Here is a 72,089-nt window from a genome sequence, read left to right as displayed (position 1 = left end):
ACAACCAACCTGACTGGACCGCCTCGTAGGGCCTACAGCCTATCTAGACCACTTTATGAGCCTTTGGCATAACTGGACCACCTTGCAGAGCCTACAACCTATCTGGACCGCTCTATGGGCTGTCGGCCTGACTGGACCGCCTCGTAGGGCTTACAGCCTATCCGGTCGTCCCCGTGTGTCTTGGCCTACAACATAAAGCAGGACCGCCTCCTCCTAACACAACACGTCGACATATGTAACAAATAAACATAAACACAGAGCCAACAAATACAAAGAATCATACGAATCCACTGAACATCTACAAACTGTCATATCACTATCTTGACCAGGATAAATAATCTAGTGGGCCGACATTAGTGCCTTCAACCTACGAATATAGTGAGGAAAACTCACCTCATACTTTGACAATAGTTGAACAACATACTACTCCAAATACCGACTCTACAAATTACCTACTCAATAGATAGAGACCAAGACTCAACTATAGCTCAAAATACCCAAAACACCCTTAAGTCAAACTTGGTCAACCATGGTCAAAGTAAAAGTCAACGGTCAAGGTCAACAGGTCAACTCGATCCACTTTGCTGAGTACGCAGGGCTGCTCGGCTCCTACTGTCCCAACTAGAAATTTTGTGTCCTGTAATCACTAAACTCAAGTAAAGGTTGAATAAAAAAAAACTTATGAGCATGTGTGATACCTATTATTATGACATCAAAAACTTCAAACAAATACATCGTACAAGTACTACAAATGGTCATCAAGAAATTGGAAACCCTAGAAGTTCTCGTTTAAGTCCATTTTGGACTGGGACTTCCTTATTGGGCCCAAATGGACCAATAAGCTTCCAATTTGATTTTCATGGGCTTAGAACCCTTATATGGGCTCTAATTGGACCCACATTTATTTATTTCAATATTTTGGGCCATGTTGGGCCTAGAATGAAATGAATTAAAAGCTTTGATCCATAATTAACCTAATCTAGCTTAATAAAGCATAAAAATCACAATTTTATCTTATAAGGCCAATGATCACCCAAACTAACTCTAATATTGGGCTTAGGGGCAAAAAGCCCAAAAATTCTTTCTTCCCTCTCCATCCTCGGCCCAAGCCCAAGAATAAGGGGGAGTTGACTTTGGATTGCCACCTCACTTTTATTTGAGGGATATCCATGCATGCAACTCATGCTTCCAAGCATCTATCTTGTCAAAGCCACCCTCTTCTTTCCTCTTTCCCCCTCTTGGCCGAATCCCAAACACACACACAAACATTTCACTCATCTTTTCTCTCAAGGAGCTCTCTCCATTTCTCTCCAAATTTTCGAAGATCTAAGAGGAATTTAAGGGAGTTCTTCCACAAAGATCATCATCTAGGTGAGTTGAAACTTGGATCCACACTTTAGACTTCTTCTTATATCCAAAAATCTCTTCTTAACTCTCATGAAATCATAAACTTGTGTCTTAGAACTCCATAAACTCGAAATCCTCATCAAGGGGTGCTAGGGTCGAAAATCACCAAGTTTTTCTTCCATCCTCTCTTCAAAAACCGAATCAACATCCAAAGGTGAGCTTCATACCCCCTTATTTTCGGTTTTTATAAGTTTTTGTGGGGGAGAATACAAGCAAAGGTGTAGATCTATCATTATGTGTATGCTTTGTATGATTTCTATGCTTATATGTGTGTTTGGTATGATTATGATGTTGGATCTAGTCAAAAATCACTAAAAACCGAGATATACTTTATGTTAAATGATACTAACATAAAACATACTACTACATACAAAGGATACCAAGAAAAATAGCTAAGTGGCTTAACAATACATACTTTGGGCTAAAAACTCATTTTTTTTTTTGACATAAATGTTAAAAATACAAAGTTGAAGGGCCCAAAATGAAATATTTCGAAATCTGATGGGTGAGATGAGTCAAAACAGTTTCCATAATGTATTTTCTGAAAATATACTCTTTTGGAGGATTAAAAACATAAATTTCAAGCTTAATGGGCTAAAAATGACAATTTCGGCCCAATAGGGCCCATTATGCGAATTTTTCTGTTTTGGAGGGCCAAAACTGTGTTTTTCTGAAAAACAGTGGACTACTAGTGTTACAAGTACTTTTCAAAGGTTTAAAATGCTTTTCAAATTTAAAAAGGACCAAAGTTGCAAAAATTTTCCAATTAGGGCCAAAATTGTAAAAACTGCGAAAAAGAGGGGTTATAACCTAGAAAACTACAATTTCAGGGACTTAAACTGTTTTCAATGAAAAATATGCTGAAAAATATTAATTTCAATAATTTTTGGTGTTAAAATGTCAAGAAAAATGATTTAAGGACCAAACCGGAAAGTTATTTAATTAGAGGGTTGAAAAAGTAAATTTTACAAACAATGAGGGGCTGAAAACAGAAAACTTTCAAGGCTAATTCAATACACGCAACTTGATCGAATATTGGCACCGCGACTACCGACACAATACACAACAATACCAAAAATCGTTGTTAAACGAATTGATTCGGTCTCGAATCAATAACAAATCCAAAACTACTAACACTACAACGCTCAATACACATATGGAACTCTCGGAACTCTATACTCTCGTGGAATTACTCAATATGTCGACGTACACTCCTTAGGCCCAAAAGTTGCAAATCATGCTTGTTGAGCCTAGCTAGCCCGATGACATGATCTTTAGGCCCAAAGGATACTTGCTTACATGTAGTTGGGTCTAATACGACTTAACCGCGTGTAAAAGGACTTTCAATGGCAAACGTGCTGCTGGTCCCCAAGGGTCCTTCGGTGCTGCTAGTAAAGTCGGGAACTCACGATTGCGAGTTGGGCTTCGGGCCCTTCGCAATTGCAATGGTCTTGAACGACGTAGGGAAATACCGAGGGTTTCGCACCTTCTCTTTTTCTCTTCGGTCGTGGGACTACACAAGTCCGGGAGGATTGAGTTGTGTGAATAAGTGCGAGTGATGCCTAAGGGATCGCTAGTACGGTTGTCGACTGAACGTTTTCATTAACAGACGTTACAACAATTCACCACCCACTGTATACTCAATGCCTCCGGAGCTCAACGAATACCTCTAACGTAACGTAACAATAACACATAAACTCGTTAAAGCAAAGTGATAGGAAAACGTCGGGTTTTCCTAGGGTTTTCAACTAGTACACTTACGAACTACCTGCCGAATTTCACAACTCGTACGCTTACATCTACAGAATTCAAACAAGCATACTCACGGATCTTCACATATTTTTACGCTATACTATTTTCAAAAAATATCGGATTTTCTGGTGGTTTTCAAAACAATACAAACATTGGATTTTAAACATTATTTATGAACTCACCAACATTTCATATTTTGACGTTTTTCCAAAATACTTGTATTCTCAGGTAACAAATAAAGTGAAGAAAGGATTGTACTCTATGATGTTTTGCGATTGTTTAAGTAACAATGAACAATTTATTTTTGGGCATGTAATATTTTGAGACAACGTAATGGATGTAAACGCTACCAGTTGTATCATTCCAATGCTTGGTGATGTATGATGTTATGTTTCATGTATATTCATTGTAATGGTATTCAATTGAGTCACAACAGCCCCCGGACGTTTCCGCCGTCTGGTTCGGGGGTGTGACACCTACGTTGGGCGTACTTGTGACATCCCCATTTTTACGGCCAGAAAAGACCAATTTTTGTTTATGCTTCATAAAAATCAGAGTAATTCTTTTAATAAAAATGTTGTGGAATTTGTTCCCAGTAAAACATGATAAATACGTTATCAAAGCATTTCCGAGGAAATGTATTTTTATTCATTTTAAAACATTTGGGATGTCATCGTCAATACAGAAACATAAGCATAAACAAAACTTACATTCATTTACACTAGTGATCTACATCTCTTTAATCTCTCAGTGTAATGTGACTTCATATCAGCACCTGTGATATAAATAAACTGAGTGGGTCAGGTTGGGAAACCTGGTGAGTAGATAGGGATTTCAATCACACAATGTTATATCATATATATAATTTAGAACTCACAAAATATACAATTTCACCATATATACATAAGTAACTCTTACCCCGCCCCGTTAATCCTTACAACAAGACTATCCATACTCTCGGACCTTAAATTTTACCTCTTACTTAACCCATAATCTCGGATCTAATTCCTGCTCTCGGATTAATAATTGTGTCCATTCCATACTCTCGGATTAGGGACAAGTATCTATGTGTAAATCCATTCTCCTGGATTAACGACGAATGATTATGTCCTATCCATACTCCCGGACTGAGGACGACTAACTATATCTTAATCCATACTCCCAGACTAAGGACAATTGACTATGTGTTAATCCATACTCCCAGATTAATGACAGTTGACTATGTCCAATCCATACTCTCGGACTACGGACAATGACTGCGTCGAATCCATGCTCCCGGATCAATGACATATACTAAAGTTCTATTCTCTGAGTATATCTCACTTGTACTTGTAAGAAAATACTACCCAATATTCGTCATAATTAATTTAGGTTTACTATTTATCCTAAATCGTCATATATAACCAGGTATGTTCTTTAACACGTATTTCAGGCAACATCAATTAACTCGCACATAAACATATAATTAATACTTCAATCAATACTTGTATTAAAATCATGTTCATGAAAGAGACTATGCACTCACCTGATAAGGTGGTGATTCCGAACTCAGACAGCGCTTCGCTTCTAAAAAATAATTTCCTTTGACAAAACCTAGTATTATTACGACTAGAGTTTAGTCTATTATTCACCGAAACTAATTAATAGTCTAGCTATTATTACTATTATATAAGCGTTAAACAATATTTATATAACCCATAATAATAGCCCAATTACTTATTATAAGTTTTTAATAACGTTACTATTATTAAATAAACAATATATTAAAAATAGCATAGACGTAGCTCACTTACAACGAGTTTTATAGAAAAACCGGGTTTTGCTTAGAGCAGCGTTCCCGAGCCGAAAATCTCTTCTTCTCGGAGTCGTCAAACACTCCGGGGCTTCCGCCTAGGGAGGTTCTCTAGGCTTTTCGGGGGGTTTCGGGGCTAGAGAAAGGTTTTAGAGAGAGAGAGAGTAAAAAGAAGAAAGAATGGGAAAGGTGTGAAGAAAATAAGGGTGAGAGAGGTTCTATTTATAGGGTGAAAATGGTTGAACTTGGTGCCACATGTCACCATCTAGTGGCGAGACTTTGGGAGAAAGCAATGACTAAGATTATGCCACATCACCCATTTTCGCACAACACACTTCTGACTTCTAAAATCCATAACTTTCACATACGACCTCCGTTTTTGACGTTATTTATATCCACGCTTAGTTAAAAAATATGATCTACAACTTTCATTTTGACTCCGTCGGCTAATTCTCGACCGATCTTAAATTTAACAGTACGAGGAGATTATATTGTTAAATATCCGTGTAAATTGATAACTTCTACATACAGACTCTGTTTTCATCTGTCTTTTTACCGTTGAGTTCCTATTAATGAGATGTTCAACTCTCATTTAGGTCATGTAGGCCAAAAATCGCTCGAACTAAAATTCGAGTTTCGGGTCATGCACTGCTATGCTAAATCTTAGAAAATTCATAACTTCCTCATACAAAGTCAGATTTGGGCGTTCTTTTTTTGTATGTTCTTGGTTTAACATATACTACAACTTTTATTTGGATTGATAAGGCTAAAAATTCCTTTATCAAAAATTCACTATTTACGTCTCCCAGTGCCGTACCAGTTTTGCCGTAAAACTTCGACGGGCCATAACTTCTTCGTTATAACTCGGATTTCAGCGTTCTTTATATGTACGGAACCCTTGAGACATATTATAAAACTTGGTTAAGATTATTTATTATAAATAATCTTTTGTCGAAAATTCATTTTCGACCCCTATTGTCTCTAAATTAACTAGCCCGAATCTACGGGCGTTACAGTACTCATACTTTGACCATATTCGGGCGGTTGACCCCGTACGCGCTGCGTACTCTAGGTTACGAACGACGTACGTTCAGACTCCTTTTTTCTTCAATAAGAGATTAATGCATTAAGCTCTCATGTCCCAATTTCATATCCAATGCCAAAATACCACTAAGAGTCATAAAGTTTCCAACTTTATGACTTTGCATGCCCATTAAATGCTTAATAGACAAAATCCCAACTTTTTAACACTTTAAGACCTTCTAGAGCATGTGTGGGGAAAAACTAAGCATCAAGACCACATTTTTATGAGTCATGACCTCTTATTCGGTCTAAAAGGACAACTTATTCGATTAAGAGCATGACATGCTTAAGAATCGTCATAGTTGGGACCAAACATGTCATAAATGAAGAAATGGCTAGATCTACAAGATGGTTGCCAAAACACCAAAAATGACCATATACTTTCATAAGAGGAGATATAAGCAATAAGAGGTCAAGGTATCAACTTTATACCTCAAGATGGTTGCCAAAATAGAATAGATGTCAGATCTATAGCGTCCTCCTCACTCCAATCTCTTCAATCTTTGGGTTTCCTTCCAAAAGAGCACCAAAACTCACCTTCCAAGCTTTCACACACACACACACACAATGAGATATGATGCACAAAATAGATTTATTTGGGCGATAAGATGGTAAAGGAGGTTGGTGAAGGGACTTAAGGTCCTTTAAATAGGGTGCAAACCCTAAAAATTAGGGTTTTCATGCACAAGCTTAACTCGTCGAGTAGGTTCCATAAACCACGCGGCCTGATTAGTTTCTACACGACAAGTTAGGGCCTCCAACTTGTCGAGTAGGTCTTATGTGATGTACAAAATCCTTAGTATTTCATACCTGGGAGTCGGGATGTTACAGTCTTCATGTTCCTATGTATTATTGTTTGTCTGATCAGCTGCCCTAAGTCAATCTCTTCATCAAGTACACTACAAAAGTTGATCATGTTCACCTCCGCATCATCTGTCAAAGGTTCCTCATCAAACACTTTATTTATTTATTTTTTTTTTTTGCATCATGCTGACTATGAAATTCACCTTCATTTTCAATATCCTCGTAATCATAATCATTATCTATAACTGATTCATAATTTATATTGACTCATCATTCATGATTGGCTCATCATCCATGAGTGGCCCATTTCCCTGTATCACTTAAGAAGGTCCACCAAATGTTCCATATGGCACAATAGATTGGGAGTAGTCTAGTTTGTTCCTAAAATATCCAACATCTTTTCCCTTCTTTTGGTTCCTATCTAGTTCAGGGGACATATCATTAACAAACTCCTCAATAATAACCTTAGTTGGGGATAAAAAATAATTGTTAACCCTTGTATGCCCAATGTCTATGTAGATACTTAATAGGTTATTTTTTCCCACATAATTTGACCATACATGCACATCCCCATTATTTCCTAGAGATAAGAGACAAAAGTCCAACTCTACTTCTGGAATAAGAAAATGATAATACAAAGTTTTCCCTTCTACGTACCATGTTTCTTGAGCCATTGTATCCAACTCATGCAGGAGAAAATGTCAATATCTACGAAGTGAATATAGTCTGTTGTTCCATCTACGTACCTTCTCCCAGGGCTTTTCGTGAATATCCCACCGTGATGGATTTTCAGTGTGAAGTAGTTGCTTTTTCCCTCTGAAACAAAGAATAACAAAATAAATAAAATTCAACTATTTGGGCATAATTTTAAATCGACAAAATGTATGATCACGTTAGTCACTTACGGTATAACCTTTCCAAATCATAGTTAGATGTTTTCGTGTGTTTGGAACAGACCAACCATAACGTTGACACTATTATCATTTTCAATTGAACTGGAAGATGATCCTTGCCTTACATTGCGTTGGAAAAGACGACGATGAATGCGAAAGGATAATGGGTAGCTGAGGAATATGATCTTTGCAATTAATTGCAAAGATCATTCGTATATTATGTGCATAATGAAGGATTACAATGATTGCGAGATGAAAAGACAGGTACAAAAGTGATGGGGTTAAGGTCCAAGACCAATTGCGCAATGAACTGAAACCATAAGGACTAGTGGCGTGACTTTTTGATGAGAAGTCCTCAAAGTGCGATATTTTGTAAAACACATGGATGGACGTATTGTGAAACTTTGTCTATTTATAATTTATATATATAATTTATACATATAAGAAATTTCAAATTTACAAAATTATAAAAATGATCCTTGAAGTTTGTAGTGTATTGCAAATTTGGTACAAAGGTAAAATAATATTTTTAATTAAAATCTAACAACTGAAAAATTAGATTTAACGGCAGGAAGACTTTTCATGTAATTTTACAAACCATAACTTTCCTTAAAAATCTTCAAAATAAGATATTTTACAAACTAAATCATTATGAAATTTCGTATACAAAATAAAAAGCTAGCCGAGTAGGCTTTCAAGCTTCTATTTTTCTATTTTCTTGGGCTATGGGCCCTTTAGACCTTCTTCAAGATGCTTTTAGTGTTTTAGGCCTCAAGTATGTAGCCCATAACTACTGATAATTTTGTGCCTAACTAAACTACCTAACTATCTTCTCTATTTTCCTAATTAAATAACATTTCACATTTTCAAATAAACAACAAAATGTTTGACGAACATGCCAATATATCATATACACTTTATTAGCAACCCGAATAGATTTCACAACCAGCTTGATTGAAAAGTAAATATAAAATAATCAAGTTTTTTTTTTTTACATGCAATATTCAACTTGATACACAACTTAATAATAACTAGGGTTTAGACCGTCCGTGCGATGCTGCGGAAGCCCCAATATCTTAAAAATGCAACTCAACATCATATCTACCATAGAGATAAAACCATATAAAGTGGAGCACAAAAATATCAAAATCATTTGGATACAAACAATTATGTACAGAGGAAGCGGACGAAAATAAGACTTGAAAATAGATCCTAAAGAAATTAATAAAAAAAGATTATTAAAATATTATGTAAGGGGCCAAAATATAACTTTAAAATATAGTGAGGAACCAAATCGTAATATATAAAATACTAATAATTTAACTTTAAAATTATAAGGGGTAAAAACTGTTAAATAAAAATTAATCACAACAAAAAAAATAGATATTATGAAAATCTTCTATGACTAGAATCTAAATGGTTATTTCCAAAAATACTGTTGTTTTACATATTATACAACATGCGTTGATAATATATAACATGATTAGCTTTTACTAATAAATTTGGATTTTAAAAATAGAAAGACCAAATGAATAGTGAAACCTCCTCACAAATCATATTTGATATTTAATATATATAAGCATTCCCTCACTTTTGCGGCGGAGAACTCATTTACAAAGTAAATCTTAAAAACATAAATAAGGTTTTGAAACAAATAATTTTGTGTGGAGAAATCACAATATAAAATCTGAAAATGAATCTTGAATGTATTAATTAACGTTTAAATAAAAAGATAGTATTAATAAAAATAAAAATTATAAAAAACAATTATGTAAACGACAAAAACGTAACTTCAAAATATAACATAACACAAAATCATATCTTAAAATTACGAAGTTTAAAAATATTTTAGAATAGAAAATGTAAATATAAGAATCTTTTGTGGGAAATCAGCAAAAAAGTCTCAATATTTTAGGTCAGTTTACGATTTAGTCCCAAATTAAATTTTGTTTACAAAAAAGGACAGATTACCGGCTAAAACTTCGGATTAACCCTTCGTGGCCGGTTTCACAGATTTAGCCGGTATCTCGTCTTTTTTCGTTAATTAATCCAAAATTTTGGGCTTTTTCATTAATTAATCAAAATTTTAGGGTTTTTTCATTATTTATTACCAATAAACCAAAATATTTGGACTTTTCTGAAGTTTACCTTTAAACTAATATATATTATATGATCTAATTTAATATGTACTATTCCATGTCTTCTTTCGCATGCTCTTCTAGGCTCACCGTGTGTTTTTATCGGTGTCGTCCAACCCAACAACAAAAATCTCACTCACAAGCCTCGTTAACTCCATCGATTTTCCAAAATTATCCATTCACAACTCTATGATCATCTTTCAATCTTCAAATAAAGAATGGAGAAAATCCGTATTGATTACGTGGATGTTCCTATTACCTAACCATGACTTAAACCGTAGTTCCAACACTTAGATGTTCCTATTACCTAACCATGACTTGAATCCATACACTAATGGCATTGTCCATAGTGTTGTTAACAATAAAAGACGAATCTGACATGTTCAACCACTGGTACATTGGCTCAAATCTTACTTGACCCTTGTTTCCTTACAACACTATAGAAGCCCCAACATAAGATGAATCCCACATGGTTCATCATTTGTTGTTTTTTTTTGTCAAAAAGTAAATTTTGGAAGCCCCAAATAGGCTAAAACGTAATAATGACAATTATTGTAATATCAAACCAATTGTCATTATGACTTAAACGTAACATCACAACAATTTTCATTAATACATTTTAGTCTATTTGGGGCTTTCAGAATGCATTAGTTTTTGGCAAGACAAAAACCAATAAATGATGAAGTTTTTGATAAAGATCGGAACACAATCTTATTGATGGATCCAAGAGCTCCTTCTCGTCCCAAGCCTTTTTCTCCTCAATCTTCTTCCAAAAAATGCACTACAATATGCAATATTAGCCCCTCTTTCTCTCCTACAAGCATATAACTCAATTAGGGTTTCTCTCAGAGTGTTAAGATGTTAAGGGAGGCGGAAATGAAGGCTTAAAGTCCTTTAAATATGATACAAACCCTGAAAATTAGGGTTCTCACACTCAGCTCCTACTCGTCGAGTTGGGGTCTTCCAACTCGTCGAGTAGACTCTAGAAACTACGCGACCATTAACACTCTCTACTTGGCGAGTTGGGGCCTCCAACTCGTCAAGTTGATAAGACAACAAGAATATAAATTAATTAAATATTATACCTGGGAGTTGGGATATTACACCTACTGTAAGGAAACAAGGGTCAAGTAAGACTTGAGCCAAGGTATCAGTGGTTAAATCATGTGGGATTCGTATTTTGTTGTTAACAAAACTATGGATAATGCCATTAGTGTATGGGTTCGAAATAAGGTTTGAGTCATGGTTAGGTAATAGGAACATCCGAGTGTTGGAACCGTAGCTCGTAGGTATACCAAATTAATATTTTAATAGTTTATGATGGATAGCTTGTTGACATTTTTTTTACAATTAGAGTTAACATTCTTCATGGTTTTCAGTATATAATATCAAGTTGATTTTTTTACCTATGTTGAGTTTTTTAAGCTTAATGGTTCATTCTTCATGGTTTTCAAGCCCTACTGTAAGGAAACAAGGGTCATGTAAGACTTGAGCCAAGGTATCAGTGGTTAAACCATGTGGGATTCGTATTTTGTTGTGAACAACACTATGGACGATGCGAATACTGTATGGGTTCGAAATAGGATTCAAGTCATGGTTAGGTTATAGGAACATCCAAGTGTTGGAACCACGGTTTAAGTCATGGTTAGGTAATAGGGACATCCACGTAATCAACAAGGATTTTCTCCATTCTTTATTTGGAGATTGAAAGATGATCATAGAGTTGTGAATGGATAATTTTGAAAAATCGATGGAGTTAACGATGCTTGTGAGTGAGATTTTTGTTGTTGGGTTTGACGACACCGATAAAAACACACAGTGAGCCTAGAAGAGCATGAGAAAGAATAATGGAATAGTACATATTAAATTAGACCATATAATATATATTAGTTTAAAGGTAATCTTCAGAAAAATCCAAATATTTTAGTTTATTAGTAATAAATAATGAAAAAGCCCTAAAATTTTGATTAATTAATGAAAAAGCCCCAAAATTTGGATTAATTAATGAAAAAAGACGAGATACCGGCTAAATCTGTGAAACCGGTCACGAAGGGTTATTTCGAAGTTTTAGCCGGTAATCTGCCCTTTTTTGTAAACAAAATTTAACTTTGGACTAAATCGTAAACTGACCTAAAATATTGAGACTTTTTCGCAGATTTCCCAATCTTTTGTTATCATAATCAAATTTGTTATTTTCAGGAAAAACCTTAGTTTAGAACTTATATTATACTCTTAAAACTTGTACTTTGATTTGGAGTTAGTTTGTTTTTTTGTTTTCTTATCTCACATTGGAAAAGGAAGCAAATGATCCCCTTAGAAAACAAAACACATTTGCAAATATATATATATATATATATATATATATATATATATATATATATATATATATATATATATATATATATATATATATATATATATATATATAGGTTCATGTGAGACAACTTAATTTTGTGAGACCGTGAAACCACTTTTTTCTAATGAAATATTTTAATATTCTAGTATTCATCAAAATTAAATATGTATAATATTCTAATAATCACATTTGCAAATTAATATATATATATATATATATATATATATATATATATATATATATATATATATATATATATATATATATATATATATATATATATATAGTTAGTTAGTTAGTTAGTTAGTTAGTTAGATTCATGTGAGATAACTTAATTTTGTGAGACCGTAAAACCACTTTTTTCTAATGAAATATTTTAATATCCTAGTATTCATCAAAATTAAATTTATATAATATTCTAATAATCTACAACAATAACTTTAACATATTTTATATTAGAATATTCTAAAATAAATAAATATATAAATAATATTAGAAAAATTGCATATTCTATTTTTACGAACAATAGAATATTAGAATATTTCAATAAGATTAATTGGTCTTATTGTCTCACAAAATTATGTTCGTCTCAAATGAACTCTTATATATATATATATATTAACATTTTAAAACAACTTACAATAGAAAATGCTAAAGTTTATGGATGCAACAATTATTTTATAAAAATGTCTAAAACGTTATACGAAATGTATCGATGTCATGATAAAGAAAAGGTTAAATGAATTATGAAAGTGTCTTGTTATGGTAACAATTGTACATGGTAATAAGATAGACATGAAATGTGTGGTAAAAAATAGTAGTGGTGAATGGTGATTGCGATGGTTCGGTGTCGAGTGAAATTGTGAAGGCATGCTACGGTCAAACTTAACGTTACAAACTTACAATATACAACTTTGACTTGTGTCGGTTGCTCGGTTGCTCCCACTATAATTAATAATTTATTGTCACTCCTCGTACTATCACTGTTCATCCACTACAATAAACTCCCATAATGGCCAACACCAACCATCTCTCTCTCTCTCTCTCTCTCTCTCTCTCTCTCTCTCTCTCTCTCTCTCTCTCTCTCTCTCTCTCTCTCTCTCTCTCTCTCTCTCTCAACATAATTTATGTTATAATTATGATGAATCCAAGCTTGGATGTTACAATTATGAAAATTTTCAAAATAGGTCTATTGTCACGTGTTTTACAGGTATCTTATTAAGACATCGATTTAAATACCATAGATATCTTTATCAAAATTCAATATATATATATATATATATATATATATAATCATTTTTTTTTTCAGAAAACAATGTAATTCACTTTTTTTAATTAGTTTGACTCAAAAATAAATATTTCTTCCGTCCCAAAATTATTATCTACAGACAAAAAAAATACAGATTAAGACAAAAAAAATACTTATTGTGACTCTGAGTGGCTTGGATGCCCTTATACACAACGCTCCAGAACTCGATACATTCTTCTTCTTGGTGGGCCCCCATCTCTTGGAAAACAAAGAAACATTATGTCGTTTCTCATTCGTCTATTGAAGCAGAGTATCGTCCCATGGCTTCCATTGTTAGTGAAGTTCTCTAGGTCAAATGGCTTCTTCAAGAACTCAACATTGCTTGCGCTGGACCGACCCCACTATTTTGTGATAATTAGACTGCTCGTCACATTGCAAATAACCATGTTTTTCATAAACGGACCAAACACATTGAACTGGATTGTTTTTTTTTTGTTTGTGAATGTGTCGACTCCAAAGAGATTCATCCGTGCCACATTGACTCCAACATGTAGATTGCTGATCTTTTTACAAAAGGGTTAGGAGATCAACAACTTTGTTTCTTACTTGATAAGTTGGGCTCTCATGATCTCTATGCTCCAACTTGAGGGTGAGTATTGGATTTTACACATTAATTTATTATTATTTCCGTACCTTGTGGCTTGAGTTTAGGACATTCTGTTTTTATCTCTTTGCTTGCATTTAACCCATTTTGTTTCCATAGTTGAATCTTCTAGGCAATGTGTTTAGTTTTTAGAAACCATGAATTATGGTTACACGTATTTTAATGTATCAAAAGATTGCATAATGCAAAGTCATGGCATGATAGTAGGAATGAGTGTAAATTGATCAAACCATGCGACCATGCAAAGTAATCACACAAACCGTGTACTCCTTGACCAACACACACGACTTTGTAAGATACACAACTTTGCAGGAAAGAAGACACGGTTGTCTACCTCCTGACATAAAAACAAAAAGTACTATCTCAACTTTCATGACTTTGCATAGGAATTACCATTGATGCTTATGTGTGTACTATGAGTAACTTTGTTGACCATCTCATTAAAAAAGTCAAGTCATGGGGAAATATTTATTTCACTCTATTATTAGTTTTGAAACGTTATTGTGAAGTCAAGCGAATATATATAAGGCTAGGAGACGGATTCCATCGGTATTTAGTAAGTATTTTTTTTATAAGTTTGTCACTCCAAATTGAAGATATAAACTCCTATTCTTTATCTTTTGACCATCCATGTTAAGTTAGAGTTAGTGTTTGGCGGTTTAGATGTTTAGATGATAATATTATGTGAGAAATGTTGTGTGTAAGTGATTTAATCAACATTTTAAAGAACAATTTCAACTTTATTAAACAAAATCAAAGGATTTATCCATGGGGTTCATGTATATATACTAATTGAGAACCAAATAAGAACAGATACATGGCTAAAGAATATATATTTTAAATATTCTATTTTAGTCCCAACAATGACAGCTTAACGATTGGGACATATAATTCCATAAAAAAAATTCAGAAGTTTCAAACTTTGCTAAAGAATGTATTTTTTTAAATATTGTAAATGCTTTGTGATCTACCCACCACAGTTCTATAACAAGTTGTTTATATAGGATGCAATTTACCCGTTTTTATAGTTAATATATAAATATGTAATTCATCTGTTTTTTCATAATTCATTATACAATTTACTATATTTTCTGTAAAATCATTGAATATTCCAACTTTTATATTCTATATTTTGAATAAATGCATTAGATTTTTTTTTTTTTTTTTTGAATTCCACATTAATGATTAACAATTATATGTATTAATTAACTTATTTTTCAAGTTATTATTCCCTTTTCAAACAAAAAGTATTCTTCTCCATTATAAAAAATGTTGCACTTATTTCTTGGTATTAGCAGTGTACAGTGTACTCATTTACCAATTATTATAATATACTATAATATATAATAAAATATTTAAATCTACAGTTATTTGTTTTATACCATTAAAAACATTCCAACTATAAACCTCAGCTTTTCAAATAAAAAAAAAACTATATATTATTAAATGATGCCAAAATTGGTATAAACATTTTAAATGTTGGAGGTTGGATCGGATAAGTTTGTTAAAAAATGGATGTATTCTAATAAATTCCATCAAATATTTAATGCTAAAATTTTCCATTTGATGACACGTAAATCATATCAAACGGTGGCTTTTTTCATCTCCTGATCTTTCAAGAAAACGACACACGCACTCTCTCTCACACACACACTGCAAATCAATTCGTTGCAGCTACTCTATTGTACCATGTGAATGTGTGAGAGAAAGATTGGTTCTGCCATGTGAGATGATTTAAAGCTTCAACTCATGGACCCAATAACACATCTCTCTTCATTTACATCTCACTTATTATGATCTGAGGTTCTGGTTTTTGCCCCAATACTCAAAAGGGTTTCGCTTCTTCTTCTTCCTCCTCCTCTTCTTGTTCTTGATTTACAGCACCACCGCTTTCCGGCTTTTTACGGCGGCAGGATGAAGCTCCACAACTCCCGTCGACGCTTCCGGTCACTTTGTGGCCTGTTAGTGATTCTTTTGCCTGCCTTGTTCGCTTCTCTTTTCGCTCAATTTGGTTACGCTTCGCCTTCGGTTCTTTCGGTGAGATTCTTTTTCGCAATTTTAATCGAACATTGTTGTTTAGATTTAGTTTCTTGTGTGTAAAGTGCATTATCAGGTGGGGTGTTTTCTAGATTTTTATTTTTTCTGTCAATAAAGTTTAGCTGGTTTTGGTAAAGAGAAATTTCTCCATGATTGTGAAATAAAAGATCGATCTTTTGTTCTCTTGCTAACATTTGTTTTTATTTTATTGTTACTTTTGGCCTTTGGGTGTGATTCCTTTCTTGAAATAACATAATTACACTTTGTGAAGATTCATATAAACTAGATTCCTCTGAATTAAACATTTAAAAGATGTCTAATAGATGAAATGGGGAATGCATGTTTGAATCAATCATGCAAATGGAACCGAAATATCTTGACCTATTTGTGTCTTTTAATCTAATAAAGAAAGATGAAGTCTTTTTGAGATTGAGGAAGTCGAAATTCAAAGTTTATGGTTTTGAGGCAAATAAAGGCATCTACACAACCAAATGTTCCATGATTGAAAATATAATAACTTTCTAATCTTTTCATGCAATTGTGTACTTGTAGATTCATTTGCTCTTAATGTAATACTATCATCGATAAATAAAAGCATGAGCAAATGAATAATCCTTTTGGGGCTTCTAGTAGATTATCATGTGGTAAAATTTCTATCCCTTCATTGTGGATTATCATTAGTGTTTCCAACTATCTCATGCTTCTTTAAACACTTTTATGTAGGATTCAAGTGTTCCAAAGTTGAGGCACTCACGTTTACTCAAGAGTGCATTACAACACCAAACTGTAAGTCCATTAAGTCGTTCTTACTAGATTAAGTCATGTCCCCATTAAGTCATTATTTTATATTCACTTTCTTTGTTTTTTGTATAGTTGAATGAACAACAATCGGATCTTTGGACCCCTTTAGCTAACCAAGGATGGAAACCTTGTATCAATTCTACTTCCTCTTCTTGTAAGTAATGTAAATTTATAACTTTTTTTAAATGTTCAAATAACATTCTAATGGTTTCATGTCTAATTTAAAGCATCGATACCGGAATCTTCCGGATACATCCAAGTATTCCTTGATGGTGGATTAAACCAACAAAGGATGGGGGTACGTTACATAAATATCAAACCAAAAAATCCATAAAAGATAATTTTTTTTATAGACTATTAATTTTTCTATTATTTCTTTGATTAGATTTGTGATGCAGTTGCTGTGGCCAAAATACTCAATGCCACTCTTGTAATCCCATATCTTGAAGTGAATCCCGTTTGGAAAGACACAAGGTTCTTACTTTTTACAATTTACATTTTCGTACTTAATAATATTATAATCTTTAATCTAATTCATATGCTTATTTGCAGTTCTTTCGAGGATATTTTTGATGTGGATCACTTTATGAATGTATTAAAGAATGATATATCAATAGTTAGGGAATTGCCTGATGAATACACATGGAGCACAAGGGAATATTACGCTTCTGCCATTAGATCCACACGAGTTAAAAACGCACCCCTTCATGCTTCTGCAAATTGGTATCTTGAAAACGTATCTCCAGTGTTAGAAAGGTTCGAATACATACATATCTTTTAATACATTCTACTTCGACACTAGTTATAAAAAACATTCGATTTTCCATATCATCTAAAACCCTAATTTCACCTTTTTTTTAGCTATGGAATTGCTGCAATTTCCCCGTTTTCCCATCGGCTAGCTTTCAACAACATGTCCATTGACATCCAACGGTTGAGATGCAAAGTCAACTTTCAAGCATTGACTTTTGTTCCTCACGTTAGAAATCTTGGAGATACGCTAGTTAATCGACTTCGGTACCCTAACCACCTTCAACAAGTAGACACAAAGGGCAAAAAAGGAATAGGAAAGTTCGTTGCTTTACACCTTCGGTTTGACAAGGTACATAATACATTGACCCTAAAAAGTCAAACTCGAAGTACATTTGCCATTTTTGGTTATAATTTTGGAGTTTTAGGATATGGCGGCCCACTCTGCGTGTGACTTTGGCGGAGGAAAGGCGGAGAAGGTGGCTCTGGCTAGATACCGGAAGGCGATTTGGCAAGGACGTGTGTTGAATTCTCGATTTACAGATGAGGAATTGAGGAATCAAGGTCGTTGCCCTTTGACACCTGAAGAAATTGGTTTGTTGTTGGTGGCTTTAGGGTTCGATAACAATACGCGCTTATACCTAGCTTCCCACAAGGTATATGGCGGTGAAGGGCGGATCTCCGCCTTACGGAAGCTATTTCCACAAATCGAAGACAAAAAGAGCCTCGCCACGTCAGCAGAAAGGGCGCAAATTACAGGGAAAGCTTCTTTATCGGCTGCGGTTGATTACTATGTCAGCATGCATAGTGACATTTTTGTTTCGGCTTCTCCTGGAAATATGCACAATGCAATGGTAGAGAAAAAAAACATTTCGGGACTAAAATTGCAAAAATTAGATATACCCAGGGACGAAAAATGTAACTTACTCTAAATCTTGAATTTTGACAGGTGGGACATCGGGCATACCTGAATTTGAAGACGATAAGGCCAAATATGGCGTTATTGGGGCAGATTTTTATGAATAAGAGCATGAGTTGGGTGGATTTTCAGGAAGCGGTGGTGGAAGGACAAAAAAACCGGTTAGGGGAGATTAAGGTAAGGAAAGAGAAACAGTCGATTTACACGTATCCTGTTCCTGATTGTGTGTGTATCAACAAGGTTGAAAATGATGAGTGACATCATCGTTTCATTTGTGTTGTGTAGTTTGTAATGACTGAAATAAGTTGGTGGTTGTTGTTTGATGTGATTGTGAAGTATGTTGTAGTTGTAGAAAGTAGTGTCTAAGTGTGTCATTGTTGTTGTAGGTATTATTACAAGGATGGATGATAATATATGATTATAATGAGTAGTGTATTGCATTTGTATATTGTTTGATCATGTTAGAGAGATTGGAGTTGTTTATAGTTACAATTTGATAAAGGTATATGCGATATTTTGTGATGAATAAAATGAGGTGGAGAAAAATGTTAGAAAAATGGGAATTGTAGACAAATAATCAGTTACATGATCTTTTTGAATGTGAGGTGATATTTACATTTATGTTTTTTATTCATATATTTTGAAAGTAATATATTGACTTCTATACCCTTCATTTCAAATGAAGATAGGGAATCTAATGAGGGTATAAATGTCAAAACATCTTTTATTTTAAATGGATAGATAAAAACATAAGTGGAAATATCAAATCCCTAAATGAATAGAGTAAATAAGATGATCATGTGAAATTGAGTCTTGAATAAGGCAAATCTAATTTAAAAGCATCTTTTAAATTAACCTTATTTCTTTTCCAAAATACCCCTAAATATAGGTTTTATTTTTTATATAATAAATATTTTATCAGCTTTCCAACGGTAAAAAAATCAATATAGAAACAAGCCAAAAAAGCATAAGTGGAAAGAAAATCAAAAAAGGGAAAAGAGAACAACGGTCACTAAATGCAAATGAAAAGGGAAGTAAATTAAGATAATAATATAATAAGCGATGAGTAAAGAAAAGCTTTGTAGTCTATAAAGGCTTTCTTGTCTTGTCTTTATCTTTCTTTCAATGCTTTTCGCTTTTCACTACAAAAATAAAAGTTAGCTAATTATTAAAATGTTTGTATGTTTGTGATTGTCCATTATATTATTATATGTTTGCTTGCACATATGCTAAAGGCTTAAAGCCACGTAGTTCCTACCTTAACATAAGACTATATTCATGGTGGTTACGGATATTAGGCTGGAGTGAGTGGTGCCACCGAAACTACATTCCATTCGTTGTCACGTAAGCGTTACGTCATTTTTACCACAAAAGTGCGGTTCTTGCCACATCCAAGAAGTGGTGCCACACTTTATTTAAAATTTTTTTAATAGAAACTTTAATTTCTCCCCATCCAATCACAAAACAGTCAAATTATCTACACCCAATCACAATTCGCAGCCATTTTTTGCCACACTGCGGTTTGAACCGCACCAAACCGCACCCAGGGGGCGGCGGTGTTCGCTGCTTATGTGGCGAAACCGCACTCCCTGGAACCGCACCACACCCTCCAGCCTTAGAGATAAGGATGTTTTTTTGAATGTTTAATTATCAAATGAATCCAAATTAATTTTTGTATCTCTAAATAAAACCAATTTGAAATCTAAAATAATTTGGTTTTGTCAAAACCAATCCAAATACTTTAATCAAATAGTTCAATCAAAATTACCCATTTTTTTTACAAAATTTGAGTTATAAACATATAGGTCAATACATATCGATGGAATGCAAACAGGCAAACAAGTTGCGCCGCTAGCCCTTTCTGGATGGTAAAACTAATTCTTTTGAAAACATTTGTGGATCTAGGAGATATGACATTAGAATGCATGATTCATTAGACTCTATTGTACTCTGTTGAAGAGCTACACTGCCTCTGGTGCGAGAAAACAAAATATATCAAATGCAAAAGGTACAAACACATGTTGATTTTCTATACATGCATTCTCGTGCTTGACCACTTTGCACGCAACGGCTTTCAAATCGGCATGCCCTGTTGTGAAACCCCCACTCCTCAAACCGACGAGAGGAGATATCCTAGTAATATCCACACACGCGTGCTTCCCTCCTACCCATCCAAAGACCAAAATATCAGCCGGTCTAAGTGTGGATCTTCCATCCAGTTGGTCCGTCAAAAAGTTCATTGATGCTTTTTTCTTCTCAGAAATACCAGCACGCCGACAAGCATCAAAGAGAACATCCATAACCACATCATGTATGTACTTGAAACCATGAAGCTCTCTACAATGAACCGCATGTTCCCCAAAGGTATCCAAACATGCCTTGTGGCAAACTGGGCATATCTCGTCAATTGTGAATAAAAGAATCATGAGGCAGTAACGAAGGATAGTTCGGTACTCCACAGAAGACATATACTGACCAAGGCCATCAATAGGGATAGTTAGAAGAAAATCCTGAGCTTGAGGTGCCCGAAGACACTAAATAACTGCTTTCTATCTAACAGTCATGTCAAAGTCGACTTCCATATCTTTGACGATTTTGATAAAAAGGGCACACGTCAATACTTTTTAGGATTTAGGGGGCGGCGTCCTTATTAGTGAAACTGTTACAGTCAAATCCCGGAATTCTATCGCGGAGACAAGTCGTAGCATATAGGTAATCAGAGTTCATACCACATATGCCACTATCACATAAGATGTGGTTTTGTAATGCTCAAGATTGAGCCCTCGAGGCTATAAATGCGTAGGAGGAAACCTTATACGCCAAGTACAAACTCAAACCGCCGAAACGAATAGGTAAAGAAGCCAGACGCCACTGAATGTCTCCAAATAAGGGGCCTCCACATACCACCATATCCTCGATAGACTTGTGCAATCATTTGTCAAAGAACAAAGTTGTCTCTTCTATGTGCACCGACTGGCATGTCCTTAAACTAAAGAAAAGTTTTCCAATGCCCAAACATGATCGAAGCAAAATGAGCTCACTATAACACCCATAAAATTTAATCCAAATTTAAACTTTCCATAAAACATTTAAAAACCAATAGTTACTACAAGTTTGTTTCCAAAATAGTCTTTATCGGAGTTTACCAGAATACATATCAAAATGTGAGGAGCGGTATGATCATGCCTTTGCCTTGTCTCGATCCCCTGATGTACCTGAAACAATAAACTGAAACTGTAAGCCCGAGAGCTTAGTGAGTTCCCCCAAAATACCCATACTTACAAATATACATATTATCATAAACACAATATACAGTGGGTCCAGTCAACCATCGAGTTGGAATACCCCAGGCCCTCAACCAGCAGGTTGGAATGCCAACACATTGTGGGTCCAATCATCCTCGGGATGGAATACCCCAGGCCCTCAACCAATAGGTTGGAATGCCCCGGTCTGTTGGCCTCCGCACAAAGAAGATAAACCTCAACCACCAAACAAACATGTGAACATATAACAGATAATCACATAGCAGTCTACAGACAAAACTGATCTAACAGATCATACCACATAGCTCATCATATCATCCTATCTACCAGGATACCGATTTAACAATTCATACTACGTATCATATAACATTATCCTACCCTCTAGGATACCGATCTAACAGATCATACTAGCATAACATAACCAAATACATTCCAAAGGGCAAACCTTGGTGCCTTAGACCCTTGAGTATAGTAAGGCTAACTCACCTTGCAATGTCAGCTCACAAGAATAAACTCTAACTCTCGGATCACTAACACGAACACCACCACCTATATTTATTACGAACCATACTCGTAAATCTCCAATCTTCCCAAAACTATCCTCAAAAGTCAATGGGTCAACTCATGGTCAAAGTCAAAGTCAAAGTCTTCAGTCAAGATCAACAGTCCATGTTGAACTTAACTCGTCGAGTACCCTCACCTGCTCGCAGAGTTTCTTTAATACTCGCCCACTCGCCGAGTCACTAGAGTGTCTAGTCGAGCTCCTAATGTAACGCCCGCAGATCCGGGCTAGTCAATTTAGAGGCAATAGGGGTCGAAAACGACTTTTCTACAAAAAGATTATTTAGAATAAATAATCTTAACCAAGTTGTAGAATATGTCACAAGGTTTCCGTACATATAAATAACGCCGAAATCCGAGTTATAACGAAGAAGTTATGACCCGTCGAAGTTTCGCGTCGGAACCGACACGGCGCCGGGAAGCGTAAATAGTAAATTTATGATAGAGAGAGATTTAGCCTTAGCGCTCTAAATTAAAGTCGTAGAATATGTTAAACTAAGAACATCGATAAAAAGAACGCCCAAATCTGACTTCGTATGAAGAAGTTATGATTTTTCGAAGTTTCGGATTAGCGGTGTACAACCCAAAATTCGAATTTTAGATCGATTGATTTTTAGCCGACACAACCTAAACAAGAATCGAAGATCTCGTTATTAGTAATGTAACGATAAAAATACAGACGAAAATGCACATCGGATAAAGAAGTTATGAGATTTTAACGGACCAATCCTGTCCCGTCCTGTTAAAAAAATAACTTTAAAAATAAAGTCAAAATTAGCCGACGGAGTCTAAACGAAAGTTGTAGAGTACGTCTCCACCTACACGTGGATATAAAGAACGTCAAAAACGGAGTTCGTATGAACGAATTACAAATTATAATAGCATATTTACGTATTAAAATAAAGTATAAATCATGTATACATACACATATATATACATATGTATATATCATTAGAAAGGTATCGACGATGCGGTCATTATAAGACTAATGTTGAGTTCTTTCGACATTAGTTTAGTACAAATATCATTAAATCCATTTAAAATAGTATTATAGAGGGGTGTTTAGTTGTTTATATAACTAAAAGGTCATTAAGTAATTATGGAGGGTAGTTTTTGAAAATTCAATTAGTATAAATAAGAGCCTTGGGCTCTCATATTTCTTGCACCATTCTCTTGATTCAAGAGTCTTTCTCTCCTTATCCCCCGAGCATTTCGGTCCCTCGTGATTCGACTTCTCTTTCTGTAGTTTTAGTATAGTAAGGTGAGCGCTGAAGCGCTGCACGAATCTTTCTTAGAAAGATTCAGCGACGAAGTTCTGCCCCTGCAGAGCCCGACTCCTAGCTAAAATCCCCTTGAAAGTAAGTTATGCTTAACCTATTTTAAATATAGTTTATATTTAAAATTAGTATTGTTATTATAAATTTATAATAAATATTTGAGCTATTATTATGACTTATATAAGTGTCGTTATAATATCTTTTTAACTACTCGCGGTACTGGGAATCTGGTTTAAAGGGTCGCATAGGGTTGTTGGATTTCAGAAGTGCTATACGCCAAAATGGTCCTGCCCTCCGGTGTTTTATGTCTGGCCCCTGTCTGTACATAGTAGTTGGAAAGTATTGTTTAAACGCTTATATAATAATAATAATAAGACTAATAATTAGTGACGGTAATATTAGACTAAAATCTAGTGGTGATAATATTAGGTCTCGTCAAAGGAAATTATTTTAAAGTAAACGAAGCGCTGTCCGAGTACCGAGTCACCACCTTCTCAGGTGAGTGCATAGTCCCTTTCATCTTACACATAGATATGAAGTATTTTAATATAAATTACGTGCTATGTGTGCATATTGTCTGAATACTTGCTGTTTATGCTGAGTGAAAGATTTTATACATGTTTTAAATGATTTAAACTATATATGTATTTTATATCTACGAAAATGTTGGGGTAAAACATGGGTAGATATAATAGATGAAATATGAGTTGGATGATGAGTTGAGAGGTGATATAGACTATAAGGTGTGGGTGAGAGGTGTACGATGTGAGAAGCCCTTTTCCCAAACGATGTCCCCGTTATTCAGCAGAGTATGGATGACAACCACGGACTATCCTAGATAGTCCAGTGGAACACTATCAGGCTCGCAACCTGTAGGTGTTGTGAACGATGTGTTCACCCGGTGTACTCTAAACCTTGGTGATCATGCAGACTTGATACCTAGACCCTGGCGATCATGCAGACTTGGTGCCAAAACCTTGGCGAGTATGCAGACTTAGTGCCTATTGTATAAATTCTGGCGACTATGCAGACTTAGTGCCTAAACCCCGATGACGATGGACTTCGTGCCGATTCCTTAGGATGATCCTTAGGAATGTATGAACGAGGAATAGTTGATTCTTAGGGTAGATCCTTAAGAATAAAGCAGATAATTGAGATGGGTAATTGGGTTGATTGTTTGATTGTTTGAAAATAATAATTATATTATTGTGGGTTGAAAACCTTATGTACTCACCAGGTTTCCCAACCTGACCCACTCAGTTTATTTATATCACAGGTGTTGATATGAAGTCACATTACACTGAGAGATTTAAATAGATGTAGATCACTAGTGTAAATAAATGTAAGTTCTGTTTATGCTTATGTTTCTGTATTAACGATGACATCCCAAATGTTTTAAAATGAACAAAATACGTTTCTTCGAAAATGTTTTAAAAACGTATTTATCATGTTTTTCTGGGAACAAATTCCGCAACATTTTTATTAAAAGAAGTACTCTGATTTTTATAAAGTATAAACAAAAATCGGTCTTTTCTGGCCGTGAAAATGGGGATGTCACAGTTGGTATTAGAGCATTAGTTTAAGCGAACTAGGAATATGGATTTATTTCTAGACTTAAACTTAAAATGCTAAGTGATGATTGTGAGGAGTGTGTCAAATAGATTTAGGTAATGCACCTGAATAGACACAAGCACTAGCTTATTTTAGGAATGATGCCTAAATTCCTTTTACGTGCTAAATGATGCTATAGTTTGATCGGATCTATGGTCTGTTGCCGACCGGATCTGGAAACCTTATGTGTTTAGGATTCTAAACATACGAATACGATATTAGAACTAGCATATAAACGTTTCGGAGTGATAAGGATGATTTAAACGTCAATCTTAAGTGAAGGTCTAGATTCACCTTATTCGGTGTATAGATCAAGATGGCAAGGACCCGTAGCGGAAACATGAATGCAAATGGGAACCGAAACCAACCCCCGATGATTGAGCAAATACCGGTTGTGGTAACCGCTGCTGAGCCAATAACAATGGCCGGAGTGCAAGCGATGATCCAGGCGATGTTGGATCATCAAATGGAGGAAACCAGACGTTTGCTCCAGCAAAATCGAGAAGAAGCAACCATACAGATCGAACAGCCCGAGTTGAACGAAGGGCAGACTGAGGAGGGAAACTACAGTGGGACTGTTGGTCAAGCCAACCCACCGATAGTTAGGCAAAACCACCAGGATGGAGGAAATGATGGACGTGGATGCAAATACAAGGATTTCATGGCGTCCAAACCACCGATTCTATCTGGAAGCCCGACGCCGGTGGAAGTTATGAACTGGATCTCCGAGATGGAGACGATGTTTGAGAGTTGCGAGTGTAGCAACAGGCAAAAGACCGCTCTCGCGGTTCCTTTGTTGAAATCTGGAGTACTAAGCTGGTGGAAGCTACTAGCCGATTCGATGCCCAAAGGAGAATCGAGCAAGATGTCATGGGAGGATTTTCTAGTGCAGTTAAAAATGCAGTACTGCTCTGAGCAGGATCTTCTGAAGATCAACAACGAGTTTCAGAATCTAAAGAAGGGAAAGATGAGTGTCATCGAGTATGCTGCAAGTTTTACAGAGAAAATGAAGCTTGTTCCTTATCTAGTTCCAACTGAGCTCTCCAAGGTCAATAAGTTTGCCCATGGATTACCAGCAGAATTTGGACCAATGGTTAAGCAAGCAACCACTTTGAAAGGAGCCATCTGGGCAGCCAGGAATGTTGAGACCCAGATTAGGGAAAAAGGTCTGGAGAGAGCTGAAGTTGGCGAGAAAAGGAAACATGAAGGATCATCAAAATCCAACAAGGAAAAGAAATTCTCAAAGATTGAAGAAGGAGGAGGAAGTGAAACCAAGTGGTGCGAGAAGTGTAAAAAGAAGCACTTCGGGAAATGTAGCGAGGAGGTGACTTGCTACAAATGTGGAAAGACAGGGCATTACGCCAGCAAGTGTGCGTCCAACAAGAAGGTGTGTTATGGATGTAACAAGGAAGGGCATATTTCCAGGGACTGCCCGGGGAAAAATAAGGCAGCAAGACCAGAAACGCCACCAAGGCCAAGGGCATTCCACATGATCCTCGACGAAGCAGAAAACCGTGCAAGGAATCAATGATGAGGACTTCATATCCGAAGATCAAGTTATGCAGTAGCCATAGTGTCGTATGATGTAGCCTATTAGAGGCATAGTCTAGGGTGAACTTGGAAACCTATGTAATAGTTTCAAGAAATAATAAAACCTTCATTTTGTTATCTGATGTGTTAAAATGTTATGTGATTTTCTTGTATGGTGACTTGGGAAACTGTGGGACAATACTACGGACGAGTATGAGTAGGTGTGAATGGTAGTAGAGGCTTATACTACCGGAAGCACAGGACTCACACTTGGATCGGGGAAAGTCACAAGGTTACCAAGAAGCTAGTAATTGATTTCGTTTTTTTCAAGTATGTCATTACCATCGTTTCGATAATGACTAAAAAGATTGTTAATTTCCGACCCTAGTGGTTGTACCGAATTGAGTCCGACTACGATGAGTATGTTGCGTGGTTCAGGGAACCAAGTTCGATGTAGTGTCCGACTTAAACCAAACAATTGAAATCAAAGCGATCAATAGAAGTATCGCGTTCGTTGTTAAAGAAGTTGGTAGCCAGAAACGCTACATGTTAAAGTGTGATTATATCACATTAGAACATGAAGGAAGGCATAGTCTATTTTAGAATTTAACTCTAAGACACCTAAGTCTAAACGTGCATCACATGATGATAGGTCATAATTTGAAGTCTAGCCTGAGGTAGAGAGCAGGTGCACGATCGAGTACTGCTTACAGTCAATGAGTCTAAGAGATAGACTTGAAGGAATATAGAAGTTATAATTATTACCTAGGATGAAGAGATTACGTATGGAGTCATTATACGAGCCCTATTTCGTTGATGATTTCGGGACGTAATCATCTTAAGGGGGAGATAATTGTAACGCCCGCAGATCCGGGCTAGTCAATTTAGAGGCAATAGGGGTCGAAAACGACTTTTCTACAAAAAAATTATTTAGAATAAATAATCTTAACCAAGTTGTAGAATATGTCACAAGGTTTCCGTACATATAAAGAACGCCGAAATCCGAGTTATAATGAAGAAGTTATGACCCGTCGAAGTTTCGCGTCGGAACCGACACGGCGCCGGGAAGCGTAAATAGTAAATTTATGATAGAGAGAGATTTAGCCTTAGCGCTCTAAATGAAAGTCGTAGAATATGTTAAACTAAGAACATCGATAAAAAGAACGCCCAAATCTGACTTCGTATGAAGAAGTTATGATTTTTCGAAGTTTCGGATTAGCGGTGTACAACCCGAAATTCGAATTTTAGATCGATTGATTTTTAGCCGACACAAACTAAACAAGAATCGAAGATCTCGTTATTAGTAGCGTAACGATAAAAATACAGACGAAAATGGATATCGGATAAAGAAGTTATGAGATTTTAACGGACCAATCCTGTCCCGGCCTGTTAAAAATATAACTTTAAAAATAAAGTCAAAATTAGCCGACGGAGTCTAAACGAAAGTTGTAGAGTACGTCTCCACCTACGCGTGGATATAAAGAACGTAAAAAACGGAGTTCGTATGAACGAATTACAAATTATAATAGCATATTTACGTATTAAAATAAAGTATAAATCATGTATACATACACATATATATACATATGTATATATCATTAGAAAGGTATCGACGATGCGGTCATTATAAGACTAATGTTGAGTTCTTTCGACATTAGTTTAGTACAAATATCATTAAATCCATTTAAAATAGTATTATAGAGGGGTGTTTAGTTGTTTATATAACTAAAAGGTCATTAAGTAATTATGGAGGGTAGTTTTTGAAAATTCAATTAGTATAAATAAGAGCCTTGGGCTCTCATATTTCTTGCACCATTCTCTTGATTCAAGAGTCTTTCTCTCCTTATCCCCCGAGCATTTCGGTCCCTCGTGATTCGACTTCTCTTTCTGTAGTTTTAGTATAGTAAGGTGAGCGCTGAAGCGCTGCACGAATTTTTCTTAGAAAGATTCAGCGACGAAGTTCTGCCCCTGCAGAGCCCGACTCCTAGCTAAAATCCCCTTGAAAGTAAGTTATGCTTAACCTATTTTAAATATAGTTTATATTTAAAATTAGTATTGTTATTATAAATTTATAATAAATATTTGAGCTATTATTATGACTTATATAAGTGTCGTTATAATATCTTTTTAACTACTCGCGGTACTGGGAATCTGGTTTAAAGGGTCGCATAGGGTTGTTGGATTTCAGAAGTGCTATACGCCAAAATGGTCCTGCCCTCCGGTGTTTTATGTCTGGCCCCTGTCTGTACATAGTAGTTGGAAAGTATTGTTTAAACGCTTATATAATAATAATAATAAGACTAATAATTAGTGACGGTAATATTAGACTAAAATCTAGTGGTGATAATATTAGGTCTCGTCAAAGGAAATTATTTTAAAGTAAACGAAGCGCTGTCCGAGTACCGAGTCACCACCTTCTCAGGTGAGTGCATAGTCCCTTTCATCTTACACATAGATATGAAGTATTTTAATATAAATTACGTGCTATGTGTGCATATTGTCTGAATACTTGCTGTTTATGCTGAGTGAAAGATTTTATACATGTTTTAAATGATTTAAACTATATATGTATTTTATATCTACGAAAATGTTGGGGTAAAACATGGGTAGATATAATAGATGAAATATGAGTTGGATGATGAGTTGAGAGGTGATATAGACTATAAGGTGTGGGTGAGAGGTGTACGATGTGAGAAGCCCTTTTCCCAAACGATGTCCCCGTTATTCAGCAGAGTATGGATGACAACCACGGACTATCCTAGATAGTCTAGTGGAACACTATCAGGCTCGCAACCTGTAGGTGTTGTGAACGATGTGTTCACCCGGTGTACTCTAAACCTTGGTAATCATGCAGACTTGATACCTAGACCCTGGCGATCATGCAGACTTGGTGCCAAAACCTTGGCGAGTATGCAGACTTAGTGCCTATTGTATAAATTCTGGCGACTATGCAGACTTAGTGCCTAAACCCCGATGACGATGGACTTCGTGCCGATTCCTTAGGATGATCCTTAGGAATGTATGAACGAGGAATAGTTGATTCTTAGGGTAGATCCTTAAGAATAAAGCAGATAATTGAGATGGGTAATTGGGTTGATTGTTTGATTGTTTGAAAATAATAATTATATTATTGTGGGTTGAAAACCTTATGTACTCACCAGGTTTCCCAACCTGACCCACTCAGTTTATTTATATCACAGGTGTTGATATGAAGTCACATTACACTGAGAGATTTAAAGAGATGTAGATCACTAGTGTAAATAAATGTAAGTTCTGTTTATGCTTATGTTTCTGTATTAACGATGACATCCCAAATGTTTTAAAATGAACAAAATACGTTTCTTCGAAAATGTTTTAAAAACGTATTTATCATGTTTTTCTGGGAACAAATTCCGCAACATTTTTATTAAAAGAAGTACTCTGATTTTTATAAAGTATAAACAAAAATCGGTCTTTTCTGGCCGTGAAAATGGGGATGTCACACCTAATCCCCGCGATCGAAGCTCTGAGACCACTCGTCGAGGTTTCCCGCGTGGAACTCGACATGTTTATACACACCTAATGATTAGGAAAACCCTAACCAACTCGTTGAGACGCTCTACATGCTCGCCGAGTCTAAGGCAATCTTCGTCAAACTCGCCGAGTTGTTCATCCAACTCGTCGAGTCCATGACCATCTTCAAATGAATCGCCGAGTCGACCATGCGACTCGCCGAGTACCTTAAATCCTTCATCCATACAGAAGCCTTTTAAGTCATGCAAAGGCTCCAAACTGCAGATCTAAGCTTCTAGGGCATGATTATCACGTAAAGTTGCAAATTTTACATGCATGCAAGATGATATGACCCAAAACAAGCTAAAAGGAGTGGCTTAAGGAAATGGGATAGGTCATAGCTTGGCAAATACTTAACTTTATGATAAAGAGAGGCTAAAGGAGCCCAGATTTGAGGTTGCAACCTCAGATTTTGACCCTACACAGAGAATCACCACAAAACCCTAAAAAAGGCTCTAAACCCAACCATGAGGAGATCTAATCAAAGGAGAATCAAGGTAACAACTTGTTACCTTCAAAATGATGCCAAGCCAAAGAAGAATTCGGATCTACAATAGCCACTAGCTCCAACTTCTTGAACTCCAAGCTTTTAACTCCAAAGGATCTTCCTCCAAGGTCAAGAATACACACAAAAGAGGGCAAACACGAATTAGGGTTTTCTGGATTCAAGAGAGGCAGTAAGAGAGGCTAAGAGGAATATGTGACCTTTAAATAGGGTGCCAAAACCTCGGGATTTAGGGTTTCATCTGCCAGCTCCTACTCGTCGAGTCCCTATTTGGACTCGTCGAGTAGATCACTAAACACGCGGACCAACCCGTTGCTACTCGACGTGTAGGGTTACTAACTCGTCGAGTAGACCTTGAAATCAAGAAAGTTCTTATGTAAGTCAATTACCTGAAGATCGGGGCGTTACACTCACTCTACGGGTCACATAGTTATGGAAGAAGACCCATCAAATCAACAACATTGACCGCTCTCTTCATGAACAACCCGCTAATAAACCATGTGTCTTTGTTAACAGCCTCCCCCCCCCCCCACCCAAGGAGCTTCATCCCAAATAAGGTCTCCTTATATTCGTTGGGAATAAATCGGCACGAAACTTCCTACCATCACAGGAGGGCCAAAAAATCTCACCTCAAGATCTAAGCATGGAACATTCAACCGAATAATATTCAACACTCTAGCCACCTCCTCTGAATCCCCAATGATAGTCCTATCATCTAGATACCAAACATGGAGAAGGAGCTTACAATTGTCTCTAAGTTTGTGCACAAGTGGGTGCAAAACGAGGGCAAAAAGAAGAGGGCCCAAGGGGTCACCTTGTTGCACCCCAATGGCAGACCATATATGTTGGTCTCCGTTATAAAGTCTCGCTGCTTGCCCGTACAAGAAATTCACCCACAAAGAAATAGAATGACACATCCTCTTAGCCTCGTGGAGCAATGCTGATCTATCCATCAGATTAAAGGCATTCGAGAAATCCACAGTCAGCATTACAAGAGACCCATCAGCATGGTGTTCACTCAACACCTTATTGGCATTGTATAGCACAGCCTCAGCAACCCTGGACACACCAACCCCGAACTGAAAATCATTAAAGTACTTGACTATTTCTTTACACACACCTTTCATGGCAACCTTGGAAACCAGACGTCTCCATATAGTGCCTACTGCACTTGGACGGATCCCGTTGTCAGGTTTAAGCAGAGGCGTGAGAGGAGCGGATGCAACAAACTCTGCCAAAATGGTCGGATATCTTCCCGCTAACCATAAATTAACCACTGAAGTGATAGCACGTATGAGATTTGTAGCTATAGCCGACCCTTCTCTACGAAGGGCATCCAGTAAGTGTTGAGCCCTCAAGCCATCTCTCCCGCAAGAAGTTCCTTCAGGGAAAGATTTAATGCAAGCAAATACACAGTCAAAATCTGCTACAAGGGGAGGTTCAGAAATTATGGGGCTTGGCATGGATGGGGTGGCCTGAAAGGGTGTTTGTCCTCCAAAGCTTTAATAGTATCATCATTATATGGCGCCACACCTGATGAGCATAACACTTTCACAGTTGCGGTAAAATGCTCATCTACAACCTTACGGAAACACTGCTTGATGTTGGTGTTACTTGATGTAGACTCCTTCCGAATGATGCCTCCACCCTGTCCCATAGCCCCTACCTTGGGATTGTCTAACATATTTTGAACTAACTTCTTGATACCATCCTCTTTTCCCCATGTATCCAATGACTTCAAGATGGAGTTTTGTTGTAAGGATTTTCTATTCCTAAACCTACATCCAATTTTGATTTTAGGGATGAGAGCTTAGTTTATTACATAGTAACTTGTTATTATTTATATTTATATAGTTGACCTTAACTTGTTATTATTTATATTTGAGTTTTGTTTTGTTTTGTTTTGTTTTGTTTTGTTTTTTTTGTTTTTTACATTTTGCATTTTTAAGTAGTTGTATGTGGCCTAGTAAGGTATGTGAAAGATATGATGGATAACATATTGATCCATGTTCAAATCTTGATATCACTGAGCTCAAATCTTGATATTACTCAGCCCTTGTGATCATAAAGATTCGTCTGCAATAACTCCAGAGCATGAGAGATAGCCTCATGTTTGCAAGTTGCAACAGAGGATTAGTCGGTACACGAAAGTTGACTTGGAACCCTAGTTAGAGAAGTTCTCTTTCCAAAAAACCGTTGATTTTCTTATACAGAGTGTGCTAATTTGCAGATTAGTGTTCCAAACAAGATGGTTTTTTAGCACGAGTAAACAAATCACTGTATTGAAATTTAATTTTGTTTATGTATTCATCAACTTGTGCCAATTTGCAGATTAGCGTTCCAAACAAGATGGTTTTTTAGCACAACGAGTAAACAAATCACTCTATTGAAATTTACTTTTGTTTATGTATTCATCAACTTTGCGTCACAGTAATATCTGTTGGTTTGTCGTATATTTTCTCAATTTTAAATACCATATTAACCTTTAAAAAAATCATATCTTCATACCAATAAAATAGTAAAACTGTCTTATTAGAAATATATTTTTTTTGTTGAATGATAGTTGAATTTTATGATTCTTATATCAAACTTTTGTTCCATCCTACGCTTAAATATGTTAGATAATGTATCGTTTGATACAACAAAAACTAAAAATACCCAAACATGCCCTAAGGGAATCCGAAAAGATATAAATATATATATTTTTTTGTATGTATTTATATTTGGCATACCTAATTAAAGCGAAAAATAAAGCATCCAACGTATTCACATATCTAACATGCAAAGACTGCATCACAATTCAATCAAATATAAATCAAAAACCTATCCATCACCCCCAATTATAAAACCTCAGGAGTGGAGTCAACTAGATTAACTTCTTTACTTATCAAGCACCCGTAGAGCCAGGGGTATTTCCATCTTTCTTGTCCTTAGTACTCACAGTTTTAGTAAGCTCCTTGACTTCACCACCACTCTCCATTTCTTCATCTTCAATAGGAAGAGTTCTCTTGGATCCATCCAATGCAACACCAAGTACAATATTCTCTTCCATTGCATTCGAACCACCCCTTGACCCCTTTTGTTCTGTTACAGTTGACTTTTCACTTGATGATGACGTGGCATCTGAATTAGGCTTCTTATCTGTTACAGACACTTCTTTATTAATGTTCTTAACATTAACATCAGCAGCTACTGGTGGTGGTGTGTCTTTGGTTTTGGAGTCGGGTGTCTTGCTGTTTGACTTGACTGAAGACTTGTTGTTTTGACTTTTTGACTTGTCTTCTGAGTTGACTTTGTAGTTGGGTTCCATCAAGAGCAAGGGGCGGTTGGAAGGGCCCCGCCCACGGGTGAAGGCTGAGTCAGCAAAGGGGAAGCCGTCCAGGTCAGCATCGTTGTATATCTTTTGAACTGTACGGATTGGAGTTGCAAGTCGGGCCCGGTGGTGACTAATCACTCTCAGAAGATCCAACAAGATCCCTTCCTGTTTTCATACCATTTCATATCACAAAAATAGAGTGAATTACAACTTTGGTCCCTGAGTTTGCCATGTTTTTTCAGGTTTGGTCCCAAAAGAAATCAGTTTGCTGTTCTGGTCCTTGTTTTGATGTTCCATAACAATTTTGGTCCCATGATCGTTGAATTTAGAGTAAATTACATTTCCGGTCCCTGGGAATAGCTGGTTTTTGCGATTTGGTCCTTATTTGAGTTTTTGTAATGTTTTTTTATCCTGGTTCGAAGTAAACTAACTATTTTTGGTCCCCGAGTTTAGCTGGTTATTACAACATTGGTCCACAAAAATAGTCATTTTACTTGAAACAGGGACCAAAAATGTTACAAAAACCTCAAATAAGGACCAAATTTGAAAAAGAAAACTTTTTGGAAACAATATTGAAAAAATCAGCTATACTTAGGGACCGAAAATCTAATTTACTCTTGAAATTAACTACTCAGCTTTTAATTTTTTAAAATGACCATTTTGCCCTTGGACCAAAACAGGGAAAAAAAACAGTAAACCATAGAGACTACTATCGTAAATATCTCTTAATTTTATTATCAATCTATTTTCTAAATTATAACGTATTCTATTGTTACTTGTCTTGAAAAATACAAGTTTTAAAGCTATTTTACATGCAAAATGACCATTTTGTCCTTGGCCCACGACACTTTTAGTTCCCTTCTCTTTTTTTGAATTTGAATTTTGTAGATACTAATGTTCTTGATACGAATTTATTACGAGTATAAATTTTTATAATATTACCTTTACACATAAGTACTCTTCAAAATGAGAAGTTTTCACAAAGCATGATATCAGAATCTGCACAACAGAGACATTAAAATAAGTAAAAATGAAAACAAATCGAAAAGTGCATTTACTGTTAAAGATAAAATAAAACCAACCAAAAGAGCTTGATTTTCAGGATCCACATTTTCCAGAAATACCCTCCTATGCAATCTTTGCTGTTCTACTTGAGGATTCTTTGCCAATACTTTTCGCATATCAGCCACAATACTCTGTAATTAACAGATAAATCTTAAAATTTTGGTGTAATAAAATATATAATATATAAAAGTTTTATAGTTTATATAACTTACATTAATCTTGTTGACATCTAAATGACTAATAGCTAAATGAGTTTTAATTCGCCAATGAGTCTTTTGAGTCATATTTCTCACAACATTCATAGTAAACTTATGATTTGGAATGTGAATAGCTTCACGATCTTCACCTCTTATAATTGTAGGAGACCACCATCCAACATGCTGCAATTTCAAATTTTTTAAAAAATAACTATACAAATATATAAAAGTTTTTATATTTTTTATCATTAATAAAAAGAAACAAACCTCTACAGTTCCAGAAACTTCATAGCCTTCAATCTTTGCTTTAATCCACTCATTCACAACAAATGGCCTTGTTGCATGAATCATTGCACTTGACAGAAAATTCGTGAAGATCTAGATATATATATAAAGATTAACTTAATTAAATATTTAAATATTTCTTCAAAAATGATGAAACATGAAAGAAATAGGAAAATATTTACACCTCACGTCCAGCAAGTGTCAATAAAACTGTCCCAAGGCCTCCTGCAGTAAGCCATTTTTGAGTAGAAAAACCGAGCAACTCCATGAAAAGTGATACAGCAGCAACCCATACACCTGTGTATACAGCTTTTCCAGCAAATTGAAACCCCATCTGTGAAAAAACAATAATTATATTTAAAAGTTACTAAAAAGATTATTATACGTGTAGAAAGAGGAAGGAAATTGAAAATGAGAAAATGAGAAAATCGTACGTTTCTTGTATCAGTAGCATCATTTTTCTCCAGTAAAAAGTTTTGTGTTTGTTGAATTGCACTGCATAGATGATTTAAAGATAAAAGAATTAGTTATATAAATTTAATTATAGTCAAAACATATTTTTTATAACTCATTACTCACCTGGATAAACAGTAAGCAAGTGCAAGAACAGTAGACAATGATTTTACAAAAGTTAAGAGGCGTTTTATAACAATTTGGCTAGCTTCTGATGGAAGAACAATTGGATCCAATGCACTGAAAGAAAGTTAAATGTTATTAGTTTGGAATTAGGGTTAAGAATTTCAAAATCATCCCCTAATTTATTATAAGTTTTAAACCTGCAAATAAGCATTGCCCCTGTCCATAGCAACAAAGGCTGAAGGTATGAGGTCATGACAAAATTTGTGCTACTCTTTCCCCAACTCCCATCACTTTTCTGAAAAAAAAAATACAATGTTAATAAAAAAGGAAAGAAAAAAGGGGAAGAAAAAATGAGATGGAGATAAGAAAAAGACACAAACATGGAGAAAGATGTTTCTGCTTTGTCTCATTAGTGGCCCAAGACCCCATACAGCAAAAACAACAATACCCACTGCTGGAAGCAGCTTGAGTATAATAGGTTTACCTTGCAAAGCACTGAAAGAAATTTTGATCAATGTTCATATTGATAATATCTGAATGTTCAAGAACATGTAGTTTTTGAAAAAACAGAGATTAAGATCTCACTTTGACAAGGCAAGAGCAGTGTTCTTGATTGCAGAAGCCCCAAAAGATTGGGTTGGATTCAGAGCACAATTGCATTGTAGTAGATTGAATCTGTTAGGAGCAGTAGTTAATGGTTTCTGTAATCGAATAGAAAGGTTGATGCTCAAGGAATCGTGTTGCTGAAAGAAAGAGATATTAAAGGGTTATTTTTGTAATTTATGTAAGTAAATTTTCACTACTAGATTCTATTCATGATGAAAAGAACCATACTGAAGCAAGTGATGAGAGACTGGAGGGTAGTGTATGTAATTTGTTACTTCTAGTTATGTCCTGTTGAGTACACATGACATTTTGTGAAAGATGTTATTAGCTTTGAGAAGGGTTAATATGATTATTGGAAATAAAGGAGAACAGATTCATACCTGAAACTGCTTGTTGTAGTGCTGCTTCTTGCAAATTCCCCATTTGTGAGAGAAATTCAAAGAACCAGTCATAGCCATCATCTGATGAGGATGCAGTTACCAACATTCAGCATAAGATAAGAATGGAACTCAACATTCAACAACACTGTTTTGGCTTCCACCAAGCCTTTAGAAAGAGACCTAAAAATTTAGGAATTAGGAGCAATGTCAATATGCAATGCATCGAAATATGAAGTACAAAAATGAAGTTTACATTAGAAAAACAAACAAACGAAACCTTGTAACGCATCAGCGATTCACCATTTGAGACAACTAGATATTCAAATTGGCAATAATTCACCAATTTTCTCAGTCACGGATTATTCGCAGACTTAATAAGTAAGTATCAAATCGAAAACAGGACTAGAATCTCGATTAGACCCAAACAAACCTCTCGAACCCTAAAGTACCAATTGTTTATATTTCTAGGATTACTTTTTTCTAGAAAGCAATCACAAATTGATGACGGTGGAAGAAATAATATCATTGAAAGACGTTTGCTTAGTAATAGCTCGATAGCATCCATATACACATCGAATTATGTAAACAATAAGTCGAAATTTAGGGAAACGCTGAGGTGTTATTGATTCATTGAGGGAAGAATTTCAGAGTTAAATCAGGAAAGCATTAACAAACTACATTAATAAGAGGAAAGTGATAACCTCTACAGCAAGAAATCAGAGCAATATTGGCTGGTTATCAAAAGAAGAGAGGAACGATGGTTGTTTTTCCCGAAGGACGTGCGCCTTTTTCCTTCGTCGTCAACTTTGAAGCTCCTTCGTCTTTTAGCCCTCCCTTTCTTCCAAAATTTATTTGCTGATTCATGTATGAGTTGTGACAACTTCTTACATCTTTATTTTAGTCAAAAATTAGGTTTTGTTCCAAAATAGCTATCAAAACCGTAGGTCATTAAAATCATCTACTTTTTTTGTTTAAACGGTCTATGATTTCGAGTTATGTATTTAAAGATTTTTTTTTTCATTTTTGCAAAACAAAATCATGGACCATTTTATGGTCTACGGTATCCTCTCAGTCACATAATATATCCCAAATCATAGACCATAAATGTCTACTGTTTCGGCTATGGTCTACGGTTTTGGTGTCTTTTTTTTTTTTTCCTTTGTTGGTATCTAACTACTATTTGGTAGAAGTTGACTAATAATTCATGAAATTTGACTACTATATACTACAATGAGTATCGTTTTTAGATAAAGGTTAGAGTTTTTGATCTTGTTTTCTCTAAAAAATTATAGTATAAATTGTGAGTATTTTGTATTGCTTATCACCGACAAAAGATGAGAATTTGTTATTTCCCAACTGTCATATGTATGGCCACCGGGATACATTCTGAGAATGTTTTGCTAGGGTGTTGAATTTTACGAGAGTACCATATTCACTGAATTTGTTCATTTGGTGAAAGGTATTCCCCATGAATCAAAACTCAGTTTGTCTTATCAACATCATGGCCAACTGTATTATTGTGCTATTATAACATCCCAAAATCCATGATAACATTTTTCATTTTATAAAGCTTTTTCACAAAAAAAAAAAAAAAAAAAAAAAAAAAAAAAAACACACACACACACACACAAGATCGTCAAGTATTGTTTTCAAGTCAAATCCATAGAATCAAAGTAACAAATAGTGTAACATTCGTAATTTGGTATGTTTCCCTTTTATCCCTTAATGCAAAATCTTTACCTTTTTGGTCCCTAGCTAGTACGCGGGGAGTACTCCATGAGTACGCTTAGCGTACTAGCTCTTTTCTGGACGCGGGATTCATCCACGTACGTGGGGGCGTACGTAGAGTACATATGGTGTACGTGGTGCAGGGGCAAACCCTAATTTTTAGGGTTTACATCATATTTAAGCAACTTATACCACCTTTGGACATTCTATTGATCTGCCTCCATCACTCTCTACCCCTAAAAACAAAACCCTAAGTGCTTTTGGTGAGTTTTGAGCTTGAAAGTGAGATTTGGCGGTGTTTCTAGTGAAGAAGAAGACTTGGTGGTTGCTTGGGAGTAGCTTGAGCTTGTAGATCTAGGGTCGTCTTCATCTTAACAAGTCATTTGAGGTAAAAAGCTCACATCTTGATGATTCTATGTGCTAGATCCAACTTAGGGTGCTATTTATGCATTTTTGGGTCTTTTGAGCTAAAGTTGAGCTTATGATCTACTCCAGAAGCCATGGATGTTAGATCTTAGCTCTATTGAGGTCCCTTGTCCATAAAAATGTAAACTTTATGTAAGATATAGGTCCATGTAAATGTTAAGGTTCTCATTAAGCTTCTTTTTGAGTTGTGGGCCCCATTAAGTCATTCATGGGTGAAAAGTTGTCAACTTTACGTGTTAAGTCACCTTCTAGAATCAAATCTAAGAGTTTGGCATGTTGTTCTAACCTAATAAGTGTTTAATGGAGTGGATAGGTAATCTGGGGAGTACATGGGGGTACCCAGCTGGTATGTTGCGCCTATTGGCTCCAGAACGAGTACGTTAAGCGTACGAGCTGAATACGCATGCGTACTCAGCATATTGACTTTCGGTTTGACTTCCTCAGGTTTGGGCCATATTTTGGGCTTTTAGGGTTTGGGCCTTATTGGTCCATTAGAATTTTGACTTTGGTCCATGAATAAACCATGGACTTTCTTGGCATTAGGTCTATGATGATTTTTATGCCCAATTTGGAAGTTGGGCCTTATTGGGCCTTGTGATGTCATTTAGGAATTTAGGCCTTTTGAGAAAATGAGTTGGGCCTTGGTTTTTGTCCAAGTAAAAAAAAGGGTAAAATGGTCTTTTACCATGGATATTGGACAAGTAGTTTAGATTCTTGATTATGGGTCGACATCCAATTATTAATTGGATATTATCTGATGATGTTAGCGTAGGGATTTTCCGGACCAGCTGACTGAGATTTATTTGAGAGATTCAACAGCTAGAGGTGAATTTCATCACTGTGTTTAGCGGGTTGAAGGCACCAATGTCGGCCCATGGTTTGTTATGTTTTTTTTTTGACAAATCTGCAAGATTGATCCTTGTGATATCCAAAAAAACTTTTGATAGGGTCCAAAAAGTTTTTAACTCGCAGAAACGTCCAAAATTAAGAAATTTCCGTGATTTTAGTCTTAACTAGCGGAAAAACCCGGGCTTTGCCCCGGGCCGTTTTTTGTGTTTTTTTATGAAAAAATGTAAAAGTATTTTACTGTAAGGATAAAGTGTCAAAATTGTTAAAGAATTAAAGGAGTTGGAATTAGCAAGTTTTTAGAAAATGGACCAAAGTTGTTAATTCCTTAAAGTTTTGTGGCCAAACTTTGAATATTAAAAAGTTCCTAAAAATGTAAATTTTTTTATTGAAATGACCAAAAGTGTCAAAATGGTTAAAAAATGAAGGGTAAAATTGACAAAAAAACATGCAAGTTTACTATTTATAAGGGAACAAAGTTTATATATATATATATATATATATATATATATATATATATATATATATATATATATATATATATATATACACACACTTTTTTAATTAACAAAAAAAAAAAGAATAAGCTATCCCACCCTCCTGCCCTACCCTCCCCTTCTCTCTCTTTGACTTTCTCTCTCTCTCTCTCTCTCTCTCTGACTCTCTCTTCCTTCGTCTTCTTCTTCACCATACATCCCGTGAATTCAAACTCCTTTAGGTGTTGAAATTCCAGGTTCTAGTTCTTATTTAAGTATCATTCAAGGAAGTGGAAGAACTCACATGAGGATTTTCGTATCCTCTCAGGGATTTCGACAATAATTAACATCGGTGATACAAGCTTGAATTTGAACTCACATCGTAACGAAACCAATAACCCAAAATCAAAATCACAATAAGCTAGATAACTGAAACTAGAATATTTCATTTACTTGTGTGCTAACAATGATACATGCTTGAATTTGCATTAGGTTGGATTGTGAATTAATTGATTAATCTCCCAGGAGCCCTAAATGGTATGTGTTGGAGAAAGGTCGGAAGGGAAGAGATCAACAAATCATTCTCTCTCTCTCTTTCTCTTTCTATCTCCCCCCCCCCCCCCTCAGTTAAAGCATAATGGTGAATGAAGAAAAGAAGAAATGGGTTTGCAAGGTTTTCCTAAATCTCAATTTACTAGAAACCCCCAGAAAACCTTGATGATGCCAATGGGGTGGAGAGGAATTGGTGATAAGCTGGTGAATAGGTGATGATTGAATTACAACTGAGAGATTAGAACAGGAGGGGTGAAGGAGATGTTACAGATCTCAATTTATCAGAAAAACCCCACCTTCAAGTACGAAATTGATGTTTTTGTAAGAGATCAAACACAAACATCCTATCTTTAAATCTTAATTTGACTTTTTTTTTGAAGTGTGGGGGTGGATACCACCGTAGATATATATATATATATATATATATATATATATATATATATATATATATATATATATATATATATATATATAGAGAGAGAGAGAGAGAGAGAGAGAGAGAAAGAGTGTGAGAGAGAGAGGTTGGGTAAGATTTTATTTCTTATTTCTTATTTTAATTATTTAAATACCAAAATAAAAAAAAATAAAAAAAAAATGAAAAGGGTAAAATCAACTTTTCAAGTGTATCAAGGACCAAAAACTAGAAAACTCTTGATTTTGGACCTTCTATACAAGTTGAAAACTTTTTGGACTCTATCCAAAGTTTTTTGAATACCATAGGGACCAATCTTGTAGTTTTGTCCTTTTTTTTTCTTTCATATGAACTTTAAATGTTAGTTTTAGTGTCAATATACTATGTATTCTTAATGCTTGGACATGGAAGAAAGTAATTTTTTACTGGTAGATGATCCAATTTGGTGGTATGTTGCAGGGGAATTTGATGGAAACATGGAACTAAGCTCAAGTCTGATTCTACTATATTCTATATTGGTGAAATTGATGGTCATGAATTTAGTTTTGTTTTGTACTTCAAGATTCCTGATGATAACTAGTTGAAGGAACTTTCATCCTAATTTCAAGGCAATTTAAGGCTAATACTGTTTATTCTAATATAGTCCTTAAAAAATAATATATGACATGCAGATGAGGAGCTTGATGGATGGAGGGGCAATGTGACAAAGGTATCTATCAGATGAATTTGACAAAAAAAAAGGTGTGATGTTTCCGTTTGGCATAAAAGATTGGGACACACTTCTGAAGCAAAGTTACATCAAGTAGATTTTTTCAGCTAATTTTACATTTGAATTGAAGAATAAAGTTTGTGACTCATGTGTAAAAGAAATACATACTCGTTTATTTATTCAAGGCAATTTAAGGCTAATACTGTTTAGAAAGGACATTGTTATTTATTGCATTTAACAAAGTAATTTTTGGTTTCGGTTACAAAGTAATGAAAGTATGATGCGCTAATAATTTTTTTTTTGAAAATATATTGCTATTCTTGGTGATAATAATTTCTAACATTTTTATAAATTTCTTATGATTATTATGTATTTTTACTGTATTGGTAATTTAATATATTGTGTTCATAATTGCAAAAGAGTTTGATTTGTGGCTTTCGTTCTTTATTACATTGTGTATATCCTTCGGTATTGATTTATTCCTTCATATTCAGTTGGAGGTTAGGAAGATGAACTTGCTTACTATAATAAACTCTTGGAAGATGAAATTTTCAACAATTTTGCTTGGAATGACGTATATTTTTGGCATATAATTGAAGCCCAAACAATCTAACATTACAATGGTTTACCCTTGTGTTTAATAGTGATTCCAAATAACAAATGACCCTTTATATTAGGCATGTTATTAACAAACTGTAAATAAGTATTTATTTAATATAAATCCATTGCTTGTTGTTTCGCAGAGATACACTATTATCACCGGATTGGAAGCCAAAAAAAGGTACTAGAGCTTCCGAGGTTAGTTACACTATGAATAATCAATCCAAAGAGAGAAACCCATGGATATATCTTCATGTTCTCTTTAAATTCAACGTGCAACAATTTATAACAAATCCCAAAGTCTCAACGGTTTCCCTAAAAGTCAAATGTGTGTTATTTGTTCGCTGGCAAGTGTTGCCAAGTTGTTTAATTAGATGGAAATCAAGTTCTATGCAAAATTTGTTAATATGATAGCCATAACAAGACTATATGTAAAAAAGGACAACCAAAACCTAAACTAAAAGTGAAAAAGAGACAAAAGATAAGTACAGTTCACTTTCCTTAGCATTAAATTAGAATACAACTAACATACTTATATTGAAATAATTTTTAGGAGAATACTAAAGAGTACGTTGCATGTGGAGTTTGAAACATATTTTGAACACTTGTTTAATTTGTGTCAATATTGATGGTTGTTATGTGTCATTTTTGTTAATCAAATTTTCTGTTTCAATATTATCAGTTTGTATGTAAAATCTCAAACACAATCAACGACATAAATGCAGAATTAGAGATGAGAATTATCAAGGAATGATCAAATCAAGAACACAATACGAAGATACAAAACATTCAAGATTTCATTGAGAAAGAATTGAAAAAAAAGCCTTCTCATTAAATCTTTAGTTATGTTATTTTTAGCGAATGGATTCATACAAATTACAAACAAAAGAATTAAAACAAAATACATAGTTATATGTAAAAAGAAAAAAAGAAAAAAAAAATTAACTGTTGAGAGCTCTCAACGGTGACCGAAGATCATGACCACTTTCCACCATAGTCCTCCTTTTAGGAGACTGAAACACATTTGTGTTTTCTTTCACAGGGTCAAAACGGTCTTTTTCATCATCAAAACTCCTCACTATACTTCTCAAAGTCCCCATCATTTGTCCATCTTCTCTTGATAACTTATTAATCCTTTCAGAAACACCTCCAATAATCTCCATCAATTTTTCCTTCTCTAAAAATATCTTCTCTAAATCTTTTTCCATTTCCACAATCATCAAATCCCTTAATTCCACTTCAATCTCCTTCATCACCACACTTGTTCTTATCTTCTCCCAAGCTTCATGAAAAACATTTACCTCACTTTGCATTTTTGATAATTGAGAAGAAAAACAAACACTCGAATCATTAAATTCTTCCTCCAAAGATTCCATAATCTTTTGAAGATTCTTAATCCTCTCATCTTTCTCTTCTACAATCTTATCAAGACTTTGTTTTTCTTTACTAAATCTCAAAAGGGTATCCATTTCCATTTTTTTCTTTGATTCTTCAAGTTGTTGTTCAAGATCATTGATTCTTTTACCCTTTTCTTCATTTTCTTCTTTTAGGTTTACTTCAATGGCGACTTGAGATAATAAAGAAGCTTCCACTTCGCGTCTCATTTGATGGTTGACTTCTAAGTTGACTTTTAGATTTTCAGCAATCGATTTCCATATTTGGAGCTCAAATTCAACTTCATTTACTTCACAACATCTTTCAGCTACTTCTTCATTTGCCATATCTAACAAATCACATACTTTCTTCATCTCTTTTTTCAATGACTCCATTTCTGCATCTTGTTCTTTCATACTTTCTTGAAATTTAACAAGATCATAAATCTTTGACTTGGCCTCCAAAAGGGTTGACTTTAATGCCACTATCATGACTTCAGACTCTTCTTTCTCCATTGTTGACTTGAACATTAAAGAGTTATAATCATCTAACTCTTTTGTAATCTTCATCAAATGTGAATCTTTCTTTTCTATCTCTTTTCTGCAAGAATTCAAGTCTGAAACAACTTTTTCCATTTGAGATCTCCATTCAGCTTCTTTGACTTCAATTTGACCAGAACATTTACTATGAATCTGTTCCAAAGTCTTAAGCTTTTTTTGAAGCTTTGCAATAGAAGATGAGTTACTCGCTTCTTGAATTTGATTCTTTCTTTGATTCTTTTCATGAGCAAGATCTTGATTGGATGCCTCTAATCGTCTTTTCAGATCTTCTGACAGTGTGATTTGAGAATCTAACTTTGTTTCCAATGTGGATATTTCATCAAAAAAAGAACTTTTTTCCATATCCCATTCTTTTTCCTTTATGCGAAGTTTATCTCTAAGTTTTTCATGGGCTTCTTCTAAGTGCTTGAACTGTTCATTCTTCCATTTGATCTGTTCTTCAAGCTTCACTTTTTCCTCTTCCAGCTTTTCAAACATATCTCCTCTTTCTCTCATTTGTTTAGAAGCTTTAGCCACTTTGCTTTCACTTGCACATTTCTTCTGTGAAACAGACACAATCCCTTCTTTCAGAACCTCAATCTTGTCCATAAAATCACGATTTTTTTGCTCTAGATCTGAGATTTTCATATTGGCTTCATCTAATGAAGAAAGAAGGTTGATTTTCTCCTCTTCGGTTTCCTTAAGTTTTGAATTGAAATCAATACGAAGCTTCTCATTGGTAGAAGTGAAACTCTTGATGATATTCTCTTTATCTTTAAGTTTGGATTGGAGTTCTTTGAGTGATTGATTTGCAGCATGGATTTCATCTGTCTTTGCTTCTACTTCCTGTGATTGTTGCTCGAGTTTCAGATTGAGTTCTTGGATTCTTTTGATTTGATCATCATGTGATCTCTTCAAGCTGTTACACAGATTGGATTTCACATGATATTCTGACCTGAGCTTTTCAATTTCAGCGTTTGCCTTATCTAACTCTTCATAAACTTTTTCAGTCATGTTCACTGTTTTGTATATAACCTGTGATAAACTATTATCATTAGGATAATCACAGGAGAAAATGGAAAATCAGCATTCACCAAAGGTCATCATAAAATTAGCAATATGAAGCTTCCAATACTCTTATCACATTTGTCATGAACACTAAACTAACAGAGCCATTGAAAGCATAAGATACTAAATTCATCACAATTTCAAGGAATTAGTCCAATTTCAGAGACACTATTTGACTTCCGAGTTCAAAACCTACCCTCTTTTTGGATATAAAATGGGAACAAAAGAACTAATTACCATGTTATGAACAAACGAACTAACATTTTAAAAGTGAGGAGTTCCCAAATTCCTGGATATAACGATTTGGGCAAGATCGGTTTTGTTTACATCACAAAATAATGACTATATTAAAATCAAATATCACATTTGGATACCTAGACATGTTTAAACTAAAATATATATAAAAACCCTGTGTCAAATTTCAAATTGGAATGCTAAAGGTTCGAATTTAGAAATATTTCACCCGAATTCAATCGATTACAGAAACCACATAAAGAATACGAACAAGTTAATGGCTTAGGGTTTTGATAATTTGTTTGTGGAATGAGAGAGAAGGGGAAACAAATGTGTACCTGGTGTTCGGAGTCAAGATTAACCCATTAACAACAGAGCGACAATCGAGAGATTGTTGAATGTGATCGGTTTGTTGAAGAGAGTTAGGAGTTCTACAAGTGGAAAAAAAAAATGGGGGAGGAAATCTTGTTGCAGGTAGCCGTTGTAACTGAACTCTGAACCATACCTTATTTTAAATTGCTCCCAACTAAGTTACCGTTTACCTTCCGTACGGCGTCGTTTATTAGTTTTATTTCTTATCTCCACCTTTTGGTATTGCCCATGAAAAATAAAAGTAAACTCATGATTGGGTTTCTTATTTATCTAAATATATAAGTAATTTTGTTTAACATAAAGAACAAAAAAATTTAGGATGTTCCTCAATTTAACATGAGGAAAAAAAAAAACAAATGAGAAAAAAATAACATATATCATAAATATCTAAATGATATCTTATTTTTAATAGAAAAAAAAAATTGAAAATGTGAGGATGGACATAAGCCTACCCTGGGTGGCTATGCCCTTGTAACCAAAAACCATTAAAAGAATTATGATATTGGACCAATGACCTTGTCTTCATTTCACTTTTTCTCCTTAAATATCAGAAAAAATATAGATAAAATAATCAAATTTGTCTAACTAATAAAAATACACCAAACTAGTTGTGAGGTTGAAACAGTTTAATGTGTTGGGAAACTGTAAAATACAAGTTTTATAATCAATGATTTTTTTTTTTAAGCTAATTATTGGATGTCTTCTAAAATGTTGGGGCAAAACAAGCAAATAAATGTGAGCAAAAGTTGATAAAAGTGGATGACTAAGCAAATTGAGATAAAAAAAAACAGGAAAGACAGGATTGAGTTAGTCACATTGTTCGAAGTTGACAAATGTTGGGGTAAAAGACAAAAAAGGAAAATTTATTATTTTAGGGATTAAAACTATCAAAACAAACAAAAAAATATAACAAAAATCTACAACATAAAAACTTTACTATTCCTAAAGGACCTTAGGAACTAGTAATAAATATAATATTTATCTTGACATTTTACAAATTTATACATAACACTCATTCCAAAAGGAATCGTACAAGTTTTAAAATTGATTGACTCACAAAAGTATTTGATGAAATTTGACGTTTTGTTATAACCTAAAAAGGAATTGTTTGCTTCTAAAATGTAGAGCTCAACTCTTTTTGGAAAAAAAAAAATCTTGATATTTGGTATAGATTAAATCCATGGGATACGGATTTGTTGTCATATATATACAAAATTGGACAACAAAAATCCCCACATCAAAAATAAAATAAAATTGATAGAGAATCAAATATAATCTCACATTACATGTTAATATATATTTTTGGTTACCAAATAAAAAAAATCCTTAAAATGTTTGTTTAAGAAGATATAAACCCTTATATTATAATGGGATATGATATGGAGAGGTAGATGTTGACACTAACGTCTAAAAACATATAGAATGATTGTGTCACAAGTGATATTCACCATGTGCAAATAATAAATGAGAGAAACAAGGTGAAAGTAATCAGAGTGAATGAAGAGTAAGACATAGAAATGGGTAAATAATAATACAACCATACACATCCAAGCACTTGGGGAAACAAAGGAACTAAGCCAATGTGAGCAGTAAAACAAAATATGAATAAATCAAACGCATCCAAGCACCTACAAAGGAAGTAAGTCAATGTCAGTAGTAAACTAAAACATGAATAAATCAACGTACATACGAGCATAAGCATGTATGAACAATAAAGATAATAAAACAAACAACACAATGTGATAATGCTACCTATCTATCTTAATGTTTAGCCTCATTACATTCCTATATTTCTATCTAAGGTCATGTCTTGGAAAAAACAAATCCTACATGTCAATCCTCATGCTATCTTCTTAATTTCTTTTAGGATGTCATCTCCTCATTTTACCATTGAAGATGGTAATTTTCTTTAGAAATGTCACCTCAATCTTCTGTACCTTCCTCAAGTTTATGATGACTGTGTCATTTCCAAGGAGTTTCTTAAGAATGTGAAGTTATAAGGTTTTTTATATAATAATTGTAAAGTTGCTCGTTTTAACTTGTAAAAATAACATTGAACTTGATGTGATACTAAAAAAGCGTAGGAAGACTAAGTTTGAATAAATATAAAAATATTTTGTTATAACTGTGGGTCTTTCAAAATGAAAAAAAAAAACGGACAAATATGGCAATTTTTCTTAAGTTTATCAAAATTTAGCAAAAAACTAATATTTTCCATGAATAACCATGCATTTCATATCGCATGTACTCTGCAAAATGCTTATAGGTATTGTGAAAGGCCAGAATGATGTTGTTTTGGCATTTCGCAGCGCCTATAAACATTTTGTATGGTTCTCACTGAAATGCAAAATGCAAAATGTTTATCTCGTGTGAAATGTTAGTATCTTTTAAAATACAAATAAACATAATAGAAAAAGACCTTATATATATATATATATATATATATATATATATATATATATATATATATATGTTCATTTGAGACCACATATATTTTGTGACACATGGGGACCAAATCTTGGCCTTTGATCAAAACTGATCTTGTGGCTAATAAAAAAACGTGATTAACCCTAATTAATCTAATTGATTAGATGAGGGGTAGATTAGTCCCTAAGTAAAATTTAATAGGATCAGATCTGATATAATGTTAATGTTATCTTCACATCATCAAGAAATCATCTGCTTTGATTCTTCTACCAAGATATTCGATGGATCAACTTTCCTTGTTCTTCAGTTCAATCTGATCGATCTTCTATCTCCTTAAATCTTTTATTCTTTCAACTGATAATTAGTTTGAGTTGGACACTGATCGAACAATGCTAAATAATAGCTTTTAAAGTCGCGATTTCTATGTTTTACGAGTTCATGTTCTTCATTCTTCTGCATCTGCAATTGATAATCTGAGTAATTGAGGTTTATGTTCATCTATCGACACCAAGAGTTAATTACAAGATTGTTAATGATTTTAGCTTTGTGATGACCAATTTCATCCAAGGTAGAGGTTCAAGTGTTGAGTTGATTTATGCTTATCTTCATCTTCAACAATTGCTAATGATCTTTCAAACTGTGATTTGTATTCTACATCACGATTTCATCAACTGATCAAGGTTTGAGTTTTCTTCCTTGTATTTTCATCGCTTTCATTGTTACTTGCATGTAACATGTTCAATTGTTAACCTTGCAACATGAACTGATTGAATCATCAAGCTACTAGTGATTTCTCCAATTCATATATGAATGATTTGTGATTTCAACAATCAAACATCATATTGATTGATTGAAATCAATTATTGTTCTTGAGAAAATTCTCTTAAACTATACATGCATTCTACCTGTTTGATGAAAGTCATGAATGAATAAATATTCTGATGTATCACCCCTTTCTTCCCATAAATAAACTCCTATTTAAGAATGAGTATACTTCCAAAATATGAGTTAGAATTAGAGTAAGATAATTCAATATTGACTAATCTAATTAAATTTACCTTAGTTTTGTTAAAATATGTAATTTTCTTTAAACACAAATTGTTAGAGATGCATTTTACCACACTTTTGTTTAAATATGCTCTTGTTAACCTGTAAGAAACAAAAAAGGTTGTACTAAAAAAATATTAGATGCTATTAAATAAATTATGGTTCTTATAAAGGTAGTATATGTTAACAATGGGTTATTTTATGGCTAATTTCATAAGAATGTATATTGTTCTGATTATATCTATTGGATACATACCATCAATAATATGTTATTACATGATGTGATTCTCTAATAGTGTATATTATTCTGATTAGACTACCTTAATTCTAACATTGAAATGTTATGAATATAGTTTTGTAAATCTTCATCCATGTGAAGTTTGAATCACTTGTTAAAACATAGTATTTATTTTAATCCATATTGATTCTAAAAATTCATTCATTTTTGTTGCAAAGAAATTTAGTAAATGAAGCCCAACTCGAAAGGAACTTGAATGTTTCAAATTAGAATTTCTTATGACATATGTTGAGATTAAAGAAAATGTAATATCTTAGTTAAAGGTCCAAGTTAGTCATAGACCTCCTTGTCAGTTGCATGTTAAGTAAAAGATGCATTGACTAGTTTTGTATGAAGTAGAAAAGGTTCAGGTTAGTCATAGTCCTCATTGTCATGTAATTTTTTACTCTATTCATTAAAACTTGATTGAACCTATAATGTTGACATGATATCATATGTTAAATATATCTTACAGTACTAACCATAACTAGAATATTATGCTACAAACTAGAACATTACACCACGAAGTAGAATTTATGACTTTGTTTCAATAGTAATTAACATCGTTACTATGTTTAATGTTATACATTTGTCTTTTATCTGGTTTTCTATTGAAACCAACTCTTTAATACAATGACATGATTATTTTTTTTAATATTTTATTTCAAACACAAAAGATTGGAGATGGTTTTTTAGCATAAATTTATATATATATATATATATATATATATATATATATATATATATATATATATATACATATTTTCATAATTAGAACAATACTATGTTTAGTGTTTTATGTTAAGTATTGTTGATTCAGATATTCTCCATAATGAGGAAAATCAAGCGGAAACCCAAGTAGATTTTTTATCAGTATCAGTTATTCTTATAGAATATTGATCATAGATTTATTAATTCGAATTATTTACATCATGTTGCTGATTAGTTCATGTTACCACATATTATTCTTATTGAATATTGAGCATACATTTATGATCAAATTCATATGAATGTACATTATTTTTATTATATGTTAATGTGGTGGTATATTATTTTTTGTAGTTCTAAGTAACAATGTTGCAACACAATATGGCTCTTGCAAACAATTCATTTGACCCGATGGTTATTTCTTTTGGATTCTAGAGGGTGAAAGGAACTTGAATATTTGAATCTAGACTTTTTAAACTATAAGTATCGAGATTCATGGATATGTAATAGATTTTATATGTCACAAACATGTAATAGACTTTTTATGGTTGTTTGTGCATTGTTATTTAACCATAACTTGATAAGAGTTTTTGAGATTCATATTCATCCCTTTCTCTAACAAGGTAACCATATGATGAAGATTTATGATACTATGTTGAAAATTTGTTTTCAAAATATGAATGGTTTTCTAATTATTGAGATTCTTTGTTTTAGTTTCATCCACTTTTGTTTTTGATTTTTCCATTTAATCAATTCATGTACATCAACAAAATTAATATAAATACTCAAGATTCAAAAATATTATGAAAAATATGCCTTTATAAACAACACATTAATAATTAAACTAACACCATTCTTGTAACATTAACTCTTAATTCTATCATATTACATATTCTAAAATCAGAATATGACACACAATTTTAGAATATGACACATAATTTTAGAATATTTTACATTACCTCATTATTAATCAAGTGCTATCACAATAATTTACAAAGAGGTTCAAAACAAATTGTTTCTAACAAAAAGCAAAATGTATAAAATTATATATTACATATTATTTAACAAAAAGTTTGAAGCAAATTGTTTCCAACAAAATCATAATGTCTAAAATTATAATATGATACCTAATTTCAGAATATTTCACATTACTTCAGAATATTACATCTTAACAACATAATATTAAATATTGAATATTTAGAATTACTAGAATAATAACATATCAAAGAGTTTTAAACAAGTTTAGATTTAATTAAGCATTATTCTATTAGAAGATTCAACATATAAGTCAGAATATCCTACACCATTATTATATTAGAAGATTATGCATCTTATTTTTGAAAATAGATAACATATAATATTATTCTAGTAGAATATACACATTATTTTCAAGTAATTAATCAAATTATTCTATTAAAAACATAAACATTATTTAATTAGAATAGTCTGCACAAGGAAATCTTTAACAATGAACAATATTTTCAAGAAATAGTTTGCACAATGTTCTATATATATATATATATATATATATATATATATATATATATATATATATATATATATATATATTATCATCTTTTCATACTAGAATAAATTGAACAATGTTGTGTACATCTAATTACATGATGTATTTATCCTTTCGACATCTAAATTAGAATTTGACCAAAAAAAAAAATGCTCCAAAGTGAGTTTCTTATTTAATTTCACAAATGTATCCATATATGTTGATTTTAAGTCATTGAACTGTTTTGCCACTTTCCAACATGCGCTTATCCACTTTCTGGCTTATTGGTACTTCAAAAAATTGTACTTGAAAATAAGTCATTGAACTGTTTTGCCAATGCCATGTTCTAGTTTCATTTGGAAACATCGATATACAATTAAAAACAATTTATTCCATATTCTCTTTTTCTACAAAAACTTTCTAGAAGACCTTTTCAAACATTTCTTCATGTTCCTGAAAAACAATAAGACACTAAAATTATAAGTATAACTTATTAAATGAAATCATAATATTCAATTGAATAATAAGTTATGAAGTACCATACGATCTATCATATCAGAATGGTAGAATATCAATTATGAACCAAAAGCATGCCATATCAGAATATATAGAATTACGAAAAATAGCAACATACTTTAATCTTTCTACTACTATAAACAATGTACTTACTTCTTAGCAACATAGTTTCAGAAAGGCTAGAATATTATACTAGAAGCAAATATATATATAAAACATAATTCCTAGAATATTTTACTACACAAATCAAAATGACTAGAATACTATGATATATAAAATCATAATGAATATAATATTGTACTAAACATCAATGCTTTAAAATTCATCATCAGTTTCTCTATTACAGACATCAATAAGGAATTTCAATATTTCAACATTAATTTTCAACAATTCATCTTCAATTTATCTACTACCGAAGGATTATCATAAAGGATTGATTACTTATCGATTTTATATAATTTCATATCAGAAAATCGATTATCAGCAATTCATCATCAAAGAATTTTGCTATTACTGAAGGATTATAAACAAGTTTCGATTTTCAACAATTTACTAATCTATCCTAAACTTTGCTATTAAATAAGATTATCAACTCATCGGCAATCAATTTACAACAATTTATGATAAAATGGGAATGGACATGATACTTAACAGAATGGCTAAAATATTATACTAGAAGTTAATATAGAAAATAGAATGGCTATAATATTATACTAGAAGTTAATATACAAAATAAAATTACATATTTTACTACACAAATCAAAATTAAAAGAATAATATACTACACAAAATTAGAATGACTAGAATATTGTACTAAACATCAATGTTTAACAATTCATCTTCACTTTCTCTATTATAGACATCTATAAGTAATTTTGAGATTACATCGGTTTTCAACAATTCATCATCAATTTCTCTATTACTGAAGGATTATCATAAATAATTGATTTTAGACATCGATTTTCAGTAATTCATCATCAAATTTTTTTGCTATTACTAAAGGATTAAAAACAATGATCAATTTTCAGTTATTTATCATAAATTTTGCTATTACATAAGGATTATCAACAACTCATAATCAATCGATTTCATTAATTCAACATAAAAATGAGAATGACTACCATACTAACTCGAATATACAAAACCAAAAGGACTAGAATATTATACTACAAGCTAATACACAAAACCAAAAAACTAGAAACTTTTACTACACAAATCAAAATGATTAGAATAATATGTTATACAAAATCAAAATGGCTAGAATATTGTACTAAACATCAATGTTTAACAATTCATGATCATTTTCTATCTTACATACACTGATAAGGAATTTCTAGATTTCAACATTTATTTTCAACAATTCATCATCAATTCTATATTATCAAAGGATTATCGTACATGATCAATTTTCAGCAATTATTCATCAATTTTTCTATTATAAAATAAATATCAACAAGAATCAATGAAAAACTCATCAACAATTTCGATATTTAGCAATTCATCATCAAAATTAGAATGGATAGAATACTAACTCTAGCATACAAAACTCAAAATTACTATAAAAGTATACTAGAAGCTCATATACAAAACAAAACAAAATGATTAGATATTGCACTATACAAAATCAGAACTAGTAGAATATTGTTTTGAAAGCTAAAGATTGAGTTTTTGTTGGAAAATAGCTTTATGTCCTTTATTTTTGAATTAACTACTTCTCTTTGGTTCTTTAGACTAGACTTCAGTACATGTTATTTTAATCACTCTATCTACTTCATATAATGACATTGGTGATTCATCTTTTATATTGAGAAGGGGAATTGGAATCTGATTCTCTCGAATAAGACATTGTTGAAAGGTGAAATCAAGCCTTTGATGGGTATGAGTTCTAAAGTCGATTCTTAAAACTAGAATGAAACAATCTGAATAACATAATTAAGGTTTATGATTTTGAATGGTCGTCGATTCCTTCTATTTAAAAGGATAGGGTTTATGTGAATTTAAAGGATGATAGATTAAGGAAAGAAAGAACCGGTATATATGATTTTGATTCGTTAGCGATCTTCTAGGTTTGATCTTCAGTTTTTGTAAACAAGAAACCAAAATTAACTCTCTTTGATTCACTTTGCTTCAATTGGGAGAATGGTTAACAACGGTGATATGATATGTGTTTTAATTTGATATACTAGGGTTATTCGACTTAGAATCTGTACAACCCAAATTATTCATCGGTTCAATTACACAATCCGAAATTTGAATAGCTTAAATTAATACATGTTTTGTGAAGGAATCGTTGATAATCGAGATTGAATAAGAAGGTTGAAGTTATGAATTTGAAGTAATAAGAATTTGTTGATAATTGAGATTAACCGAGGGTTTTCTGAACGTTTTTGGCTACGTGAATCGGTTAGGATTTGTTTCGAGTATGAATCAGAGGATGAATTTGAGCTAAAATCAGAATAAAGAGCTTGACTTTGCAATCGATTTAGGGTTAATCTGAAACAAATTTGTGATTGGAAGGGTTTCCGATTGATGAAAGGGTTTTGGGAAATGAACATCATATGAATGTGTTTGTGAATGTGCCACGTTACGTTTCCACCTCTCCGTGTTTTCTAGTTAATTACAAAGTTTGTGTTATTTACACAAATTGCCACCGCTAGTATTTTGTTTTTTTGATTAAATCTAAACCACATATCAGTTTTGATCAAGGGTTAAGATTTGGTCCTCACGCCTCACAAAATATAGGCGGTCTCAAATGAACCCAACCCTATATATATATATATATATATATATATATATATATATATATATATATATATATATATATGTGTGTGTGTGTGTGTGTGTGTGTGTGTGAATCTAAACTATTACATAAGAAAAACCTACTTGAATAAGCCCATGTTCCTTTTTAGTCTATATGAGCTAGGAGTGTTTCTTAGTTTTGCAAAATGTCGAGAGAAAAATTGAGTTTTCATAGTAAAATCGACTTAAATATAAGGACCACATCCGACCCATGACAACCCATTTCACAGAGGACATAAATATTTCGCAAGGCACCCTCAATATATTTATGGACATTGCGAAATGCCAAAAACAATGTAAATTTATGCCAATTTCAAAAGACATCCTATAAATACATGGTTATCGGTAGAAATTTGTTAATTTTGGCTAGTTTTTTAAATAATAAGAATAAAAAAAAGTAGCTATTGTATATATAAACCCCTTAAATTAGGAAGACAAATGTATCAATATAACATAAAAGTTTGTAGGGTTTAATAAAAAGAGAAGTTTATTGTTTTCAAGATGTCTTCATGTTCATACCCATCCCTTTTTATAGGACGGGTGTAAAATGTAAATTACTCAAATTAAATACCTAATCAATCATGTGATTTAGGGTTTATGGTTTATAGAAATCATGTATACCAATGAACTTAACTATTTAAAATTTCTCAATAACATGGTATGTTTATAAAATATCATAAATATGATTTATTATTTTATTTAAGAGATTATACATGTGGCATTAAAAAAAATCCAAATTCCCAACCTCCATATATTTGTAGGTGGTGCAAAGATTTTGGCGCTAAATAACCTCTCAACATATTATTATCATTTCTATTTTGAGCGCCAAATTCTCTTCATAACATTCCCCATCACCCTCAATGTTTCCTAATTTGCCTCAAGAAAAACAATTTTTGTTGTTGTTAGTGTTGCCTAATTATCCCATTTACCCTTTTGCTCTTTGTCTGGTTTGCTACACAATTTTCTCTCCAACTTCTCTTCCTCTTCTTCATTCTCTCTCCCCTCCGTGTGGATTTTCCGGCGTTAAACTGGAGGGGAGAGAAAACACGACGGAGTAAAACAAGAGGAAGGAAAGCAGATCTGACGGACGTCATTGATCGGAGAAGATGTTACAGAAAGCAATAGGCGGCGGGCATTCGTGGTGGTGGGCTAGTCACATTCGAACTAAGCAGTCCAAATGGCTCGAACTAAATCTCCAAGGTGATTCATCATTCGGATCGATCGATTACTTGATTGTTTATCCGAATTTGGAAATCACCGGAAAATGTAACGAGTTTTTGTATGATTTTTTTTTTTTTTTTTGCAGATATGGATATGAAGGTGGATCACGTTCTGAATTTGATTCAAAACGATGGCGATTCATTCGCTAGAAGGGCGGAGATGTATTATAGACACCGGCCGGATGTTATAAGCTTCATCGAGGAAACTCTTCGTGCTTATCGAGCATTAGCTGAACGATATGATAAATTATCGGGCGATTTGCAGAAAGCGAACACCACCATTGCTTCAATTTGTCCGGAAAAAGTCGATTTAAGCCTCGACGAAGACGACGATGATTTCAACTACGATTCTCCGAAAACACCTAAACTCAATCGTCAAAATCGAATCAAAATCCCTAAATCCCCAAAACCTGTTAACAAAGACGTGAATTGTGTTCTCGACAATGCATCAAAGACGATCGAAGCAACAAAGACGAGCGAAGAAAAGGAAAATCAAAGTCCTCTGAAATCTGGATTGACGAAAGACGATGCTCTCGAAGAGATTGATAATCTTCAAAAGCAAATCCTGGAGATGGAAACCTTGAAGGATTCCATGAAGAATTATTACGAGAACAGCCTTGCTGAGTACTGGGATGCGGAAACCCAAATAATCGAAAATCAACAGAGGATTTGCAGATTAGAAGATGAATATGAAATATGTAAGAAAATCGAAGAAGACAATAAAGGTACTTTAATGGCGGAAGAAGCTTTGAAGTCATGCCAAGAGACCTTAGCTATGTTACAAGATCATCAAAAGAAATTAAGGTACGATGTTAAATTAGAGCACCAGAGATTCGATCAAGCTAAGCAAAAACTCAAATCAATCAAACAGAAATATAATTCGGAATCAGATCTAGAACGAGAACAAGAACAAGAACAAGAACTGGAAATCAGAAACGTCTCAAATCAAAGCTTGGAAGGCGTATCGAAGAATCCAGAAAAAATTACAGAATTGGCAGATACGATTGATACGCTTGTGAACATGGTGATTACTTTAGAATCCTCGATTTCATCCCAAACTGTTCTTGCAGACATGTTAAGAAAAGAAGCAGATGATCTTCAATCACAGATTCGAAAAATGGAAGACGATATGCAAACACAAGCTCAAAAATTTGAAAACGATCTTCAAACTCAAACTCAAAAAATGGAAGACGAGCTTCAAACACAGATTCAAAAAATGGAAGACGAATTTCAAACACAGATTCAAAAAATGGAAGACGAATTTCAAACACAGATTCAAAAAATAGAAGACGAACTACCAAAAGAAAGTGATCATACTTGTGTATGCAACGAAACAGCTGTTGAATCAAAATCAGAAGAAAAGAACATTGACATTAGTTGGCAATCCATGTTGTTGAATGGGATTGAAGACAAAGATAAGATCATTCTAGAAGAGTACATCACGATCTTGAGACACTACAAGGATACTAAGAAGAAATTGAGTGAAGAACAGAAAATAAACCAAGGATTAAAACAGAAGTTGAGACTTGTTCAAGAAAACATACCTCATGAAGATGAGAGCAAGACCACCATTGATGAAGAAGCTCAAGCTTTTTCCGCCATGGATATGATTCTTGATGAGAATGTTAACTTCTGGTTGAGATTCAGCACTGCTTTCCATCAGGTACACAAATTCAAAACCCAGATTGAAGATCTGAATGATGAGATTAAAAAGGTGAAATCAAGGTCAGATATTAAGTTGATATATAAAAATCTTAAAGATATAAAGAGTAAACTTACAATATGGTTGGAGGAAAGTATGTTGCTAAAAGATGAATTAAGGATGAGATTCGCGTATTTATCGAATATCGAGGAGGGAATTAAGTTCAGTAGCCATGAAGAGGCTGCAAAGTTCCAAGGTGAAATTATGAAAAAGAAACAAGAACACAATGAAATTAGTAAAGAACTTGAAGCAAGTTTAGATCATGTGGTTGCTATAAAACTTGAATTGGAGAAGACTTTGGAAAGGGTAGAAAAGGAATTTGGGCTTTTGAAGAATCCGAATCAACAACAAAAGGGGAAATTATCTTCGAGTAAGTCGATAATACCCTTGAAGTCGTTCCTTTTTGGGGTTAAGTCAAAGACACAAAAGTCTTCCTTTTTTTCTTGTATGAGCAGCCCTAAGAAATCAAGATCAAAGAAAGGTGGATGTATGTCCATATAAATATATAAAAACCATTGTACAAGAATGTATCTGAGTTTAAAAAACATGGAACATATACACAAAGAAAAAAAAAAAGTGACATCATTTATGAATTGTGATTCTGATAGCTTTTTAAATATCATAAACATGGGAATGGGAAGATCACTTCTTTGATGGTGTAAATGACACTTCTGACACCACAATAGCTCCCCTGCTTTTTGCCATGTATAGCCCAACATGGTGCATTAGTTCCTGTTGTGAGATTTAAAGTTAAGTGGCAAAATGGTAAATAATGAGTTTCTCTCCAACATATATAGAGACAAATTGGACTTGGTATGAGCTTTGATTATCTATGGGACCCACTAATTTTGTTTTTATTATTTTATCGTTCACAATTGGTTGAAAACCAATGGGGCCCACCACAATAGGAGATTTTTCTTAATGAGAACAGATGTGACTGTGTCTAGCTGATGTGGGACACTGACAAATTTGCATGAATGAAGACATGGGTACCTGAGGATGAGCAAGAGCACCAGGGATGTCTTTTGCAACATGTAGTGGAAGATCAAAAGTTGCACATCCACGAGAATAAACAATCACATCCTTTAGAGGCTTAAGATAACCACGGTTTCTTGCAGAGAGTGTAGAACAAACAAAATCCAATACACATACATCCGTGCATATACCTACAACCACAATCTAAAAAAAAAAAAAAAAAAAAAAAAGTGGATATAAATTACTATTTGTTTGATTGCATGATATAGAAACACAATACTTACAACTTCAATTTGGTGTGTTTTCACCCAATCTACAAACACATTTGATCCATCGTTCTCGAAAGAACCAAGAAATCCATCAATGCAGTCTTTTCGTCTAAGTGTCACATTCGACTCGTTTTCCAACCATTGTAAGCCTACAAAAAGTCAAAATTAGAACAACAAAAAGTAGCTTGAGATGAAGAAAAGTCAAATTTACCAGGAACCAAATTTGATTCATCTGTCCCGATTATACAGTGAGGAGGATATGGGGGTTCAAGGATATCTGGATGATGAGAATCAAGGAAAGCAAACACAGGCCATTTCTTTTCACAAAACACTTTCGCAAGTTGTATTGATTCATCAACCATTCCAGATATTTGCTTATCAGGTACTCTTGGAGCCTGAAACAAGATCATGATACGCATTAGAAAACGAGCATAATTTAGCATCGCATTCATCGATTAAACAGTTAAATTGAATGTAATGTGGTCGATTGTAAGATCAATTTTAGGTTAGAAGTCGAAACCACTTCCATGATCTATAAAAATTTCGTTCAGAGCTCGATAGGTACTTATTGCTATTCATCAATGGTAATAGAACATATGAATTTGAAGGTGATGAGAGACCGATTGGATGGATTATAACATGTTACAGCAACCATAACCATATGCGATCGATTGCACAATTGAGAGAGAGAGAGATGAGAGATGAAATTGCGAAAATTTAAATGAGAGGGAAAGTTTTACCAGATTTCCAGCGCCAACGGTACAGAAGCCGTTAACGATATCGACGAGGACAAGACCGGTACGGAGATCACCGGAAAACACCACCGACTCCTCGTCCACGGGTAGTTCGTTCTTCACCAGATCTATTGCCTTTCCGGACGCCATTTTCGCTGATCAAAGTTAGATTTTCAACTCAACGCATTCAACGCAATATATATATAGTATACACACCAATTCAAGTGGACCAAATCTGTGTTAGATTTTTTTATTAATTAATTAATTAATATATCTCACCTTTTTTAGATTGTTTTTTACGGATTTATTTTACAATTAGCTCCCCTGAGGATTTGAAAAAAGTTTTGAATGGTCCTTTTTTACTATATATATATATATATATATATATATATATATATATATATATATATATATATATATATATATATATATATATTATGGAAATTGTTTCTTATGAATAGTGAGTTTTCATAATTTTTGTTTATTTTAGTCCCTAAACTTTATGTTATTTTTTAGCAGAACTGATCCTTATACTTTGACAACTTTGATTCTCATTTTTTTAGCTATTTGATACTTTTGACCATTGTAATCTATATTTTTACATTTTTTAGAAACCTTTTAATATTTAAAGTTTGGCCACAAAACGTTTGACAACTTTGATCCATTTTCTATTTAGGAACCTTTTAATATTTAAAGTTTGGCCATAAAACTTTAACGATTTGACAACTTTGATCCTTATTTTTTAGCCATTTTGACACTTTTGGTCCTTATAATCGATATTTTTACATTTTTTAGGAACTTTTTAATATTTAAAGTTTGGCCACAAAACTTTAACGGTTTGACAACTTTGATCCCTTTTCTATTTAGGAACCTTTTAATATTTAAAGTTTGACCACAAAACTTTAACGGTTGGACAACTTTGATCCCTTTTCTAAAAACTTGCTAATTCCTACCGCTTTAATTCTTTAGCCATTTTCACACTTCTGGTCATTCCAGTGAAAACTTTTACATTTTTTTCATAAAAACATGAACAAAACGGTCCAGGACAAAGCCCAGGCTTGTCATCCTTGCACTTTCTACGTCTGTCATATTTATCGATTCGGAAACAACATTGAAAGCTTCTGACCTTTCTAGTTTTATTTAAGAGAAATTAAATTGTTTTCTGTTTTTTATGCCTATAAATGTTCCTACTCAATAAAATTATGACATGTGTTATCATTTTATATTTTTTTAACTAACTCATTAAGATTATATTAGAAATATATCAAATAAAATTAAATTAAATGGTGATTTGTCATAATTTTAGTGGGTAGGAATAATTATAAGCATAAAAGATTGGAGGTAATTTAAAATATCTTTAGTTAATTATCAACATGAAAATTGTTATATCCGTCTAATCGGTATGTGTTTGTTAAGTCCATAAAGGAGGTAGTGGAGTCTTTCGAATCCAATACACTTTAGGTTAGTTCTTTTATTTTACCAACCAAAATGACATATCATAATATCAACTAATCATGTCATATAAATATCATGTCAACAAATATGTCAACTCCTAAAAATTGACTCCATAACATGCTAAATGGTCACAAAAATGGAACCCAGTGATGCTTTTTTTTAACCAAAATAATGAAATTATGCTGAAAAAGATAATGAGTTATATTGTAGTGGCTTTGTTTGTAAGTTGTCTTTCAATATAGTTTAAAGGGAAGATGTTTGTCATTCATATACTAAATTTTATCAATGGTCACTATTAATTCAACTTATAAACTAGAAAAATAAACATATCTCCAACCTAAAAAAAAGTTTAATCTCAAAGAAGGAACAACAAAGAGATTGTGAATACATTTTCTAGGGAAGAATTCTTTTATGTAAAGTTATCTTTGTTGGAACTTTGTTAGTGTAAATTGCTTTTGTGAGACTTGTCCCACGTTTGGAAGATAGAAGAAACTTCTAGTCCTTTATAAAACTCCATCTTAGTTGTTTACTAATTAGACCAAAAGTTTGGGTTAAAGAGATTGAGTTGGATTTGATGATTGGGATAGTTAAAAAATTGGTCTTGAACAAAAGACTTGAGTTAAAATATAAATTTAATGGTTAAAAGAATGACTTTTGGGTCTCATTGACTAATTAAATCGGTTTTTAAATATTAATTTCGGTTTTGACTTTTTATTTATAATTAAATATGTTAAATTTGGTTTAATTGCTTTGACAATTATTTTCGGGTTTAGCAGTTATTGAAAGGAAAGACAATTATAAACTGTCAATCTATACCTATAAATGGATCACCAAAGAACAATTTTGGGGTTGGCAAAACTCTCTCATATTCTTCTTACAATTTGTTTTCTGGAACAATGAAAGAAACATAAAAATTTTCAAAGATTCAATATCACTTTTTGGATTGTTTGTTGTATCCTTAAGTCAGATCCATACCCTGAATTTTTTTGCTTTAGGACACTACGTGCATGCCTCAATCTTTTACAAATTCCGAGATTGTAATTTTGTGTGTAATCATTATTCAAGTATGTTTTCTATGAATTATTTTTTTTACACTGTATATAATTGAATTTTGTTTGTATTATTCTATTGTTTTTCATTGATTGTATACACTTGTCATAACAATATTCCTATCTTTGTTTGTCTCATATGGACAAAAGTGTCAAAGTATATATCTAACTCTTTCATTTTCCTTTATATCAACAAAAAAAAATCACATAGTAAAAAAACCTTATCAACTACGTAGGATTCTAGTGTGAACATATAATTAACCATACTAAACAATGAACTCGAGTGGACCTCAATAACGTTGAGTCGGGTCACGAGATGAAAATGGGTCAATTTTAATAAATAAATAAAGTGTTTCCCTCGATGAAAATGGGTCAATTTTAATAAATAAATAAATAAATAAAGTGTTTCCCTCGATGAAAATGGATCAATTTTAATAAATAAATAAATAAATAAAGTGTTCCCCTCTTTTTCTTTTCTAAGTTGGTGTGGGATGAAAGTTTTACTTTTGCTATTTGTTTGTCTCACAGGAATGAATGTACAAAGTTACTTCAATCTATTACTAGAACTAGACAAGCAAAGTATTCACAGAAAACTAACATAATTTTTACAAAGTTTTCTATGACAAATCCATTGTTTTATATCATTGACTGTAAATCCTTTTGTTCAAGAAGCATACAAGAATATAAGGGATTCATTATTACCATCAAAACATTGTCATATAATGATCTCTTATTCTCTTATATTTAACATAAATATCTTCATCGATCATGACAAGAAGGAGAAAGAGCATATTATTATCTGCTAAATAAATCGATTGGTGAACTTTCATAATTTAGATAAATAGAAACAACTAACATAAGGATAATAGAATGAAACAAGTAACATTTTTTTGGGAAAAAAAAGTTATTCATCTTTGCAACCACCAATAATGTTTTATATTTAGCAATTTGATTAGAACTTGAAAAAAAGTTATATAAATCCGATGATTAGAACATAATCTTTTATACGAAAACACTTTTTCCACTAAAATTAAATGACTCCACAGTTAATAAGTAAGGTTAATAAAAAGTGACTGTATTCATGTAATAAGTGACGACTACTATGTGTCTCACTATAGGGTTATAAGAGCAATTTCTAAAATTAGCAGGGAGTCAAATGACATTAAAGCTTATTACGAGGACCATAACTTCATAGAATCAAGGTAGGCCCCAATACTTTCCCATTTCAAGAGATTCCCCAAAGCGACCAAGCATTCAGAACCTTACTAGTTACTTCTCTTTTGTCATCATCTTACAACACATTTCTGAATGACTGAATGTTGCAATAATCAAGCAACATCTTATTTATTTATTTATTTATTTTTGTTATTACTATTATACTATTTTATTAAATTATAACATTTATAACATGTAATTTGTTATTTTCTTAATCTAGAAAATTTTAGGTTTTGAAAAATTGTTAAAATAATCGTGACAAATTATATATATATATTATATTTTATATCGAACTTATTTTAAAACATCTGATAATATTTTGTAGTGATATGCCATATGTTGGTTTGACGTCAAATATTTAATATAATGTGTTTGATGTAAAATAAATAATAACACACCCAATTTGATATGCTACTAATAATTTGATGTTGGATTCCATGTAGTTATCTTCAAATGGTGTCAGATATTTGCCCTTCAATTCAACAACGTGAATGCAGTAGCATACGCACTCTTATGGTTTATTTGGAAGGCTAGAAACAACAAGGTGCTAGAAACAACAAGGTGTTCAAACAAACAAGGATGTGGCCAACACAAATCGCGGATGAGGTGATCTCCCAAACATATACGTGGTACAAATATAAAACTATTCAAGTATTGAATATGTGAATAGATTGGAGTATATCTCCATTTTGTTAACCTTTTGTATTACGATGTTTTCCTATATTTGCTCATGTTTAGCTACTTGCTAAGCATGTGGCCCATTCTATATTAGAGTATATTTGTCGTTTAAAAAAAAGGATTCCATGTAGATGTATCGAAATTGGACATTTTGGTGTTATCACATGTAAGAACACTTAATTTCAAATTGTGATACTTTCACGATTCAATATATGCGTGTATACTTCTAGAAAGGTTAACAATATTAGTCTAACTTTTATAAAAGCACGGCTTTTTAGTTCGTTCACCTTTTGTTTTCCAAAAAAATATGTGTATTGATTTTTTTTAATGAGAGATCCATACACAATAATTTTTGTTTTAGATGATTATACTGTATAACTATATAAAACATAAATTATAGTGTATGGCTAAAAAATTATATGTATAAATCATCACCGTTTTTTAAGTCCTCTCTAAGTTTACAAAAGAAATACCAAATAATTTGACAAATTTATAAAGGAAGAATTTTAAAATCGGTTTCATTTATAGTTTCATAACAAATTTGATCTTTTTGGTTGAATGGTTTGTTAACAAAAAATTCCAAACTTCCTTGACCTCCTTGTATGTTATTTCATGCAATGTAGACTATTATAATTGGAATTAAGTTTCAATAAATTCTTCTAGTGTAAAGATAGTCATGTTAGTCTATATATGTTGGAGTTGTAAGATATATGTGGAATCTTTAGTTTACTCTCCAAAAGAGCTTTTATGGAGAGAAGGATATTCCAACATATTTAGTGGCATATAAGATCGTGTAGTACCAACATGGGATACACTAACACTGCCTCTAAGAGGAGGCTCGATGAATATAGACAATCATGTGTTAAATCATTGGGGAGCTAGACATCGACTCTGATATCATGTAAGATATATGTGGCGTCATAGGTTTGCTATCCAAAACAACCCTTATAGCGAGAAGGGATACTTTGGCATACATAGAAATGTATAAGATTGTGTTGCATTGATGTGAGATACAATAACAAGAGTCCTCCATCTATATCTAAGATCCCTTTTGGAAAAGTTACATGGTGTTAGAGTCGGCATCCCACATCCTCGTTGCTTAACCCATCTTTATGTGATGGTCTTCCTCAACAAAGATTTTTATGTGTTGCTTGGTTAGTAGAATGTTTCTGAAGGAATTGGAATTGAAATTGGAAAATGAATCTATCATGAATTTGAATCCAATTCCATATTATGTTTGGTTGACAGGAAATCGAATTAGAATTAATTCCAAATTATGTTTAGCTTGCGGGAAATGAAATTGCAATTCACGTAAATAACAGAATGACCATTTTTGTCTGCTTTGCTTAAATTTACTTTATTTTCTAACCCATATGTAACGATACATTGTATAAATTATAAAAATAATAAATTGGCGATAGTGGTGATGGTAGCTATGACGGTGGTGGCGGAAGCAGTGGTAGTGGTAGTGGTGGCGATAATGGTAGTGGTGTTGGTGTTGGTGATGGTAATGGTAATAGTGGTGGTTTTGGCGATGGTGGTAATACGTGATGGTAACGGTGGTGGTGTCGACGGTAGTTGTGGTGGCGGCAACGGTGGTAGTGGTGGTGTTGGTGGCGATGGAGGTGGTGGTAGTGGTAACGATGGCGGTGGTGGTGGTGCCGATGGTGGTGGTGGTGGTGGGCGATGATAGTGGTGGATACATTCTAAAGCAAGATCAACAAGATATGTTAAGTCTTCGTGGCTATCATCTAAAATTTGTAACAAGTATAAAAAATTGAAAAAAAATGTTACATATGGAAGCTTGGTTGTTGAAGATTTTAATCGGACGATAGAGATTGAAAATATGATGTGCTATGATATGAAAGGGCACACAAGAGATTTATAGAAACTATTGAGTCGAATGGGTGAAATTATTAATACTATGGATGACGGTGAGTGTCCCAACCGTTCAAACTCCCAAAACATTCAATCTCAGCCCGAATTTCTTTCAATCTCCACCATATTTACGGTTAATCGGAGGTTACTTCCGCGATTCCTCCTTCTCCATCACGTTCACAGTAGGCGGTTGTATCCTTCCACAACCTTCCGTCATACAGTTTCTTCTTGGCTCCCACAACTTTCGGCGATGAAACTACACAACCCACAAAATCGAATGCGGTTAGAAACTCCTCATTCTTCGGGGATCAAACCACGAATCCTTTCTATAATTAGTTTCTTCAACCTCACCACACAATTCATGATTTTTAGGCCACGTTTGGTGAGAAGAACTGAGTAGAACTGAATAGAACAATTTTTATAGAAGGCATTTGGCACATCTGGAACAAGAATAGAGTGGGGATTTGACCAAGTCCAATGGGACTAACTGTTGAATTTTTAGTCCCGTCCTTTTGGATGGAACACATCGAAACAAAAACAAAAATGACTAAAATACCCAAAGCCCCATTCATCTTCCTTGATGACCCCGTCCCTTCCCCATGAAGCTTACTCATCCCCTTCCTTGATAAAACTAACCACCACCATCTCCGGTGACCATTGTTTACCCTTTGCACCACCCACGAAATCCTTTCAAAATCCTGCTCCTGAATCAGTCTTCAACTACTTATCACGAATCTGAATTAAAAAAGATCTACAACTCTTTTTCTAGGCGTAAAATTGAGAACGAGATTTGTTTGTCTCCTATAATATTTATCACCTATTATGAGCAACACTGGGAGGAGAAATCTTGATCTCGAATCATAGTGTTTTCCTTGTTTTCTACACCCGATTGTGTTCACCCTTTGAGTAGAGTTTCTTTTCTAGGATCGAATGATAGGCACTTCAGTGGAGGATTTATAGAGTATCAGGTTGAGAGGATGGAGTGGTTAAAGGTAGAGAGACGAGGATTCATAAGAAATTCTACATGGATAGAGTTTCAGACTTCCAATCTTTTGAATGAAAAAAAAAATAATCAAAAGGATAAAGGTTAGAGTACCTGAGTTTAGCCGATGAGATAATATAGAAACAATAAAGATGGGTCGATTCAATTTTCACTTCCCCATGAAAGGTCACAAAATAATTGTTTCCCAGAATAATATTTTATCTCTATGATTTATTATTCTTATGTTTATTTTTTTATAAGACGCTTCTAGTTTTGATTTTGTATTGTTTTTGGATATTTTACACAAGATTCTTATTACTAGCTAATATGTAGAATCATTAGATATGAAAGGTATTTTAGATTAATTTTTTTTATCAAGGTTAATTTGATAATTTAATATTTTGTCCATGTTTGTTCTAGTTTTGCCAAACGTCAATTCCAATAGTTTGTTTTATCCGGTCCTATCCAGTTCAGTCCATACCGTCCTGTTCAGTTCAGTCCTTATACCAAATGCTACCTTAGACCATCTCCAATCCATCTCCATTTTTTCCTCTATAAATGGAGTAAATAATGTTTCATCTCCAACCCTACTTCATTTTCTACCCTAATTTTCACCCCAAAAAATATATTCCTAGAATATTTCATTTTTATAACTTATATATATTGTTAAATACACGTCTCTACTAATTAAACTCTATATTTATGATTAATTAATATAAATTAGTATATAACATGATATTATAAATATTAAATATTGCATTTAAATTATAATTAGTAGATAAAATAAACTAAAAATATATAAAATAAAAATGAAGGGCTAAGATTTACAACCAAACTTCACCTCTATTTTTGGAGATATGAATAATATTCCCCTATATATGGGTACGGGGGAATACTATTCATATCTCTAAAAATGGAGGTGAATATGAGATAGGGTTGGAGAAGATTAGGGGAAGAAATGGGGGGAAATGGAGTTTGGGGTGGGTGGGAGATGCCCTTAGGAATCAATCAACTTTTCGTTAACTATCCCGCCTATATAGGGCTTCGATCGATTGTAAATGCTTCAATTGCTTCCTTCATCAATTATGTCCAAGTTCGACATTTATGGTTGTATTTGGAAGGATTTTCTAATTAGGGTCATGGATTAGAGACCAAAGAATGAAGCTCTTGAATGTCACTTTGCCTCAACAATGGCCTATTGCAAATGTTAGTTTTTTTCTTTATGCTTTCCTCTCCTTTGGTTGATTATTGACTATTTTCTTTAATTTATAGCAGAGAAAGAATATACAACACACCTTCTTCAAAAAAATCGTTGCAGGGCGTTTGATCCATGTTATCAGGTTAGAATCTCCTGCTCTGAATCCTCATGGATGGATTTCAAACAAAAAAGTTCTCTCTCTCTCTCTCTCTTTCTCTCTCTCTCTCTCTCTCTTTCTTTCTCTCTCTCTCTCTCTATATATATATATATATATATATATATATATATATATATATATATATATATATATATATATATATAGTGAAATGATCAAATGAGAACACCTAAAAGGTTGAGAACGCAAGAACAGTTCTAAACAAATCAATATATAAGGGTGTTAACGGAATTTTGCAATGCAATTAAATTATATAAAAAAAAGTATAATCATATTTTCCTATAATTTAGGGATTATGCCGGTTGCCAAAAAAACATTTTTTTATTAGTTATTTTTGAAACAAGAATTTAATATTATTTTTATTATTATTAAGGGATAACAAACGTTTTTTCTGATTTTGTTTTGAGACTTTTCGGATTTTTTTATTAGTCGCAATGTGTACACATTTATTAGTGAATAAAGGTGTTCATAAAAAAAAAAAAAAAACTTTTTTCCAGAATTTATATGATACCATATTAATCATGAATGATTAGAAAATAAACAAAATAAAAATTGATTTAATATATAACATATTTATCTAACAACAATCAATAGAAATATACTAATCTAGTAAAATTCATAAATGAGTAAAGTCACATTACTTTAATTCAAAAATACATACATCTAATATTTATCAAGTTTTATTCTTAAACCAATAAAACTAAATTTAATTCTACTCATAAATGAGTAAAGTCACATTACTTGAATACCTATCAATCTTGATTTTTCAAATTTGAAATGCAGATAAAATAGATATAATCATAAAATAAATACAATACGATAAAAAGATAAATAAGTCCAATACATTTGCAATCGGAAATGAATAAAGCATAGTTATGATATATAAAAATAATCTAAAAACACATATAATCATAAATAAATAAATCACGGTTTCAATCATATATGAAAAAGTCAAGATACAAATATAATAAAAAATAATAAAGCATAATATAGAGATAAATAAATCTGATATATCACAAGCACAAATGAATAATGCATAACTGTAATCGTATATAGTAAAAATCAAAATTCAGTACTAATCGTAAATGAATAACATAAATTTCTAATATAAAAAAATCTTTGTAATCGTAAATGAACAAAATATTATAAGAATCAATTTTCAAAGTCAACTAAAACATTTGTAATCATACATAACATCTAGAAATAAAAAATAAATTGTTGGAGCAATGGACAGTAAAAAAACACAAATAAATATCGTGAGACATAAACAAAAGTGAAATCCACATCAAGCCTTAGCAGATTAATAGAATTTCTCAGAAATAGTGATTCTGATTAAATAAATAAACCCTAAAACTGAATGATTTCACGAGACATACGTATACAAAGATCTGGTCAAATCCACAACAAAATTGAATCACCAATGACAATTGAATCGCCTGGATTGCATAAAAGAACCCTAAATGAATTTAAAATAACAAAATCGGAAACTAAAACGAAGCAATTACCTCGTAAAAAGCAATAGTTATAAGAATTAGTGTTTTTGTGGAATAAGGGTAGAGTAACCGGAGGGATATCGTTTGCAGGATATCAAAATCTAAACATCGGGCACCAAAATTCTTGCATCACGATGCCCAAATGGTGCTGCTGTCCACCCATTCGCTTCTCCGACATCCGATTCATCTTCTCCAGCTGCTCCGCCTCTTAGCGATTGAGACGTTCATCCTTTTCCTATCGATCGACGTTCGTCCTTTACCTGTCGATCGACAATGTCGATAATGGTGGCATAAGCTTTTGATTTCTATGAAGATAATGACACAGAGAAAACTAAAAGGCGGTGTGCCCTAGGGGGGGGGGAGAGAGAGAGAGAGAGAGAGAGAGAGAGAGAGAGAGAGAGAGAGAGAGAGAGAGACGAAATTGAAAGGAAAGAGTGAGAAATTATAGGAATTAAATAAACAATCAATTACTATTATACCATTTTCACTACTTCAAAGTTACACTTCAATACCAATAAATTCCATAATTTACATAAATGGTACGTCTAATAATAACCTTAGATTTGAATATTTAGATGGTCTAGATCTGTTCTCGCGTTCTCAACCTTTTAGGTGTTCTCATTTGATCCTGCTCCTATATATATATATATATATATATATATATATATATATATATATATATATATATATATATATATATATATATATATATAGAGAGAGAGAGAGAGAGAGAGAGAGAGAGGAAGGATCATTTGAGAACTCAAAGTTTCTCGAGAACCCGAGAACTAAACAATGACCATTAGATTAAAATAATAGAGGGTTAGGATGCTTTGTGGTATTTATGTAAATACATGAAAATAAAAATGGACGGAGACATCTTATTGAAAAGATATAGGGGTATTTTAGGGATAGTGTAATTGATTCCCCCAATTAATCGGCCTCTCTCTCTCTCTCTGACTCTCTCTCTCTCTCTCTCTCTCCCTTTCTTTCCACCTCTCTCTCTATACCTTCATCACGTTAACTTCATCGTTTTGATTGTTGGATGAAACCACCGTCTGAAATCCATGACAACCTCCGGTA

General features: G+C 33.3%; 5 protein-coding genes across 6 annotated transcripts; 2 read left to right on the top strand and 3 right to left on the bottom strand.

The window, feature by feature from the left end:
* The first annotated feature begins 15,734 nt into the window (after positions 1-15,734).
* LOC145031692 (O-fucosyltransferase 31-like) lies at positions 15,735-19,093 on the top strand. The gene is made up of 9 exons (XM_078980296.1): positions 15,735-16,175; positions 16,899-16,961; positions 17,049-17,130; positions 17,204-17,274; positions 17,362-17,450; positions 17,529-17,732; positions 17,838-18,078; positions 18,155-18,580; positions 18,676-19,093. Exons 1-9 carry the CDS (start codon positions 16,053-16,055, stop codon positions 18,901-18,903), a joined length of 1,527 nt encoding a protein of 508 aa, XP_078836422.1. The 5' UTR covers positions 15,735-16,052; the 3' UTR covers positions 18,904-19,093.
* A 14,526-nt stretch (positions 19,094-33,619) lies between these two features.
* LOC145031691 (mechanosensitive ion channel protein 2, chloroplastic-like) lies at positions 33,620-38,258 on the bottom strand. 2 transcript variants are annotated; one of them, XM_078980293.1, is made up of 14 exons: positions 38,074-38,258; positions 37,373-37,552; positions 37,221-37,280; positions 36,972-37,129; positions 36,767-36,881; positions 36,584-36,681; positions 36,387-36,500; positions 36,242-36,302; positions 35,992-36,141; positions 35,790-35,900; positions 35,538-35,705; positions 35,343-35,456; positions 35,203-35,259; positions 33,620-34,425 (listed from the first exon to the last, which is right to left on the bottom strand). In XM_078980293.1, the coding sequence occupies exons 2-14, from the start codon at positions 37,451-37,453 to the stop codon at positions 33,832-33,834; spliced, it is 1,881 nt and encodes a 626-aa protein (XP_078836419.1). In that variant the 5' UTR covers positions 37,454-37,552; positions 38,074-38,258; the 3' UTR covers positions 33,620-33,831. The 2 variants fall into 2 exon arrangements, with proteins under 2 accessions (XP_078836419.1, XP_078836420.1); XM_078980294.1 differs by lacking the exon at positions 37,221-37,280.
* Positions 38,259-43,900: 5,642 nt separating this feature from the next.
* Positions 43,901-46,830, bottom strand: LOC145031690 (uncharacterized protein At4g38062-like). The gene is made up of 2 exons (XM_078980292.1): positions 46,675-46,830; positions 43,901-46,069 (listed from the first exon to the last, which is right to left on the bottom strand). The coding sequence occupies exon 2, from the start codon at positions 46,046-46,048 to the stop codon at positions 44,063-44,065; it is 1,986 nt and encodes a 661-aa protein (XP_078836418.1). The 5' UTR covers positions 46,049-46,069; positions 46,675-46,830; the 3' UTR covers positions 43,901-44,062.
* Positions 46,831-52,842: 6,012 nt separating this feature from the next.
* LOC145031689 (nicotinamidase 1-like) lies at positions 52,843-61,074 on the bottom strand. Its single transcript, XM_078980291.1, has 7 exons — positions 60,893-61,074; positions 60,364-60,547; positions 60,168-60,301; positions 59,902-60,087; positions 58,986-59,640; positions 58,751-58,899; positions 52,843-53,124 (listed from the first exon to the last, which is right to left on the bottom strand). The coding sequence occupies exons 1-5, from the start codon at positions 61,034-61,036 to the stop codon at positions 59,551-59,553; spliced, it is 738 nt and encodes a 245-aa protein (XP_078836417.1). The 5' UTR covers positions 61,037-61,074; the 3' UTR covers positions 52,843-53,124; positions 58,751-58,899; positions 58,986-59,550.
* On the top strand, positions 56,837-59,763 carry LOC145031688 (protein NETWORKED 2C-like). Its single transcript, XM_078980290.1, has 2 exons — positions 56,837-57,186; positions 57,293-59,763. Exons 1-2 carry the CDS (start codon positions 57,093-57,095, stop codon positions 59,407-59,409), a joined length of 2,211 nt encoding a protein of 736 aa, XP_078836416.1. The 5' UTR covers positions 56,837-57,092; the 3' UTR covers positions 59,410-59,763.
* Positions 61,075-72,089: the final 11,015 nt, after the last annotated feature.

The sequence above is a fragment of the Lactuca saligna genome, chromosome 2 (genome assembly GCF_052625555.1).
Source record: "Lactuca saligna cultivar CGN05327 chromosome 2, ASM5262555v1, whole genome shotgun sequence".
NCBI classification, from domain to species: Eukaryota; Viridiplantae; Streptophyta; class Magnoliopsida; order Asterales; family Asteraceae; genus Lactuca; species Lactuca saligna.
Note: the sequence above shows the minus strand (reverse complement) of the source record. Positions and strands in the feature narration are given on the sequence as shown.

What these genes read in the sequence shown, in the direction of transcription:
- LOC145031689 (XM_078980291.1), bottom strand. Translation starts at nt 61,036, where the DNA reads ATGGCGTCCGGAAAGGCAATAGATCTGGTGAAGAACGAACTACCCGTG. An exon ending in AAACACACCAAATTGAAGTT is followed by an intron (nt 60,088 to 60,167) that starts GTAAGTATTGTG and finishes TTTTTTTTTTAG; the next exon opens with ATTGTGGTTGTAGGTATATG. An exon ending in GTGCTCTTGCTCATCCTCAG is followed by an intron (nt 59,641 to 59,901) that starts GTACCCATGTCT and finishes ATCTCACAACAG; the next exon opens with GAACTAATGCACCATGTTGG.
- LOC145031691 (XM_078980293.1), bottom strand. Translation starts at nt 37,453, where the DNA reads ATGATGGCTATGACTGGTTCTTTGAATTTCTCTCACAAATGGGGAATT. An exon ending in ACTACAACAAGCAGTTTCAG is followed by an intron (nt 37,281 to 37,372) that starts GTATGAATCTGT and finishes TGTACTCAACAG; the next exon opens with GACATAACTAGAAGTAACAA. An exon ending in CTTGCTTACTGTTTATCCAG is followed by an intron (nt 36,303 to 36,386) that starts GTGAGTAATGAG and finishes TCATCTATGCAG; the next exon opens with TGCAATTCAACAAACACAAA.
- LOC145031690 (XM_078980292.1), bottom strand. Translation starts at nt 46,048, where the DNA reads ATGACTGAAAAAGTTTATGAAGAGTTAGATAAGGCAAACGCTGAAATT.
- LOC145031688 (XM_078980290.1), top strand. Translation starts at nt 57,093, where the DNA reads ATGTTACAGAAAGCAATAGGCGGCGGGCATTCGTGGTGGTGGGCTAGT. An exon ending in GCTCGAACTAAATCTCCAAG is followed by an intron (nt 57,187 to 57,292) that starts GTGATTCATCAT and finishes TTTTTTTTGCAG; the next exon opens with ATATGGATATGAAGGTGGAT.
- LOC145031692 (XM_078980296.1), top strand. Translation starts at nt 16,053, where the DNA reads ATGAAGCTCCACAACTCCCGTCGACGCTTCCGGTCACTTTGTGGCCTG. An exon ending in GTGCATTACAACACCAAACT is followed by an intron (nt 16,962 to 17,048) that starts GTAAGTCCATTA and finishes TTTTTTGTATAG; the next exon opens with TTGAATGAACAACAATCGGA. An exon ending in TAAACCAACAAAGGATGGGG is followed by an intron (nt 17,275 to 17,361) that starts GTACGTTACATA and finishes TTCTTTGATTAG; the next exon opens with ATTTGTGATGCAGTTGCTGT.